This window comes from Apium graveolens, chromosome 1, assembly GCF_009905375.1.
Source record: "Apium graveolens cultivar Ventura chromosome 1, ASM990537v1, whole genome shotgun sequence".
Classification (NCBI taxonomy): domain Eukaryota; kingdom Viridiplantae; phylum Streptophyta; class Magnoliopsida; order Apiales; family Apiaceae; genus Apium; species Apium graveolens.
The window spans coordinates 7,526,551-7,598,639 of record NC_133647.1 but is presented as its reverse complement, the minus strand read 5'-3'; the positions used below and the strand labels follow the sequence as shown (position 1 = coordinate 7,598,639).

Genomic DNA, 72,089 nt, shown 5'->3' with positions numbered 1-72,089 from the left:
TATGATTGAAGTCTTCGAATCAGATTATCGAACTTTTAAGGTACCAAAAATTTAACTTTTATGGATTACGTCAAATGTTTTATCAACATATGTGCACTCGCAAACATCGAACATTTAAAAATTAAAAGTTTTACAATAGATTATTCTTATTTTTGTTTTAGATTATAGACAACGGTTTAGGACAAAAAACTCTTGTTGGAAAATATATAAGACAACGATTTGTGTAAGAAACTGTTACACAACTACTATTTAAATAATATAGCATACGATAACGGTATCCTGTAAGAACCGTTATGTGATAGTTGATCTTACAACAGTTACTATATCTCCAAATATATGGATAATTTATATATATTTTAATTTTTGATTTTTAGGTTTTAAAAAAATTAAATAATAACAGATTTTGTTGATCGTTGGATTAAACCAGATCTGTATCTAGGCCGTTGGTTTGAAGTGAATTTTTTTCATTTTCCCTCTCTTTTAAATTTCATCTCCTCCCTTTATTTTTTAAGTATCCCCCCGAAATATCCCCCCAAAAACTTTACTCCCCAACCCCCTTCTTCCCCATCAGTTACTCCTCGTCATAACTCCCCAACCCCCTTCTTCCCCATCATCAGTTACTCTTCTTCACTGCGATTTTCTTCACACAATCTTCTTCCTCTTCTTCACACAATCTTCTTCCTCTTCTTCACACAATCTTCTTCCTCTTCTTCCATTCGATTATACTGATATGTTTCTAATTCAATTAGAGACCGTAAAGCCCTCATCTATATTTGGGGTTTTTTGATTTTTACATGTTTTTAATAAGTTTCTAAAATGCTATTCAATTTATTTGGGGTTTTTTGATTTATTTTAGAACTCTAAAACCCTCTTCAATTTATGTTGGGGTTTTTTATTTTTAACTCAATATTTTATGAGATTTAAATGTTGCATGCAATGTTTGATGGTATTGTGGAGTGTCTTTGCTTTGCGGAATGTTGCATGCAATGTTTGATGGTATTGTGGAGTGTCTTTGCTTTGTTTTATTATATAAATTTTGCATGCAATTGTGGAGTGTTGAGTGTTGATGATGAAACCCCTGGTTTTAAACTGTAATTATCTCATAATGAAACCCCTGGTTCTTGCTATTCTCTTGTTTTTTGTTCCAAATGGATATTAACAGGGTGCTAATTTCTGTTTGAAATCTTGTAACTGTGCTAATTTCTTGTTTTTTGTTTCATGTTTCTATTGATTTTTGAGATGAAATTACTGGTTTGTTTGTTATAACTTTGTAGTCGATTAGTTAGTCGAATGTGCCCTGTGCTATTATCCTATAATAAATGGATAATTTATCTTTATTCACATGTCATAAGTTGTACGATTATAAGCTAGATTTTATTGTTGGTTGAATGTTTGTTTGTGTATATCTCTGGTTAGTTTAGGCACTCAAAGTGTGTCATTTTAAGTAAAATTTATAATACGCTTTTAAGTTGGAAAGTTAAGATATCTCAGATGGTTATTCTTTTGTTGTTTTTAGGTTCTTTTACCTGTAATGTCTTTGAGTTTTATTGAGTTTACTGTCATGTTAATGTTGTACTTATTCCTTGTTTGTGTACTTCATAGGTTATGGCAACTCCTAAGAAGAAGACCAAGGCAGATAAGGGAAATTTAAAAAAGAAAGCGTCTCACAGGAATGGGTTCAAAAAGACACGATCTTCACCCCATCCAAGGGCAATGGGTGTGCTAAGAGCTTTAAGAAAGACAAAGTCCACGAATAACGAGACCTCCACTCCATTGAGTTCTCCCCCAAAAACTGTGAAGAAGGCCATTTCTGAAAACTTACAAAAGAAAATATCAAAGAAAAGAAAACGAGAAAAAGTTGTTACCAAACCGGACAATACTCAAGGACTAAAACTATTGAAGCGAGGCTATGTTACGATGCACCGAATTGTGAAATGCAAGATCCGAGGGATCAAACTTACTGTGTTTTTTAATGCAAAAGGAGAGCCATATGGTGAAGAAGGTAAAGAGATGCAATCATATATTGGAGTTTTGGCAAGAACCAAAACCCCGATCTGGCATGATTCTTGGAAATGTGTTCCTAAAGAGACAAAGACAAAAATTTGGGACTGTGTGCAGGTAAAATGAATATAAATAACTTCCATCATTTTAACTTTTATTTTTATTATTTGTTCTTCATTAACTAGCACCTTTTAACTTTAAATTTGTTGGTATATGTACGTAGATGGCTTATGTTGTACCTGAGTCTGCAAAAAAGTTGGTATTCAGATCGGCCGGGGCAAAATGGAGGGAATTTAAATGTCGGCTGACCAAGTACTACATTCTTCCTTATCTGGATCAACCTCAATTTTTTGCACATCCTCCTGCAGATTTTACTTTTATAGAAAAATCACACTGGGACATATTTGTTGCTGATCGCATGTCGCCTGAGTTTCTGGTATATTTTTACTTAGCTTTATTCATTTTAATATTTACTTACTTATGATCTTCTAATCTTATTGCTGCTTTTTATGAAGAAAATTTATAAAGAACAACAAGAAAGAAGGAAGCTGAGTAAATATCCACATCGAATGTCTCGAAAAGGTTATGTTAATCTCGAGAATGAATGGGTTAGTGAAATGAAACAACATGCACATTTTTTGCTTCATATTAATTTTATAAGAATGTTTATGTTATTACTAAGGTGATCCTTTACATGTAAATGTAGACTGAATCTCATCCAGATGCAGAGGAAGTAGATCGGTCGGACACTTGGATCCTAGCAAGGATGGACGAAGATGGTAATTTTTTAAATGATGAAGTTACAGAAAAAGCTAAGAAAATTGTAAGTTATTAATATAATTGTCCATTCTATTTGATGCACATATTTGTGTATTTTTTAATAAAGAACTGAAGTTTCAAAAGTTAAATTTTAATAAATTATATACACATGAAGCCTTTCTATAGTTTATCTTTTTCTATTAAAATGTATAATTCGAATTAGTGGTCTCTAGTTTAACTTAGGATTTGTTTGTATGCCTTTACTGCTAGTAGCATGTTGATTGTATCATATTTAATATTAGTAAATAATTATATATTTTAATAATCCCCTGTTCACTAAGAGAGTCAAATACACATATTTACATTGAAAATTGGTTCATAATATTAAATGTCTAGATTTTGTATTCTGTGTTGGTTAATATTTTATTTTAATATTTTTTATCCTTGGATTAGTTTGTCAATGAATGTACTTACTAGGTCCCCTGTACCACCAAGTAAACTAAGTTGTCTCTTGTGCTTGCAATTGAATCTATTAAATTAAATATATTAAAGGATGAATGTGCTTATAACTAGTAAAAACAAATTGGTGTTAGTTGTGTAATATTTTAATTAAATGATGAATGTGCTTAAATGATGTATGTGCTTATGGTAAAAAATGTTACTGAATTTTTTGTAGAAAAATATGAAGGATGAGGTTAAGGAAGGAAAGCTTAAAGTTGAAGGTACTAATGATGTGTTAACAATGGCGCTCGGTAAGCCTGAGCACGGAGGCAGAGTACGTGGTCAGGGAATTCATGTGAAGCAGTCGGTTTATTTTGATCTTCCAAGGGAAAAAAAGTGAGGACAATAGAAGAAAGGGTACGTGAGGCAATTCAAAAGTACATGGCAGAGGAGACTCCAAAAATTATTAAAGAGAGAGATGCATTTTGGGCTGCTGAATTTGAAAAATACAATGCACATTCATCGAAAAATGTTGTACAACATGATGGTAGTCCGAAACCAAATTCCTAGCAGGCAAGCTGTCACTCTAAGGGTGGGGTTGATGTGGATGTGGATGTGGCTGTAGGTGATCATAAAAATGTGACATTGATAGATAATTTGTTTGTGGATTTAGCGGTGGAGCTTGAGGATAATAAAAAGGTGGCGGGTGAGGATGATAATGGAAGGGCTGTTGAGGAAATGAAAGTGGATTCTTCGGGTGGTTCTGTATGCCGATTGGTTGTTGGATCGTTGAGCAACATTGTTGCTTGTGCAACAATTGATGAAGTACGCGTTCCCGAATGACATGAGAAGACTATCCATGGAGTAAGTCTTGGAGAAAAGAACGCAAGGGTGTCTATCACTAAAGTCATTCAAGGAGATGCTAAGATTCCCTTCCCTATCGGGGATGAAATTTTGAATGTTCAAGAAGCCATGGGAACTTTTATTGCATGGCCGAGAAACATGATAATTGCAGGAAACAATAGTAGTACTTCTAATGTTTTGGCCGCCAAGGTCAGAATGCTTTTTTAGTATGGTTAATATATGTACTATGTGTTTGTTTAGTCTGTTTTTTTAATTATTTTTATTTGCAATTGTTTTAGAAAACCAAGAAAGCCCGTGCTAAGAAAATGAAGAAGACGTATAAAGTAATTGAAGATGTTGAACCAGAGCTTGTTGTTCAAATTGGTCCGAATTATCCTTCTGCAATGAAATGTTTGTGGACATGGGCAAAGGAAGCCTTGAGTGGTGGCCGAACAATTTCTTTTGAGCTAAGCAAAGAAGCATTTGGCTTTACAAAGAAGCAAATCATATTCTTATCTGATATACATGTAGTGTGCTCTGGAGGTGAAATGGCCGGCTCTGTCATTTGCCTTTTTATTCAGTAAGCTTTTCATTCAAAGTTTTTTTTCGGAGTATATAGCCTTGGAATAAATATGACAATCTTTACTAATGACTGCTTAATTTAATTTATAGCTTCTTGAATGAATATGTGAAGAAGCATAAGATGGTCAACATGATTAGCTTTGTAGATCCGGGCACAATCGGTGTCATTGGATGTGGCAGTGCAGTACAGAGGTCGCGTGAATTGTGTACAAGATTTAAAGATTCTAGGAAATGACAGCATTTTCTCCTGCCGTACAATGATGTGTAAGTATTTTTACTATCCCAAGCTATTAAGCTGTTAAGCCTTGCCAGTTTTTTATTAATTTTTTCAAGAATTTAGCTTTTATTTTTAAGGAATGGGTTCAATTGTATAGTTAAACTCGATAATATTTGTTGTTGAAATTTATATTAATTGCATTGGTTCAGTATAAACGTAATCAAATGCCTTGACAGTTTTGAAGTTAATATAAAAGTAATCAAATGGCTTACAGTATTTAATTGATTTTGTTACTAGATGTTAGGTTTGTTTCTAAGACGGGGGAAATTGTATAGTTCAACCTCATAATATTTGAAGTTCAAATTTGATGATAATTGTATAGGTTCAGTTTTAAAGTTAATTTATTTACCGGAATTTAAATTTTATCTAGTATGAGCCTTCAATTTTTGATGTTATACCTGATCATGTTTATTACAGTAAATTACACTCTACTAGTATCACATTTTGGATTATTTTTCACAAATAGTGAGTTTAAATATTTTTTAGGTTGATTTTAATTCAATAGAAATGTAATTTTTTTTATGATATTTAAGTTGTTTGAGTGACAAAAAAACATCAAATTTAGGCTTTACTATTTAACAAGCACCTCTGTTTATTTTTCGTAGCAACCACTGGACCCTGACAGTTGTCAATCCAGATGCAGAGGTAGTCTACTATATGGACCCTCTTAAACGCCGAATTGCAAATGGAGAATGGGTGGATGTTGTCGACAAGTAAGAGTTCACGTTATAAAATTTGATTATTAAGTCTTGACTTATAAATCTTGTCCGACCATATTTTGTAGTGGTTATTTTGTGTTTTGATATATCTTGTTTTGGTTGCAGTGCCATTAAAATATACAAGGAGGATTTGAAAAAGGTTCCGAAGAAGAAAGTATTGTGGGAGAACATGGCGGTATTTATTTATTTTTGTGATCATATATTAATTATGTTATTAAAGGAGACTGGATATTTTAAATGATTTTTTGTTTGATATTTTAGGGAGTTCCAGTGCAGACCGGGAACAAGGATTGTGGCCTATTTGTGATGCGATACATGATGGAAATCATTCATGATAAGGAGCTGGACTTTGATAATAAGGTGACAATTGACTATCTGTGGGCCTTTTCATCCACTTTGTATTTACTCTTATAAGGGCAGAACATGTTACTTATACAAAATTTTGGATGATATTTTAGTGGCTGCGTAGATCAAACCTGGTTTACACTGAGGATGACATCAACGAGATCAGGGTTGAGTTTGCAAAGTATTTTATGAAACATTGTGCAAGCTAGGTCCTCGCCTTTCTTTTCTTTTGAATTTATCGTAAACTGGATGTTTTATGTATGTAGTTGGTGACAAGTAGACTCGTTTGAACTTATCGTATGTTGACAAGTAGACTCGTTTGAACTTATCGTATGTTGACAAGTAGACTCGTTTGAACTTATCGTAAAGTGGATGTTTTATGTATGTAGTTGGTGATAAGTAGACTTGCGATAATGTATTTTGTGTTCGGTGGATTGCTGGTAGTTTGGTAGGTAGATCTGGTTGTTTTGGATTGTTGAACGGATGGATTATGGTATGGTATGGATTATGGTATGGTAGTGAATTGGTTTTGTTTTGGCGGGGGCCTAGATTATGGTATGATTTTGTTTTGGATTATGGTATGGATTATGGTATTTTTATTTTGGCAGGGGACTATTTTTTGTGGTTTTTTATGCAGCTGGTTTTAATTAAATATGAAATTGATATGCAAAATGCATATACCTAATAAGATAATGGTTTTTTAAACTGTTGTCTATTACTTAGTAAACTGTTGTGTTACAAATGTTTCTTCAATGGTTCCCGAAAAGTAACCCGTTATCTCTTTTGCATTATAACACCACCCTAAAACTGTTGTCTAAAAGATACTTATAGTACTACCTCATATTACTACCTCTGAAAATAACTGTTGTTGTTCTGTTATATAAATAATAGATGGATAAAATAACTGTTGTTTGGAAAAGATATTTAAAATTGGAAAGAAAATTTAGAACTTTCTCTTGACGTAAATAAACCGTTGTTTATTACTAAGAAAACTGTCATGTTAAAAATGTTCCAACAATAGTTTTTCTAAAACAACCGTGTCATCCAGATTGTAACCAGTGTTAAACACTGTTGTTGAATCTCCCTTATTACAACTGTATTAACAACCGTTGTCCAACCTTCGATCACACGAGTGTTGGATAGACAACGGAAAAACTACCTTTCAGACAACGAAAAAAAACAGTTGTATGATTGCAAAAATGTTGTAGTGATATATATATATATATATATTATATTTTAACATTTTCTCTATGTTGTGTTCACATGATCGTTTACATTGTGTTATTGAGTTTACATTGTGTTATTGAGTTTTCTTATTCACCGTGTACATGAAAGATAGAAATAATTTATCAACTACAACGTGGTTGCTACCTCCTAAATTATCTCCACTACTAGATAATTGCCTAATTACTAGCTAGTGGACTACGACCTAGTCTTGCTGATTAAAACAAACTAAATACATCAAACTTATTTCCAATTATTCTATATAACACTAAACAATAAAATATTATTTTAGATTAAATTTCAACAATTACACTCTTAATCTAAAATTTGTGATCAACCAATTTGGCTTTCAACTTGGCCCGTTTGGCTTTCAAAATCCATGCCGAAGATCGCTTACAACTTTTTCCGGTGTGGAACTTCCTTTTTTTGCCCATTTGGCAAGTCCTAGTTTTCCATTGGCCATGGCTTACTTTCCCCTGAATCCGCCTGCACTAAAATTGCTATTTGGACAACTCCGAAGCTGAACTTCACCTGCAATATATGCGGATAAATTTTCAAAAGATGCATCAGCTCCACCATATCTCCTATTTGCATATCTGGCACTACCTAGGGACTGACATGTGTGTACCACTGCACCACCACTAGAGTCACCTGCCTGTGCACCACTACCAGGGCCACCTAACGCATCTGAATTTCCTTTTGAGGTAGATCTATATCTCCATTGATGAACACTTCATCTCAGATTCGAACATCCTCTTCTAGGATGGTCATCTTTCTAACTGAAGCTCATCCAACAGTCCAACGCGCATGATCCTGCTGCAAATGCAGCCATGTGTCTTGACACGAACACCACCTATCAGAGTAAGAGATAGTCTAATTCTTAATTCAATCACACAACCAGGACGTGTGAGCTCTGATACCAAGTGTTCGAAAACAACTGGAACATAAATATATATTTGAACAGCAGAGATTGAGCACAAAGTTCTTTTCCCATTGCTTTAGATCGAGTACAAATCTCTTTTTGCATTGTATTAAACATATGAAACTACATTGTGTTTTCTATATTGTGTTCACATAAAGGGTTATATTGTGTTGTTTTATTTTCTTATGGAACTCTACATGAAAGATATAAATAAGCTATCAAGTACAAGGTGGTTGCTACTATGCAGGAACAACCTTCAAAATTATCATAATGTCTGATTAAAACAAATTAAATATATCAAATTTATTTTGACCTAATCTAACTAACACTAAATAATAATATATTATTTCAGATTGTATTCAAACATCTTTGAGAGAAAAAGGGAGGTAGAGTTAGGTTTGACTAAGAGAGCTGCTCTGATTTTTTGAGAGAGAGAGAGAGTTGGAAAAAATAGGGAGATATGATATTAAAATGTTTTTCAATTCAAGAAAGAGTAGAACTAGTATACAAAATCTATATATCAATATTCATGTTAATAGCTTAACTTAACACATGTTAAAAACTCTATTAGCATGGGCTAAATTACTTGCATTGGGTGTAGATGTCCACACATCCACCTATTATCCACTTTTTTTAGGGAGTATTATCCACTATTTCTAGTATTAAGTTACCAACTCGTGTGAGTATACTTAAATTGTTATAATTTTTATAAAAATTTATTGAATCTTAAACTTCTAAATTTTTTATTTGATTATCTAAATTTTATAAAATTTTCTATTATGTCTTCTGCCTTAAAAAAATGTCCAAAATTTGTATTTGATTAATTTTTTTTTATGTAAATATCAATTTGTATATGATAATTAATTTGTGAGGTCTTATAGACATGTATGTATTATTGGGGTAGTTATATTATTGTTATCCCATATTCGTAAAGAATTAATATATCAAGTACCTAAATTAAATATATATATTTTTAAAAATATATCATTTTAAAATTATTATTTATTATACAATGCTTACCACTTAATTTTAAAATTTTATTTTATTTACAAGACAACATAAATTTGGGTAAAATTATTTACTTAGGCTTGTACATCTTCTTGATTCCATTAATTTTACAAGTAAAATCCTATTTTTCAAGGTAACAACAATAGTTTTCAAAATTTATAATATGAAACCCACATAAATTTATTCAAAAATCAGTTGAGACAAAATTGGCCCATAATCTTCGATCATATATTGGCCCATAATCTTAAAGCCATGATTCACAAATTGGGCTGTGCAAGCAATATTTAAAATATAGAAAAAAAACCCTAATGTGAGCGCCTCCTTATAAATAAGGTGAATGAAGTTGTATAGGCCTTCTATCAGGCGCCCAACTTTATAAATAAGATAAATGAAGTTGTATAAGTCTCTATGTATTTTCTATAAAATAGTGTTAACTAGTGTTTTATGTGGTCACGTTAAACACATCACAGAAATGAATGGAGGAGGATTAAGTGAAGAAGATCATGAATTGATGTTGGCTAATAAGGTTACGGTAATAATTCATATTTCTTTAATTCTCCATTTTCATTTGTTTGTATATTTGTATTTTTTAGAGGACTAATGTTAAAACTTTAAACATCTCACAAAATATTACATTTATCTTGTATCTCTATATGTAGGTTGTTCACATAAAATGTCAAGATGGCTTCCATTTGTTTTTACTTGGCCTCAAAGCTCAAGAAGTATTTCATTTAAAGATTTTATATGTAGGTAAGAAAATATTTTCTATTAAATATTAACTTTTTGGTTCCTCGTTATTCATCAATTACTTGAAAGTATCAAAGGTATAAAGAAGTACAACATGTAGATATGAATATTTTGGTGACTAGTTAATTATCAAATACTTCAAAATATAAATGGTATAAAGAAGTATCATATGTAAATATGAATGCAAACTACTTGTAAACATACTATTTGTCTTTGATTAGCATTTTTGTTTATTTATATTACTAAATTTATTTTATTTTTATGTTTGTACATGACCTTATTTGAGAAGAATGTGAAGTAATTATATTTTTCTGCTTATTTCATGCTAGTTAGATAAACAATGAAGAAAATGCTCCACATCCCTTCTATTTCTCCACGTCCAAGGTATAAGCTTCTTCTCGGTACTTTTGTATCTTTTATTATCTAGAATTATAGAATGAATATTTTCAATCCATTTAATTGCATTTAATAAACGTACATCTATTTGGGGTGTATTATTTTTATTTTCAATTATATATATCAAGCTAAATGTGTATTTCAAACCATTGTGAAGTATTATATATATTTCCCCTAATATGAGTTCCCGATTTATACAAGGTCCCATATAACTATTTAACTTCATTTTTCCCATCCTCACCAATAAAACTACATGATTTGAATCAGCTCCTATCCGAGGATAGGCCTTTCAAAGAATATTTGTGACCGATAATTGAGATGATTGAGAGAACTATTCAAAATTTTACGAGGACCGAGGAGTATAACAAAAATATGAGAGCCAATAACCAAAAAGAGATTCGGTCCTAAGATTGAGGTGAAGCAATACTTAGAAACTCGAAGAAAAAATTCAAATTTTGCTGCTAATACAATGGTGAGATATTGATTTTTCCTGTCCTCTGAGACAGTTCGTTATGTTTTATACAAACTTTTCTTTATTGCATATTTTCATTTATAAAATTATTTGCCTTTAAAATTTGCAGCTTTCCAAAAAGATGGGCGCTACGCAATGGTGAGGCAATAATTTTTAGTCTGTTCAGTCAATTATGTATGCTTTGAAAGAACTTTTGATTCAAAATAATTATTCTTTTTTATTTATAGAACTTTTGTAACCTTTCAAAAATTTGGCGCTACGAAGAATAAAGATGCATGGAGCTTCGATTCAGAAAATTGACCGAAGTTCCTGATCCGTCGTGGATGAAGATCAGGACTTATGGAAACAATCAATTGGTGAAACAGAGGTACTCGAAGAAACAATCCTAGAGTGGAAAAATACTTTTGAGTGAATGTGTCAGATGGAACCAATACTTAGCTCTCACTGAAAAAGAGACATAATCGACCAAACCTAGATAAAATAATAGTTAGTTTATTAAAAATATGGTCATATTTGTGTATAATAAATGAATATATGTACTTGGAAATGCTTGTAATCATGTTAGTAAGAAATAAGTAACTGATTAATTGCTTGTAAATTTTATTTTTCATTATGTTATATTTTTAATTGTTTTACCAATATAAAATTTGATTATTTTAGTCATTTTAAATACAGTAAGTTTTATTATGATATTGCAACATCTTAATATATAATACAAGAAATAGACATTTTCAAGACACTTATGTTGTTTTTCATACCAAGCATGTGGGGCTTGTCTCAAGTCATACCACTCGTTTAAAAGTTTATAAACTAATTTTTTTTACCCTGATAAAAGAAACTCTCTAGTTGTGCAACATATACATGTTCATGAATTTTGCCATTCCGAAAAGCCGGTTTCACATCTCAGTGATGCACCTCCCAAATTTCTATAGTTTGAAGGGCTAGTAAAAGACAGGCAATTTCAAGGCGTGTCACTAGCCCGAAATAGACACGAAATAGTGGAAGATAATGATGGAACAAAATACACATATGGTGATAATGTCTAACATTAATTTACATTATGGACTAGAGACCCTTCAAGTTATGAATGGTGCTCATAGGAAATAAAAATGGACGCATAACGGAGTAAATTAGAGAATAAAATTATAGGCCCCATTCGTGACAAGAATCAAGCCCTCTCTTTTGCAAAACTCCAGCTTGGACCTTTTTGTTGTTTTGGATTGTATATGTTGATGATTTTTGGAAGATCATGTAATGGGAAATGATATTTTTAAATTGTATGTTGTCTTTTTTTTTATTATAACGTGTTGGTAGCCCTGTAAATGGTTAATAATCATGTGTTCTGACATATCTAAAATTAACTACACAAAATATTGCTTATTACATTGCCAAAAAATCGTAATGTTAAGCCTCAAAAGTATTAAAATATACTCTAATCTAATATGTTTTCCAAAAACCGGCATTGCATTTGTTGCCGGTACGGTAGAACCCTATAGCAACGTATCTGGTGCTTATGGTAATGCATTTTTTGGTATTGCAATAGAAATTTTGTTTAACACTTTTACAAGTTAAGGTAATACATATTTGTAATGCTTCTAAGGAACAATTATTACATAGGTGCAAAACTTTGAGACCCTTCTGTAATATTTTTGTGATCTTTTGTAACATTACTTGAAATATTTAGTTGCAATATTTAAATAATATTGGTAACAGTTTTTGATTATTTTAGTAACCTATATGTTTAATATTTTATCACTTTCTCCAATACATTTTGATTTTTTATGACACATTAATGCAACAAATATGAGGCTGTTATAATACATTTAAACAAAATTTGCAACACATGTGTGCAATATTTTTCCTTAATTCAAATTATAATTCTATGTTTGCATTTTCAATATTACATTATAAAAATATACCAAACCACAACAATATTCAAAATTTGATTCTCACACCAATTCCGATAAAATATATTAGGTTAAAACTAACTCAGCTATTACCGGTTATATCACCTTACTTATAGAATTTAAGTTTAAAGTCGAAACACGTTATTGACTTACACAATTCTACATGAAATTTAATTTCATTCCAAAACAACCAACCTACCAAAATTCTGCAAATAATTAACAAAGAAAGTACTGATCATCAGTCATGAAGATATTCATTATTATCTTCCTCTCCACTGCCATTTTCTTCGTCAATGTCATCTTCCTCACTCTTGTCATCTTCCTCATTATCATCTTCTTTGTCATTGGTGTCCTCTTGATTATCATCCTCACTTTCTTAACCATCAACCCATAATTCGTCAATATAAATGTGTATGAAATCAAGATTGATTTCTCCAAATTTTTCCATTAGCCTCCTTATTCTATCACACTTCTTTCTGTCCATTTAAGTCAAAACTTACTTCTTAATTGTCTTTATCAACTCATCAATATTAGTGGTCATAGTAGTCCTGGAACTAAGAAGTTTCTCCTCAAGTTCAGTTTTTTTTATTTTTCTACATTTATCAGATCTGTCCAAAGGCCAATTCGATTCATGGCTTGATTTTTTGACTTGCTCCCAATTACCAACTCTGTCAAGTATTTTTGTTTAACAAATAAAGATGATTAGACATAAAAACACAGATTAATACTGATATTGTCCCTTTAATAGAAGAGCTACACATATTTCTAAAATGATGAAAAAAGACAATTACTTTGTATTAGTGTTTTGGATAACGTTTGCATATTTTCTCATAAATATCACGCATTGGAGCAAGTTTTGTAGCTCGGATCTTCTTCGCTACTTTTTGCAGAGATAACCCAAGTAATGAATTATGTTAAATATATGTTGGAAAGGAATATAAGAGTTGGGATTTGATAAACTCATACAAATTAAAGAAATTTTTAAAATTGGAACACACTATTTTCTCTCCAATTTGCGCAAAGCTTTTTGGGCCCAACAATATGCGTTTGTATAATCTTTTGATGATTTTCTGCATTTGTCTTACCTCATTTTGGACCACTCAGTATCTAAAATTATAATTACATTTATATATACTGTAAATTATGTATATCAAATCAGTTAAAATAAATTTGAAAACCAAATCATAAAAATGAATAAGTATTGTCTAACTTTTCTATATATACCTATTTGACTAGAATGAGATCAGGCATGTTTTTTATTTTATCATTACCATCATTATTAGTACATATTAAATAATGTTCCTTCCTTATCCTCGCATTGTACAGCCTCGACAAAGTACCAATAGTCTGTATTGTATATGTTCTTCCTTCCTAAAAAATGTCATATTTTGTCTACAATAATTTTATGATTGAATATTAGTGAAATTTACATAATAAAAAAAATGTCCAAAGTATTGTACAAAAAGATGTCAAGATCTTTTTTCGTGTTTACCTTAAAAAAACTAGGGCTACCAAAAAATTCGAAAAATCCGCATTCATATCCGAAATGAAGCGGATATTATTCATATCCGAAACAAAGGCTGATACAGATACTGATATAAGCATATTTGTATCCGATAATATCTGAATCCGAATAAATATATATTATATTTAAATATTTAAATAATTTAAAATCTCTTATATTAAATTTATATTGTGTGTATGCATATATATAAAATATTATATTTACACAAATTTTTTATACATATAAAAAATTATTTGAGTTCAACAATTTAAAGATAACAATTATATTGAATTGATAAATAAAATTATTTTTTGAAAAATTAAAATATAATTAAATCACTTTAAATCTTATTTTAATTTTTAATTTTTTTAAAAAAATTTTACAATATTTTCTTCAATTTTTAAAATAAAATAAAAAATCTGATTGAAAATCGGATTCGGATCTGGATATTATCCGTATCCGGATAGTATTCGTCGGATATCCGGATACGGATTCGAATATTATTCTTTAAAAATTTCCGGATTCAGATACGGATATCGATACAGATTTTCAGATTCAGATCCGGTTACGGATATAGGCAGATTCGTATCCGAATTATCCGTTTGACAATCCTAAGAAAAACTCCATAACTCCTCCACTTGTTGTGAACATAAAATTTATGCCAACTGGTTTTGATCAAGTGGGACAGTCTGTCTACCCAAAGTCCTCAAAATAGTTTTGAATTAAGATTAGATCTTTTTATTGTCAATAATGGCCTAAAACTCACAGTTCAACTAAATAATTTTTTCCTCTTCAGCCCCCTTGTGTACACGTTATTCATCAACATTAGTCCTCTAAACTTTTTTATTTTGTGTACACCTAAGTTTAGTAAAAAAACATAAACTGTACTGACCCAACACAATAATTTAATTAACATCAAACTTCAACAAAAATACGTGATAAAATTTCAAGTTCCTTATCCTTAGTTTCTAAAAGAACTAAATGAACAACATCATTGACCAGTTTATTTTTCCTTGTTCTTGGTCCCTTTCATATTTTTTCACATTAGTACGGAAGCCTCCATTGTACTTATACCTTGATTGATATTCTTTTTTTACAGGCCTCCTCTTAAAAGAGGGGCAACTGCAAAATTTTTAGACAGGGTTGAAAAGTTTTGGGCCTGGGAGGGGGGTGATAAATTCTCAGTGAAGGGGTGGAGGCACCTTTTTGAAAGTAGAGGGGTGGGTTACATATTTTCTACTACTAGTGAAGACTAGGTAGTAGGTTCCATCTAATCATCCAACTAAATATTAGTTAGTTCAATTTTTTTTTTTGCTAAACTACGATTAAAAGATTATATAGTTCTATTTTTGTACATGTGTGGGCAAAGAAAGTATGACCATTGAACGTGTTCTTATCCAGATAAAATGATTAGTCATTGTTTTACACTTTTTTATCTTTATCTTTTCTTTTCTCCAGCTGTCTTAGCCACGATCTCTGCATTTCCTTGCATACCCTCTAGTTCATGGCCTTGAGACCATCTCCTATTTTTTCTAATCCTAGTTGCCTTATCTTTCTTTTATTTTTCAAAACTTGCTCCAACCCTTTTCTTTTCATAATCCACAATTAGGGAATTATAAATTTGTTTAAAATCAGTGTCATGTATTAACAAATAATGAGTGCGTACAGGGAAAATCAATGATTACCTTCAAAAACCTTGCCTTGATCACACAGTTACATGTGGTTTATCTGTGCCATATGTGTGATGGACTTATCAACTACATCATCAATATATAAATTGATCTTGTCTTATTTGACATCGTTTCAAAATTCAATCAAAACATTATCATTATCAATTATTTTAGCGCCTTCTTCATAGAAATTCTACCAATTTCTCCATATCTCAAATTGTCCTTCATCTACTTTATCACCGTAACAAATGTTACATAGGTATGCTATGCCGTTTGTGCCATTCACCGGGGTGAATCATCACTATCAATCGATTCTCTTTGGATTTGCACTAATGCGTGATGAATTGAAGACTACATTTGAGTGGGTTTTAGGTACTTGGTTAGAGGTCGTCGAAGGAAAAGCACCTTTGGCTATTATCACCGATCAAGATCAAGCGATGACGGGGGCAATTTAATCTCAACTACCAAACACAAAATATTTGTTGTGTTCGTGGCACATTAGTAACAAATTTCCGTAAAAGCTCTCAACCTACTATGCAAAGGAAAAATTTAAAGATGACTTCAACAATTACATATATCACTCGTTGACCGAAGAAACTTTTGAGGATAGGTGGAAAGCATTGATCCTGAAATACAAGTTGGAGGATAATATATGGTTGCATAGCTTGTATAATTTGAAGCATAAGTGGATCGATGCTTATACACGTAACATATTTTCCATGGGTCGAAAAACAACATCAAGAAGCGAAGGAATGAATGCCTTTTTTGATGCTTATGTAGGGTCTTGCACGGGGTTGAAAAGTTCGTAAAGCATAAAGCTCATTTAGTTGCAAAAGGTTTTGTTCAGAAAAAAGGAATTAATTATAATAAAGTGTTCACTCCAATGGCAGGTCGTGAAAACATCAGGTTATTACTAGTACTCTCACGAAAAGAGGATTGGGAAGTACACCATTTAGATGTTAAATCAGCATTTTTAAGCAAAACCTCCTCAAAGAGGTGTATGTTATGTAGCTGGAAGGATTTAAAAAAAAAGACAAGAACATAATTATGCAAATTGTCAATGGCTCTATACGTATTACGTCAAGCCCTTAAAGCTTGCAATGTAAGACTGGAAAAATGCCTGAAGGACCTGGGTTTCGATCTATGCTTACATGAATAAGTTGTACATACAAAGTACAAAAAGTAGAACATTTTAATATTTAGAGTTTTGGTAGACGACCTTTTAGTAGCATGTTCTATTTATGATGTAATCAAATAATATCAGTAAAATATGAATAAAAAGTTTGAGACGAGTGACTTGGGTTTACTATCTTATTTTCCCAGTATTGATGGTAAACAAAAGAAGATGTTCACTGCACTGAAACGGTCTGCGTATACCAAGAAAATTATGGAAAAAGTAGAAATGCAGGATTGTAACTCATCGGAATTTTCAATGGAAAAAAAGTTGTAGTTAGATAAAGATGAAACTTGGCAGGTCCTAAATGCTACTAACTATCGATGCATACTATTGTTGGATGTATAAGGTATTTACATCATACACGACCCGATATTTTATATGCGGTAGGAGTTCTAAGTAAGTTCATGGAAATAGGTAAGTGATACAAATGATCATGTAAGTGGTAAACTGATCATGGGTTGGTATACACTAGTGATAAAATATAGGAAAGCTATAACAGGGTTTACGGAGAGTGATCTGACTGGAGATGTGATTGACATGAGAAGTACAGGCAGTATGTGCTTCTATTTAAATGATAATTTAGTGTTATGGGCTTCTAAAAGGTAGAGAGTAATCACACTCTCATCGTGTGAAGTAGATAGGACTTATTAAGATTTGGTGTCGGATTATGAGACTATGTGTCTACTTGTTATATGTAAAGTATTGAGATAGTCAGTAATATAAAGAGTATAAGGGTATATCTTATTATGTGCTACGTCTTATGTATGCGTATAAAAGATAAATGTTTAATGCGATTAAGGTAGAAGTTAGACATTCTGAGAAACATTGGGAATTGATCAGGTATCTAATTAGGGTTCTATTTTTTATTGTAGATTTAGAAAGCAGAGGCATTCAGGCTAGTAAAGGGACAGAAGTTTTAGGTGGCAGTAGCTGAGGTTCCATTAAACAGGAAATTATTTTGAGGCAAGTAACTCCGCCTTCTATAATGAATTGATTATAAAAAGATTATTGTTGATGCTATGATAGAGTAAAGGTTCTTCGTAAATCTTGTTATTGATTTTTATGAAAACCCTGTTATTATTCCTTGTGATAAACCTGTTATCAATCCTTGTGACGTACCCTAAAATTGACCCTTTGCATACCCTATCCTTGTATTTTGTTAACTTATGATCCTTTGAACATAAGAGAGACTTTATGAACTTTTCATATGCAACATCTTGTTAACCTAGACTCCTTGATAATCCCTTATGCCTTGTTATGCATCGTTCTTTGGAACTATCCTTATTGTGACCTTATTCACCCTTTTTAACATGTGATCAATATCTTTAACTAATGATCCCTGCTTACTTTCGATTTCTTCACATTCTTTAAACTTTTAAATTGGACTCAGGAATGACTTTCAACTTGAAAGAGTCTAAATGATTTCACTTATCAATAATGTTAAAACTGAATATAATCAAACTTTCTTATATTCCAACACAAAAGTTTTCCAAATGAATTCATTGAAGATTGGATAGAGACATAAAAGACTAGTGGGACTAGTCTAGTCATATAAGAGGTTAGTGGGGCTAGTCCAATATAAAGCTAAAATAATGCCATAGGTGCCTTTATGAACGGATGGATGTTAGTACGGGTTGATGACCCGTATTACATTTAAAAGATGGATATTCCAATCGAGGGTTCTTTAGTAATTTATAAAAGAGGAAATGTTTATCTTTAGTAAAGTATTTTGCTTCCTTTACTTGAAATGAAACATAATGAATTTCATCTTCTTTAAAGTTTTGAAACTTGATCGAGAACCCTGTCACTTTACTTTGTTATTGATTCTTGAATCTTGAATGATTGCTTCCTTTAAAGTGAGAAACTCCCTGAAAACCCCTTTATTGATTGTGATAAATGTCGGCTTTCTCTCAACTTTGAATCTTGAAAGCCCAGGAACCTTTTTCAACACCTTTAGTTAGCTATTAAAATAATACTGCCACCTAGCTTAGTTTTGTTCTAAGATAGAATGCCTCAAATAATGTTTATTACGTTGATATTTAGAAATACTTATATAGTTACTTGCTGAGCTTATTTTGCTCATTTATTTGCTTTGATCTAACAATGGCAATTAAGCAAGAAGATGGCCAGACTTAGGCGCACCGCTCGCATGAGCATTCCTGGAGGTCCCTACCGTGTTGTAGGATTTCAAATGCCAGATCAGGTAGATGTTGTGTGAGCAAGGGACAATAAGATGGTGGGAAATGTATTAGCTGAATTAGATACTTTTGGGTTATATAATTAGGTTTTAATTATATTTTAGGTTGTAATAACAATATTTTGGTTGGTAATTGTAATCTTGTCTCATACTTTATCTGGTTAGATCCTGTTAGTGTCGGGGTTTATTATTTTTCAGCTGTTATTATAATAGTATTAGTGGTATTGTGGCTCCTCATTCCTAACCCCGAGTTTGAGGCCGTCACAATTATCCTCGAATAATTACTAATAAAATATATAAATTGCCCACATGATAATTAGTTTCTAGATAATTAATAATTTTAGAAATAGTTCCTAAGCATCTAAAATATTAACAGTTTTATACACATAACTTAGAAAATACTTTAACTTCCAATATCAGTGATTTTAGTAATGAACATTGATCACTCATTATTAAAATTCTAAATAATATCTTTATTACTAAAAATGTCACAATTAATTATAAATGAGACAAATAACTATGATGCATATTATTTTAATATAATTTTAATTTTGATACTGATATGACATGAAATTGTCTACAATCATAATTTAAATCAATTAAACTAATATTCAAACTTAATGTTATAAAACTTAATTACCACAAATGTATATGGCATTGTAATTATGATAATCAAGATAGTAGCACTAAGTACGAGGTATTAGATTATAAATTCACAATTCCTTTAAATATTGAAGATTTAATACTTGTGAACTTAATTAAAGAATTCCTTGTAAGTGGAATTTCCAACTAATATGTAATAAGTAGTATCCCAAGTGCACAAACCAGTCTTAAAAATCTAATTTCATGAAGTGATTTAGTACACATTTCTGCAAGTAACTATTTGACCAAAAGACATGCTCTCAAAAGAAATGATACCGTGCATTAACTTAGAGTGTTCCACAAAGTTGTTGGAGCACAACAATCATCAGCTGCATGAGATTATTCTTTTGCTACAACTGTAGATGTTGAATGTGCTTCTTATCATAACAATAAATCAATCTTCTTACACGAGGTTGACAGCTTCCCGAGATGCTTCTCCTGTCACTTAAGTTGACAGCTTTCAGAGATGTTTCTCCTGTCTTTCTTACAACCTGCGTAATCTATATATTTAGCCAAACATGTTAAGCACATTATCTTTAGGGTACAATACTCTAAGAATTGGTAGTCCCTTACAATATCTATTTATCTTGTTAATAGCTATAAGGTTGGATTCTCTAGGATCCACACAGAAGCTTACATATTGGCATCTTGTGAACATCACATGTTGTCCATTTGCATTTCAGGAAAATAGTGAGCTGGTTATACCTCCATAGATTATCATTATACCTGAGTTGCATTAATCAAGCTTTAGTGGTTTCTGCTGATAAGTAGTCTTGGCATGTTTAGAATTTTCAAAATTTTACGTCCTCCAAAGATCCTTAACTTACATGTATTGCCATCATTGTTTGGTTTACTTCTGCTTCTAAAAGAATTAGTCTTTTGGCTTGCTTGTAGTAACTCTAAATAGAATTTCAACTTTTCCAACACGCTCCTTTATACCTACTTTGTAATTTTCTAAGCAAACAACCTTGCACAAGTTTTTGTTAGTGGACCAACACATAACATTATCATTATGTCACTGCTCATATAAAATAATATATTTGTGCCTTATGATAATGAGAGTTTTTTATATGATGACTTTACTAGTTCGTATTAAATTATAAATTTAGTTAGAGTGTCATACCATGTCCTTGACGATTTTTTGAGTAAGATACTAGTTTATACCAACCTGTAGTGAGCTTGTGAAGAAGAGATATATAGAGTCCAATTGATCTGCAACTGCAAAGTCCATGAACTGTTCTAAATTGACTTCCACTTTTGACTCACCAACTAGGAGTATACTTGTTCACACTGTCCTTATTGATTTTAAAGTTTTGAATGTGTATTAGGTGCTGGATATGTCATATTATTTTTAAGTCCCATCACTGGTGCTCTCTTTTATATACTGCTTCCAGATAATAACCTAGCATCCAGTTTGGCCCTGTCCCTCGTAACAATACCATTATCATCCAATTTGACTTTTGGTTATCCTTGTACCAATTACAAAACTTCCATTTGGTTTGGATATCAGCTTTCCTAATATCTGTTTTCTTACTGATTGAGCTTATTTTCCTTTGCAATCACCTAATCCGGATCTATCAGAGCTCCTGTAACTTTCTTAGTTTCTTTTTTAGATAGAAAACTAGAGAAATTAAGAACTAGACTCTGGGAATGATCTTTACATCAAACTTTTTGTCTCAACAAATATGTTCTTGTTGTATCCTCTTAATTTTCAATATGGTGTCGTGTCTGACTAGTCGATCCTTCTTTTGCTCCCCTGAGTTGTTGCTGGGATTTCCTAAAAATCATTATCCTTTCTAAGTGGCATCATTGAATTACTTAGTTGTATAAATACACTATCACTCCACTGAATCATCATTTCCATTATTTTTACCTTTAACAATTTGGAGCATGGAGTTGTTAAACTATGCATTTTGACTTTCAATCATCTTCTGTTGATCAACCACAAATGCCCTGTAGGATTTAGACTCTATTGAGTAGCCATGGAAAATATCCTTACAAGTCTTAGCTGCAAATGCCAAGATCTTCAAACAACTAAAACATTTCACTGTTAACTTCTGTAAAATATTCTCTCTAAACACTTTCAGGTTATTCTGTATTTGCTTATGTTGGCCATTAACTCATTAGTGATCTTCATGTATACCTCCTGATCAAGGCTCGATCTTACTTGTAGCAAACTATATTGACTGCTTCAGCCCTTTAGTATTTAAAAAGTCTTGATTTGATTGACATTGTCCTTGTTGCTTTAATCAAGTTCCGGTTCTTCCTTTGTACCACTCCATTCTGACATGGAGTTCCCAGTGCTGAATATCGTCTCAAAATATTCTTGTTGTTATAAATATTAATCATAACTGCTTCTTAAATTCATTCCCATTACCTGACCACAAGATTATTATAATTACAATTGCTTCTTGCTTGGTCATCTTGATTTGATCAATCACCATTTGTGATGTCTTGTCTGGAGAATGCATGACCAACAACTTTTTTTAATAAGAGTAGTCATCCTCTATCACTAAAGTAATTTTTTTCTTTGATGTAGACATGACATTGAGTGGTTTGTAGAAATTCATTCGTATAATTTAAAGCAGCTAAGTAATGTTAATGATATCTTTTCTTATGTTTGATGTTGTCTTTGGCTTCTCTTTTTGACATGACTCACATATTTCATCCTTCTGAATTCCAGATGAGGCAGTCCTCTCAGTAAAACTTTTTTTACAAAAGAGTTCCTTGGGTTGATGTTTAAGGGTGAGGGCTTCTATTACCATAGCTAAACTTTTATCAGATGAAGGTTTACAGTAGTAACCATTGACTTTACCTTTTATGGAGTTTCCAGTTCAGCTACAAGCATATCGTTTCCTTACTCTAACAAGAGCAAGCTTCTCAACCTTCCTGCTTGAGATGAAACACTACTCCTTCATTGAATTGACATTCTGTCCTTTGATGCAGAACCGTCTGATAAAAAGTTTTGTACCTTGATTCTCCAGCAAGAAAGATGCTTCCAATTGTTATTAGTTACACCAATGATTAATTGTTATCACTGATACCAATTGTTTAATCCATGATGACATTCCTTCTTCTACATAGCTTTTCCCCATAATTAAAACCATTATTTTCATCTCCAAAGATGACTGACGGGATAACTTTTGTCAATCATATTTATTTATGAGGCTCTTTCTTGATCATATGCCTTGAATGTCAATTACCAAGAATACATATGAATCAATTAACCTGTTATGTCCTGCACGCACAAATGGATTAACAGTTCTTGATACCCAACTTATTAGTTTGGGTCTGGATGGATTAGATATTTTTCTATTAATAATGATAACAACAGCTTCAACCTTAACATGCTAATTCTTATCTTTGACTGACCATTTTCACCATTATAATTTCCTTAAAATTTTCTCTAGGATTGGAGAGAAATGGCTTCAACCTTACATAAGAAGGACTAGCAGTCTTTATCCTATTATAATTCTTAAGCATGATTTTGTACAATTAATACTAAGAGATGCATTCATGGAATTTAAAAAAGCAAGCATTAAGAATACATGACATTCATTCAGAAATATTACACAAAAGACTACTTAAGCAAGACAAGCATGATATGGAACAAAAAGAATTAAGAGATAAATCACTAATTCTATCTAGTCCAATCATGTTGTTTTATGATATCTAATGTCTCTATCCAACTTATAAACCTTAACAAACAATTCTACATAAAATAAACAAATCAAAATTGTAATAGGATACATTAAATAAGCAGAAACAAAGGTCTTATATGCTGGAAAACATATATCTCACTAATGTAATAAATCATTTTCAACAAATATTCAAACAATTATTTAAGATCATCTAAAGTATCATGCACAAGTGTTATTCCCAAACAATCTAACAGATAATTATAGAGGGGGGGGGTTGAATATAATTATGGCTTCTTTTTTATTTTAAGAACAGTTCTACTATGAATATATAACTGTGTTTGATTTAGCAATGGTGCGGAATGAAAGTAGAAAAGAAATTAAAACAAAAAGTAATTAAATAAAAGTACTTAAAAACTTTCTGGTGGATTGAACTTTTATACCAGAGATATATATTAATGAGAGAACTCTGTGTTACAATATTGTACACAACTGCTTACAAGTTGAACTCAGAAGAACAGAGGAATTCTTTATAGATGTAGCCTTTTCTATTTCTCTGGTAATTGCTTACTAACTCTTTTTTTTACTTGCTGCACTTGGTTTATATATCCCCAAGTTACATGATAAAGAGACAAACAAATAAGACAAAATGTTTCTAGTCTAATCTCATGCTTCTTCATTTCTCAATCCAGAATCTTTGAATATCTTCACTTTAGCATGGAAATGGAAATGCTTCTTTGTTCTCTAAAACCTGTAATTAGGCTGCCACATTCCATTTGCATATACTCAATACATGTGACTGTCAAGTCACTATCAACTGCTCTTTTAAATTTGATCATCCATTAAAAACTGTATTGGATCATCCGTTGAGACTATGGTGGATCATCCGTTGAAACTTTGGTTGATCATCCATTGAAGCTTTAGTGAAACATCTGTTGAGACTGTCTTCATAGAAATTAACTCCATTTCATTTATACGAAGATTACAAGGCATCTGATATTTACAATTAAGCAACCTATCTTGCATATCGATATAGTAGTCAACATAACTTAAACATTCTATAATATCTAGTTCACTAAGGAATTATAATATGAAGGAATGTTCTACTTAACTTATTTTTACATAAGCTACTCTTTCAACGGATATTAAAGTGATCATCCATTGAAAGCTACAAACTCACTAAATGATATATACTAAGTGTTTTATTTAACTTATCATCAAGTTCACAACATATTCTTAAAAATCTCCCCCAATTTATGTCTACTGGAATTATAGCCATAAATTAAGAGAAACTTGATGATAACAAAACACCCTATGAAGACAGACTGAAATATAGTAGATAAAATTGACAAGTGCTATAATTTATTTGACATACATATAGAGGAAGGTTTGTAGAGAATCTCACAGGCCATTTTCAAGGTGCTCTTCTAGACTGAGCAAATTTAGGTTATTTCCTTGACTATCTGAACTTCTTTCCCAACTTCACATTATTTTCTTCAATTTGGAATTGGAGTTTCCTGTAGAACTCAGATTCATCTTCATTTGTCTGATCCAGCTTTTCTTGCATCTCCATGGGAGTTTCATTGCTTGCAATCTTTAGGTGATCTTCCAATCTGAAGAATCTTATGATGTATTTTTCATCTTTGAACTCCATTATCCAGTATGGCCTCAAATGCACCCTATCTCCAGTAAAATGAATTGTTAATACTTTTGGGAGTGCATTTGGTCCTCTCCAGCTATTCCTTATCTCCTCAATCTTGTTAAGTACCATTTTCTTGGCAACTATGTTGAATCCAAGGTTTTTCTTGATTGAGGAGAAGATAGTCACCAAAGTAGAATAACCTTCATTTAGAATTCCGTAAAGGGGCCAAGTCATCACTCTTCCACCCTTGTACCTGAAGACTAATCTTTCTGGAAGATGTCTGTAAGCATCAATGGATCTAACTTCATCTATCTCTTTTAGATAAAGATTTATTTCTGGGAATTCTTTAATGTCACAAATAAAGAGTTGATCTCCCTTGTTGACAGTTGGTTTGGGTTCGGCTAGTGGTTTGGATTGAAGTTTGACATGCTTGACCTTCTTTATTATGCTTTTCTTTGTCCTTCTTGGCTTGGTTTGAATTGGAATGAATAGATCAGAAAGTGGTAGGCTTTCCCAATCTATAGGTTCATCCTTGGGAATTATAGTTTCACCATGGAAATTCTTGTCAGGATAAACCTTGAATCCAGCGTGTTCCCCTATAGGCATGGCTGTTTGACTTGAAGTAGTAGATTGGGTTGGCATGTACTCCTCCTTTTCTTCATCAAAATCCAACATTCTCTTAGGTTTGAGTTTGTATCTAAATTTCCTAGTCTGCTTTGGTTTTTATTGCTTTTCTTCAATCAGATTCCCAGTTGTCACAGTTGGAAAAACAACTTAAGTGGGTGAAGGCTTCTTAGCTAGGTTCTTGGCATTTAAAGCAGCTTACTTTTATTGTTGTTTGAACCTCACCTTTTCTTCTTTCTTAGCATCTATAAATTGTGCATGTCCAGCCACCACACAGATCATTTTCCCATTCATGTAGATTTTACCTATTCTCTTATTTGAAACTGAGTCTCTAGGATATTTGAAGAAAGCTATAGACCTTCCAAGAAGTTTTTTCTCATCTGGCTTAGGGGTTTCATACATTAGATCCAATGGATTTATGTCTGAATTCTTTGGATAATTTCTCTTGGGTTTAAAAATTGCATTGGCCTTTAAAGATTTAATAGATGAGGATTGACCTCTTTCCATGTTCCCTAAGCTTATGTCATTTACAAGACTTTGCCTTGCTTCTCAATTGGACCAAACTTCTTGATATTTTCATCAAGCTTCTTCCATTTTTCATTTAGCTCCAATTCGGCTGCTGCTATATTGATCAAATCAATACTATTAAGGGCTGGTGGCTTGGAGAGAGTAATTGCTGGAACAATTACCTTGCTGACTTGTATGTTGTGCACTTTCTCCCCCTAACTAGCTGACTCTCCCTTGTTAACTGAAATGATAGAGTCTTTATCCCCCTTTTTGTTAGCATCAAGTTGAGTAGAGGTTGAGGTTTATGCAACCACCATTTTTTGAAGAAGCAGTGTTTTTTGAGCTTAAAGGAGGTGAATTTGAGTAATAGAGGTTTCAAGAGTCCTTATCCTGGTATCCAAAGAATCCACCTTGGTACTGAGATCAGAGTTTTTCCTGAGTTGCCTGTTGATATCTAACATTGTTGAGGCAGGATGCATAGACTCTATTCTCTCAGTAATGTCCTTTTTGACCTGTCCAATCTCTGCCTTGATCTCAGATATATCTTGTTTTTGAATGAGAGATTGGATTTTGTGTAGTTGAAGGGATTCAAGGTGGGCTTGGAAAAGATTCTTGGTGTTGGCATCTGTAGTGGCTTAGATAGAAGTCCGAGTCTGATGAATTAGATTTAAGAGAGTAGATTTGAAATGGTGCATATCACATTTTTTGCTAAACATCCAAGATGGAGTGTTTGTACTTGAGCTGGGGCCTGCTTCTCCCCCTATGTGCATGAGATCTCCTTCGTCATCATCTTCATCCCCGAACACATCCTCCGAACCACCATTTTGATAATCAAAATCATCACCAGCTGTGGAGGGCATGGCAGTGATTGCATCCTTGGACCTTTATTTAGAAGCAGTTGTGTGCACCAAGTTGAGAATTATCTCAACAGCCTCATTGTCCTGTTCAGCCAAAACTTGATAAGCTGGAACATGGTGAGTAAATGCCTCAGCTTCATAAGAAACAGAGTCTAAGACAGCTTGATAATCTTGCTGAAATAACTGTTTCTTTTCAGCCTCATTGACATCCCTTAACTCACTAACAATGGGCTCTTCCCATTCTCAAGTACCTGCTTTTCCCTCATGATTTCTCTTTTCTTGCATCAAAGGCTCCCCTTGGCTTCTCACCCTCACCTTCACCTACTAAGGTGGAACTCCACTCACTCACTTTTTCCAAACTTGAAGAAATAGCTTACAGATTTTTTCTCTTTTCCTCTCCTTTTGCCTGAGAGCAACTCAGCCTCTCACTCTGTTCACTCCCTTCCCTCAATCCTATAAGTGATTGTACAACTACTAAATCATCTGCACTTGTGACAATAAGTGAGATTTTAAATGGTGCAGTGGTAGTTAATGGATGAGAAACATTCGACGAAGCAGTAGTTGAAAGTGTCAACGGATGATTGCTGTTAGCACATCCGTTGAGATACAATCACTAGTCATTGGATGAACAATATCTCTCGAGATAGTAGAAATGACAGTGTTGGAGTAGAAACTACTGTAGAATCTATGGTGATTGATTTGAGATTTTACACAAATTTCTCAGTAGAATAAAAAAGAAATGGCAAGTGAGCCAAGAAATCATCTAAAAGATGATGCTCACTTACTGTAGATTTTGGCTTCTCCATGAGAGTCAAAGATGGAGAATCAGGAATTGATGTGTGAATCATGTCCACATACAAAGCATTTGTGGGTGAGTTTTGTGTGTGAGGTGCTTCTATTATTAAAGATTTAGGTTGTGACTCCATATTTACAGGAGCCACATCAACCTAACTTTGAGAAGGTGTGTAACTGAGTCTTTGACTGTAGTTTGCACAGTGTGTGCACCCTATGTATCTCGAAGTATTTTAGATTTCTTCTTTCTAGCATAAGTTTGGGGTGAGCTTGTGTCCCTAACCCTCTTGGCATGTACTCTTGGTTGAGATCTTATTTCAATAGTAACATCCTTTTGGGAGGATGAAATTAGTAATGAGCTTGAGTCCTTATTAAGCACTACAGTTTGTTGGGAAACTACCATGTGGCTAATTTGGGTTACATATATCTCTCCCTCCTTATTCTTAGGGCTTTTTTATGTTCATTATGTCCCTTACCAGACTTACTTCCCTTCACACTCCCCTCTTGGTTTTAGTGAATGTGATAACTAGCTTCTTTTGAGAGAAACTAGAGGGGGCTTTCTTTGACTTGGATTTTGAAATTCTTGGTTTTGTAGCTTGGGTAGGCACCTATTTGGTCACTGTCACAGATGTCATAGCCACAGTTGATTACAAAGAAACTGGTGGTTGAGAAGTAGTAGGGATAAAAATATTTACCTCACTTACCTGAGACTCTTCCATAATTGGCATGTACACAAGGGGAACATCCTTGTGGTGATTTGTCTTGTTCATTTCAGCAATAATTCTTCTCTCTTGGACCCAACACTCTAACTTGTTTGTTGGGTTCAAAATTGAGAGATCCTCAGACACAAAATTAGTTATTAACATAAAGAATCTAGCATAATATATGTTTTTAGACCTCTTCTTAATATCTCATAATTTACTCCATAATTCATACATAACTAATGTGCTGAAATTGAAATACTTATCACTAAGAAGCACATAAAGCATGTTAATAATTGAATAAGTTAACAAAACCAAAATTACTGACTTTTCCAGAAAACAGCTTGATAAAATAATCACACAAAAAGCTCCATTATTTTCTAGGACCCATTCTCCTAACTTAGTGGCATTAAGAGCATAACCGATAGAAATTAGCATGTTACACACATCAGTGTCAGTGTGCGGAGCAAGTGTGTTATTTTCAGGCAGTTTAAAGCACTTTTCAATTGTATCACAGTTGATACAGTGTTCATTACATTTAAGAGTGAAGGTAATTGTTTTGTCCTTTGAGTTCAACACTGCTGTAGTCCAAATTTCCTCGACAACTTCACAGCAAATGGTTGGAGACTCGAGCATGGCATAACTCAGTTTGCAGTTAATGATGAAGTCCATCATTTTTTATAGTCTTCAGATGCCGGAATTTGCTTGTTCATCAAAGCCACGATAGTGTTATTTTCATAACCATACGCAATTGAGGACATGATTTTGACTACTGGTGCCATTGCTGTGGTTGAAATTAGTTGCAGAAAGAGAGTAATTGCTTTTAGAGAAGAAGAGAGTTAGAGAAATTACTTGAGAAAGATTAAAGTAAAAATAGGAATGAAATTAGCTTTTATACTTACTCAGAAATAAACTGTCAAAAATTAAAAAGTAAAATAAAGTAACCAATCAAATTAGCCCAAAATAGCCGTTTAAAAATAAGGAAAATTGTCAAAATTCTAAAATTATCCATGGAAATATACATAGAGGGTGTAAATAAATTCGATGGATAATGCTTAGAAATAACGGCTAGGATTGAGAGCAATTCAACGGATAAAGATGAAAGTACCCAGAATAATGTTTGATACTCCAACGGATAATGAAATTCAACGTATATTCCTTTTCAATGGATAATGGACATCCGTCGAGATGTAAATTTTGACTTAGCCAAAATTTAATTTTTAACAGAAAGCATCAAATATTATTCGGGCTACGTTTCAATTTGCTTAGACATCAACATAAATTAAGAGTAATTAAGCATACTTAACTCACTTACCAACCTAGTAAAGGTGGATTCATCAAGTGGCTTGGTAAAGATGTCTGCAAGTTGCTTCTCACTTGGAACAAAATAAAGTTCCACAGTACCATTCATGACATGTTCTCTAATGAAGTGATACTTGATGTCAATCTGCTTGGTCCTTGAATGTTGCATTGGATTTTCATTAATTGTAATAGAACTTGTGTTGTCACAGAAAATAGGAATCTTATTCACCTGTAGATTATAGTCCAAGAGTTGATTTTTCATCCATAAAATATGTTCACAGTAGCTACCAGCAGTAATATATTCAGCCTCAATTGTAGAAGTAGAGACTGGATTTTTCTTTTTACTGAAATAGGATACTAGCTTATTTCCTAGAAATTGACAGGTTCATGTTGTACTTTTTCTATCAATTATACAACCTGCTTAATCTGCATCTGAATAACAAGTTAAATCAAAACCAGAATCTCTAGAATACCAAATGCCAAGTTTTTGTGTTCCTTGAAGATATCTGAAAATTCTCTTAATAGCTATTAAATGAGGTTCTCTAGGATCAGCCTGAAATCTAGCACAAAGACAAGAAGCAAACTATATATATGGCCTACTAGCTGTTAAATATAAAAGTGAACCAACCATACCTCTATAACTTGAAATATCCACAGACTTTTCAGTAGTGTTTAATTCAAGTTTAGTTGCAGTGGCCATGGGAGTTTTTGCAGATGTGTAGTCCATTAAGTCAAACTTCTTTAAAAGATCATAAATATATTTGGTTTGACTAATGAATATCACTACAAAAAATCAGGCCATTTATGACGGTTTCTATGATCCTAAATCGTCGTAATTGAGGCATTTACGATGAAAATATTCCGTCATTTTCGCTCGAGTAGTAAGTTCATTTTTCGTTAGAAAATAAAATTTCATCGGAAGTTCGATTTTCATCACAAAATACAATTTCGTCGGAAGTTAGTAGCCAGAAGCCAACATTTTCAATAAAAAAGAAACCAACTTACGACGGATAATATTGTCGTATGTTACCAACATGCGACGGAAAATAGCGTCGTAAGTTAGTAACTTCCGATTGGATAAACACAGTATTATAGAAGGCGAGACCTACAAGCTTGCAAAATTAAAATTTCAATAAATTGATTTAAAATATGTTGAATACTATATTACAACGGAATATGTGATGAACAACCATCGTAAGTTTGTTTTTCCAGAATAATCAAATACCAATTTTTCAATTCCCATCCATTTTCGGCATCCAATTTAAATTCTAAACCTGTCAAAGTCAAATGCAATCGCAAATTCGATACAACTCTAAACCTGCCAATCACAAACTCAACACAATCAAAACTTAAAACTAATACTACTAACTTACATGAATTATATCATAAATCTGTACTAATTCAGAATCAAAAGTATAAAGCAAACTAAAATTCAGTTTACAAACACCCACAAAACCAAATTAAGTTTACAAGCACAACTTGGTTATCTTAGAAACATTCAAATACATAAAGCGAAAATTAATCCCTGATAACTGGACCACCACGAGGGACACGGTCATAAAAAGAACCGCGATCACGATCTTCATCAGACTCGGTACTCTCGTCATTGCTCTCACCATCATCGGAATCATCTTCGGTAGCTAGGGCCTTCCCCTACAATACACACTTAAATAAGTGAGAAATTTGTAATCAATACCATACATTTAGGCAGAATAATAAATCAAAAGGATAAAAAGATTCAACACCTTCAACAACAAGAAACAATACATCACTGGAAAATTAAGAAAAAATGGCCAAAAATATATTTTTCAACTTATTTTATAGCTAGCTGAAAGTATGTGTATAGTGTAAGTTTGTGTACATGTTATTTATGTACTCAAACTGTAGAAAGATATAAATGCGGTTAGAGATATGATTAGCGTTAATCTAATGAAACTAGGATTAAGATACCATTAAAAAGGTACACAACACAAAATAGGTTAGTGTGTATGGATTTAACATTTTTACATTACATTAATAAAAACTACGATTCCTAGTTAATTAATGGCCCCGAAACAATTTCTGCATTGCCACCGTTGAGTAAACGACTTCTCAAAAAACACAATGTTCAAAAATTAAAAGTAACTATTAAATGAGTAACTTTAACACAAAAAACCACTGCATCAGGGAAATATATAATTATTTTTACAAAATACTCTTGGGGTTTGATTAAAAAAAACGAATGTGAAAAATGGAGTCAAGGGCAAGAGTAAGACTATATAATTTAATAGTAACTGGCAAAACAAATAAAAAATTAAAAAAATACCCTATATCCCATTAGTCCCTATCCCATTAGTCCTTCAGCCTTTCTAACTACAAACCTTTTTTTCCGTTAAAAAATTAAACCAATGTTCAGCCATAAAAATGAGTAGTTCAACCACCTATTTATAACTCCTAGTCCTAATTATATAATTATCATGGTCTGTCCTTAACTTTTGTAACATTCTAAGATGAAACTAAAATCAGATATAAGAAAGTTTTGAAATTCTAACATTTCATATACCTTATTCAAGAGAAAAGGCTAACGAAAAGTTTACCTTGGCAGTTCTTGGTCCGTCCATCTTATAGATATTATTTAGGACTTCCACCACAATCCTAACAATAGCTTGACGCGTCTCTCTAGTAATAGGATGGTTCGGAGGTAGTGAGGAGTCTTCTTCCACCACCTACTGTGCTAAGAGACGAATCTGCTCGGTTGTCAACATATACTCTTCCGGATTGGCTCGAGCCTGGGTGAAGGTCTCATCCAAGACACACATGAACATGTCATCCTATAAGCGAGTCAAGGCAGATCTTCCAGAGCTTCGTTCTCCTTTTTGAGGACGTGGGGACATGCACCAGGCTCTATAACAATATAAAATCGATATGTTATCACTGGGAACAAACTATATGTAACAACTCACGTATTTTAAACATTTCAAGTATATAAAAGAAATATACCGTAAATATCAGAGGCTCGAACCGGTGGATGTCCAAGAATCACGTTCTTACGAACACCACCCACCGCCTCTATCCAACTCTAAATTTGGGTCTCCTTAGGATCAACTCCTTTTTTCCGCATATGCTAATGTCACGCTCGTGTGAAATGATATTATCACATATACATATTAATTAACTATGAGCATATTACTTGATACTTAAAAAACGTAGTATTGATTAATACTTAAAAATGAAAAATAAAGGCAAGAAATTGAATTCACCTGTCTCCAAACAGATTTAATATATAGAAGGGCTACAAGGGAAAGAGAGAAATTAAGCTGGAAATATGTTTCTAGGTTTGAGTATCAGAATTAGGTTATTTAATAGAATTAGACCAGGCTGCCAAGACACCTCGACCACCTTTTAATGTTTAGTTATAAACTAAATTACCCACTTGGGCTTAAACATACACTACAAGAAAAACGGCTAAATTTGACCGAAAATTTTCGGTTATATTTAGCTAAATTTGACCACCGGAGGTCATATTTAGTTAAATTTGACCGAATTGTGTCGGTCTTTTTTAGACTGGTCAAATTTAGCAAAATCGTACAAATTTAACATAAATTTGACTGATCAAATTTGACTTCCTAAAATTGACCAATTAAATTTGACCAATTTTTTGAAAATTTTGAAATTTGATTTTTTTTAAATTGGCGCCTAAAAATTTATATTTTTTAAATTTTGCCGCTAAAAATTTTAAAATTTGAAAAATTGTGAATTTGCCGCCTCACATAAAGCAAATTTGGCCGAATTCCGTCAAATTTATAAATTTGACCGAACACAGTCAAAAATATAAAATTGACCGAAGGAAGTCAAATTTAATTGTAACCCATATTTTCAAATGCGGTAACTTCCCGGTACATTCTGCTAAGTTTCTGCCAAAAATCTACTACAACACATAATTTTTATTATTATGATTTTGTGTCACTAATCAATATACAATTTATGTTATACAGATAATTAACACAACAAAATAATTACATATCATATTTCATAATTATTTATATTATTTTCATTACAAACTTAACTAAAACTTTCAAATTGAATTCTAAAATACTACTTTTTGTTTATTTAGTTTGACAGAAATGGTCACCGGACATTGCTTGGTTGATGAATATGCTCCCGTCACTGGAATAACTTCGATTGTTGAAAACTCTTTTTCACCTAATTTTCATAAGTTAGAATTTGTTATTGTTAATGTTATATGAAACAAAATTTGTAAGAGATTAGTTTAGCATGTATGAATATCTAAGTGTTTGTATATATATTTGTGTATATATCTGTTTATGATTTGTGGGAGAAGGTAGAGAGAGGTAGATGTGTGGGAGAGGGTATGAAGAGAGGTGGAGAGGAAAATATGAAAGAGATAATGGAGGAATTATAATATATATGTATGTATATAATGTGTTTATATGTAAAAGGGAGTTGCTGTGAAGAATCTGGACCATTGGATTGTAATTTTGGTTAGTTAAATTTGGACTGTTGGATGTGTTTCACATGGATAGCTAACATGGCATCAAATTTGACCGCGTTCGGTCAAATTTATAAATATGACTCCGTTCAGTCAAATTAATAGATATGAAGATTTCAGTTATATTTATAAATATGACTGATGTCGGTCAATTTAGTAAATTTAACAAACTAGGATTTGCGGTCAAATATGTACTTAAATTTGACTAACAACGATGATATTTTTAAATGTGACTGAAAGCAGTCAATTTTATTGATGTGATAAATATGATAAATTTTAATATATATATATGGAATTGATAAATAAATTTAAAAAAAATATTTAAACTCCAAGTGTATTGCAAATGACATAACTACCCATAATGGAAACAAATTCCAAGAATTTTACTTTTAATAATCATGGAAAAATGTGTAATAAAATGTCTAAAATTTAAAAGTGGAGTTTATATAGTAAAAAGTGGAGGTTATTTAACAATTTCCTAAACATATATAAATAATGAATTTGCAATTCATATAATCATTTTAATTTTTACATACACTCTAAAAGTCTAAACTAAGAATAAGTAATTCGTGTTAGTCCCAAAACTTGAACACAAAAATGTATTCTCCTGACTTGCCTAATACAAACATATTCCGAGCATTAGATCAAACACTTAATCTGCACATAAAAAAATTTAGAAAGTAGATGTAAAAAATACCAATTCTCATATTTTATACAAAGCGGATAACGCATACACAAAAACATATCTGGAAATGAAAAATGGGTTCGAGAATTCATACCTAGTGTGATGAAATAGCGTTGAAGAGGCATAATCAGGGAACTAACTTTTCGATCTTATCTATAAAATACAACTCTATTGAATAAAAAACAAAAATAAATGGCCATATACACAGGAAACACATGCTAAACAAAATAAGTGATGATGATTTGATGAATTTGTCCATCAAAATATTGTTCTGTCGAGTTAAATAAACAAAAGAGAAAAGATATATATCACAGAGGAAATTGTTGCAATGAAACAAAATAAAATTTGAAAAATATATTCTCTACTTGAGGGATAAGGCATAATTGCAGTGAAAGTGTTAAAATTGATATTTGAAATTTAAAATCGAGTGATGCAATGTGAATAATAGATTTGATTTTTCTAGTAACCACTGGTTGCTACAATCACTGATAATGGGGAAGTTAACAAAATGTTCCTACAATCATATAATGATGTTATGCTCACCCATTTGAAATGGGTGAGCTCCTAATATGGATAGTCCAGATTAAAACACCATAACTGCAATGTAATTATTTAAATAGATCAACCCAGAACAGAAGTGGATATATCCAAAATCCATGTCAAATATGGATAGTCCATGTTTAATATGTAAAAATAGTGCCAAACGGGTATGGATAGATCTATGAGAAATATGTGTAATAGTACATATTTAGAATATATTGATATAAGAGGCCTATATATTTTTCCAAGAGCTAGGAAGAGTATCTCGTACTCTAACCGGATTTTGATGCTTGAAGCCAACAGAGTGATGATGGACGACCACATTACTGAGCCAAGTACATGAAAACTAATGAAAAAGATCATTAGGAGAATGTAACTTTTGTGCTACATATAATAATGACCCTTACGGTGATGACTATTACTATCAAGTTTGTGTTGATATGCAGAATGTATTCGCCAATTGCCATCATATCTGGAACTTTAGGTTACTAAATTTCCAAAATAATATAGAGCGGATAAACATAATAGTTTTTTAATAGTAGTAAGATAAAATTTAAAAATAGATTTCTTAAAACTAAGAATAAGTAATTCGTTTTAGTCCCAAAACTTGAACATAAAGATGTATTCTCTTGACTTTCCTAATACATACATCTTCCGAGCATTAGATCAAACAGTTAATCTGCATATAAAAAAATTAGAAAGAGGATGTAAAAAGCACCAATTTCCCATATTTTATACAAAGCAGATCACGCATACATAAAAACATATCAGAAAATGAAAAATGGGTTCGAGAATTCATACCTAGTGTGATGAAATAGCGCTGAAGAGGCAAAATCAAGGAACTAAATTATCGATCATATCCATAAAACACAACTCTATCAAATAAAAAATGAAAATAAATTTCCATATACACAGGAAATATATTAGCTAAAGAAAATCAGTGACGATGACTTCTTGGATTTGCCCATCAAAAATTGTTCTATCGAGTTAAAAAACAAAAGAGAAACAGTATATATCATAGAGCAAAGTGTTGCAGTGAAACAAAATAAATTTGAAAAATATATTCAGTACTTGGGGGATCAGGCATGATTGTAGTGAAAATGTTAAAATTGATATTTGAAATTCAAAATCGAGTGATGTAATGTGAATAATAGAATTGACTTCTCTAGTAACCACTAATTACTACAATCACTGATATTGGGGAAGTTAACAAAATGTTCCTATAATCACGTAATGTTGTTATGTTCACCCATTTGAAATGTGGTCGCTCCTAATATGGATAGTCCAGATTAAAACACCATAACTGCAATATAAATATTTAAATGGATCAACCAAGAACAGAAGTGGATATATCCAAAATCCATGTCAAATATAGATAGTCCATGTTTAATATGTAAAATATTTGTAAAACGGGTATGGATAGATACATGAGAAATAAGGGTAATAGTACACATTTAGAATTTATTGATATAAGAGGCCTAAGTTCTTTCTGAGAGCTAGGCAAAGTATCATGTACTCTAACCGGATTTTGATGCTTGAAGCAACCAGAGTGATGATGGATGGCCACATTACGGAGCCAAGTACATGAAAACTAATAAAAATGATCATTAGGAGAATGCAGCTTTTGTGCTATATATATTAATTATGGCGCCCTCCAAACCCAGGTCAGAAGTTTGGGGACCACACACACACAACTTACAACAGGTTAAAGGATGTACACAAGCCACACACATACACTTATATTACAAACGCCCAAATCCCAACCATTCAAACTTACAATTGAATATTAAACATCATTATAAACTTTACAAACTTAAACTATCTCAAAAGCTGTCAGCTAGCTTAACTCGATCAACTTTGACCCCTAACTCTCACACTGGATTGGGGATCCTCGCTATCAACAGGTTTCTTCTTTATTGGAAAAGAACATAAACAAAATTGCATAAATAAGCTAACTAGCTCAGCAAGTCATATTGACAATACTGAGAATAAACAATGATCGAGTGAAATGTTTTGAGGTGTCAAGAGAACAGTGGATAATGATTCATAATTGGATATTAAATTTTCATTTAAAAAAACAAGGTTAGGCTGCTGATCAGTCACGCACTAACCCTGAGTAAGGCACACAGCTCTGCTCTAATTACTGGATCCAAGGCACACATCGGCCTAACTTGACCACCAATCTGGCCTGACCAAGAATCTGGTCCATAATTTTTATAAAACAATCCAATTCTATCATAATAACAGAATAAACAATGTAAAGCAATAATCAGAATCATAAGCAATATTGAATGTCCGATAATGAGATGGTTGCAATCTTCATAAAAGGAATATGGCTATCAAGTGGTGAAAGAACTGGATAACAAAAGAATCAAAGTTTCAAGGTTACAAGGATTTGATCTTTCAATGCATAAGGTACAATGGTTTGCGTATATAAGTAATCTTGGTTCAGTGTTTTGTATTGAGTTTGTATGTATTTATGGAGTAGTATCGTATTTCAGTGGTTTATATTCGGGTAATGAACATCAATGGTTTAGAAAGAATAAGGTTTACGGCGAAATGATCAATAACTGGAATCAAGGTTTAGAGTTCAGTTCTTCAAAGCACTTGCTAAATAAAATAGGACTATCAGTTATCTACAATATATCTCGAAAAAGTTCGAAACACTTGCCTGGTACTAGCTTGCTATACTTCACTAATTTCTAATCATAATCTCCTACTCCTCGACTACCTGTTTCCCTTTCCTACGCCTTGCCTCTTCAGCTCACATATCATAAGTATCTATCAATACTTAACTCATATGATTCTATTCGGTATACACTTCTATCTACCCTTCGTTTTACCCAAATACGACTAACGAATTGAAAGTTCTGCTAGAAACAAGTAAACACTGAACACATAGATCAATAGTCCAACAAACAAGTCACGTATAACACATAGCACGTCGAACAACTAATGAAATTCAATTTATAAAGAGGTCTCGGGTCATAAACACTATTTTAGGTATTCAATATGATTTTTAAAACATTTTTCGGAGTCAAAACAGGTCGTTGGATCAATTTCGGCTGATAAACAGAGTCTGATTACTCAAATCTGACTCTAAAATAATTTTATATTAATTAATATTTTAAAACTCGAAACTATTTTTCAGGATTTTTAAATCATTTTAAAATAATAAAATCCAATTAAATAATCAATTAATAAATAATTAAACTAATTAATCAATTAATATTTAAATTACTTGATCAATTAATCAGTTAATTATTAATTAAAATTAATTAATTAAGTAATTTATATATATTTTTGAATTAAAAAAAATTGAAATTAAAATAAATGATTTTTGGAATTTTAGAAAATAAAAATCAATTTTGGAAATGAATTTATAAAAGAAATCTGATTTTTAAAAGTTTCTGAAATAGAAATGAAGTTTTTTGCAAAGTTTGAAAACCATGGGGGACTAAACGGTAAAAACAGGAATTAGGAATTGGTTTTACAAAAATTTGGATCAAAACCGGGTCAAACCGGGTTGGATTTCGGGTCGCCAAGAACAGAAACGGGTTCTTCATGAACCAAGAATCCGGCGACCGGAAAACAACTCCGGCGAGCCCCGATGTGAGCAAAAACAACATGGTTTCGCATGATTCAGACGGGGTTTTCATTCCAAATCAATCCCAGAGTTCAAATCAAGCAACAATCGAGCCAAACAATATCTGGCAATAGAAATCCGACCAAAACTCCCAAGAACACCGACGAACTTTCAAATCAAAACCATGGTCACTACGAGCAACGTCGATTAGCAAGCTATATATGAATCGATTGCAAATTTCAAGTGGAACAAAACCCACCCCTCTAGAACGTCTACAAATCCCTATATAAGAAACCCCCAAATTAAATCAAGAACTTTCAAACGAGTATAAACCCTAATTATAAAATTCGAGAATCAAACCCTAATTTAAACATGTTGTTGAACTCCAAATTGATCATATGATATACCAAAATCATCAGGAAAAGAAGAGTTATAACATGAAATCATCAAATCATATAAACAGTTGCTCGAACTCAAAACCCAAATTTTAATTCCAAGAAATTCAAATATAAATTAGTTTATAGGAAAATAACCTTTAATTCTACAGTTATTCTGATGGATGGTTCTGAAAGTACAAATTAATAGCTTCGTTTTAAGTATATGCACGCCAAAATCTGATATCGATAACACCTCCGAATTTGAGTTGGAATACGAAGAACGAAATATAAATATAGTATTTTCTCTATTTTATAAAGATTTTACTGGTTTGCAAATGATTTTCGGTACGGAAATAATTACGGTAGGGGCTATTTATATTTACGGAAAAATAGTATCCCGTTGGATCATTCCGGATATAAAATATTACGTTTATTTAGAAAAACATATCCAAACTGTACTGTTTTTGGGATAATTATCCAAATCTGTACAATTTGTACTGCGGTCTTGGTCTCAGCGCCCGGTTACACATATTACGAGGTGATAATTATAATAGTTTAATAAAAAGATCCCGTTTATCAAAAATACGAGTTTTATTGATTTACCGAAATGAATTTTGTATCGAAAATATTACGTCGGGACCCGCATAGGACAAACCGTATGCCGGATCGAAAAAGTCAAAACATGGAAAATGCTCGGAATATTGCAATTAGGTTAGGAAGGAGTTCTCGGAAGAGTTTCGGGTTATAAAAACGTAAAAACGGGTGAAGTCGGCTAGTTACCGATTATATAAAATAGTTTATAAATAATAGGAAAAAGAATGTATTAGATTCATAAATTTCCTATAAAATCACAAATCAACATAAAAATAAATAGGAAGATATGATAATTATTTATATTTTATTTTGGACATATAAAAATTAAAATACTCAAATTATATCAATTTTAAACATCCAAACACGCATACCACTTAACACATAATTTACAGAATAAATACTGAACATGCATAATATTTATTTATTAGCAAAAATAATTACACGATATATCCCAGATATTACATCCTCCCCCCCTTAAAAGGATTTTGTCCTCAGAATTTCCTAAGAAAATAAATGAGGGTACTTTTCTCTCATATCACTTTTTAACTCCCAAGTTAATTCTTCAACTTTTGGGTTTCTCCACAATACTCTTACTAACTTTACTACTTTGTTTCATAATACTTTCTATCTTTCTTCTAGAATCTCTATCAGACTCTCTACATATGACAAATATGCTTGAAGTTCTATCGGCTCGTATTCGATTACATGTCTGGAGTCTGGATTATACTTCTTAAGCATTGATACGTGAAAAAAATTGTGAATGTGCTCCATGTGCGGGGGTAACGCCAACTCGTAAGCTACTTTTCCAACACGCTTTAGAATCTCAAAAGGTCCGACATATCTAGGGCTCAGTTTTCCTATCTTCCCAAATCTTGTCAATCCCTTCCACGGTGATACTTTTAGCAATACCAGATTTCCGTCTTCGAATTCCATATCTTTCCTTGATTGGTCTGCGTACTTCCTTTGACGGTCTTGTGCTACTATTAATCTCTTCTGAATAACTTCAACTCCTTTGTCTATTGCACCAATTCAGGCCCAAGTATTTTGCGTTCTCCTACTTCATCCCAATATACGGGAGATCGACATTTGCGTCCATAAAGAGCTTTATAGGGTGGCATCCCAATACTGGCATGATAACTGTTGTTGTAAGCAAATTCTACCAATGGTAAATGCTCGTCCAAATTTCCTTAAAAATCAATAATATGTAGTGAAAATGTTAAAATTGATATTTGAAATTCAAAATCGAGTGATGCAATGTGAATAATAGATTTGATTTTACTAGTAACCATTGGTTGCTACAATCACTGATAATGGGGAAGTTAACAAAATGTTCCTACAATCACGTAATGCTGTTATGCTCACTCATTTGAAATAGGATCGCTCCTAATATGGATAGTCCAGATTAAAAAACCATAACTGTAATATAATTGTTTAAATGGATCAACCTAGAACAGAAGTGGATATATCCAAAATCCATGTCAAATATACATAGTCCATGTTTAATATGTAAAAATAGTGTAAAATGGGTATGGATAGATCCATCAGAAATATGGGTAAAAGTACACATTTAGAATATACTGATATAAGAGGCCTAAGTTCTTTCCGAGAGCTAGGCAGAATATCCCGTACTCTAAACAAATTTTGATGCTTGAAGCCAACATAGTGATGATGGATGGCCACATTACTGAGCCAACTACATGAAAACTAATGAAATTGATCATTAGGAGAATGCAGCTTTTGTGCTACACAAAATAATGCCCCGTACGTTGATGACTATTACCATCAAGTTTGTGTTGATGTGCAGAATATATTCGCCAATTGCCATTATATCTGGAACATGAGGTTACTAAATTTGCAGAATAATGTAGAGCAGAGATACATAATAGTTTTTTAATAGTAGTAAGATAAAATTTCAAAATAGATTTCTTAAAACTAAGAATAAGTAATTCATGTTAGCCCAAAACTTGAACACAAAGATGTATTCTCTTGACTTGCCTAATACATACATCTTCAGAGCATTAGATCAAACACTTAATCTGCTCATAAAAAAATTAAGAAAGTAGATGTAAAAAACACCATTTCTCATATTTTATGCAAAGCAGATCACGCATACACAAAAACATCTCTGAAAATGAAAGATGGGTTCGAGAATTTATACCTATTGTGATGAAGTAGTGATGAAGAGGCAAAATCAAGGAACTAACTTTTCGATCTTATCCATAAAACACAAATTTATCAAATTAAAAATGAAAATAAATGGCCATATACACAGGAAACATAAGCTAAACAAAATCAGTGACGGTGACTTGTTGGATTTGTCCATCAAAAACTGTTCTATCGAGTTAAAAAATAAAAGAGAAACGGTATATATCATAGAGCAATGTGTTGTAGTGAAACAAAATAAAATTTGAAAAATATATTCAGTAGTTGGGTATAAGGCTTGATTGTAGTAAAAATGTTAAAATTGATATTTGAAATTCAAAATCGAGTGATGCAATGTGAATAATAGATTTAATTTTGCTAGTAACCACTAGTTGCTATAATCACTAATAATGGGGAAGTTAACAAAATGTTCCTACAATCACGTAATGCTGTTATGCTAACCCATTTAATATGAGGTCGCTCCGAATATGGATAGTAGAGATTAAAACACCATAACTGCAATATAATTATTTATATTGATCAACCTAGAACAGAAGTGGATATATCCAAAATCCATGCCAAATATACACAGTCCATGTTTAATATATAAACATAGTGTAAAATGGGTATGGATAGATCCATGAGAAATATGGGTAATAGTACATATTTAGAATATATTGAAATAAGAGGCCTAAGTTCTTTCCGAGAGCTAGGCAGAGTATCCCGTACTCTAAATAGGTTTTGATGGTTGAAGCCAACATAGTGTTGATGAATGGCCACATTACTGAACCAAGTACATGAAAAATAATGAAATTGATCATTAGGAGAATGCAGCTTTTGTGCTACACATAATAATGCCCCGTACGTTGATGACTATTACAATCAAGTTTGTGTTGATGTGCAGAATGTATTCGCCAATCGCCATCATATCTGGAACATGAGCTAACTAAATTTGCTGAATAATGTAGAGCAAAGAAACATAATAGTTTTTTTTTTGCTAAATAACATAATAGTTTTTAATAGTAGTAAGATAAAATTTTAAAATAGATATCTTAAAACTAAGAATAAGTAATTCGTGTTAGTCCCAAAACTTTAACACAAAAATGTATTCTCTTGACTTGCCTAATACATACATATTCCGAGCATTAGATCAAACACTTAATCTGCACATAAGAAAATTTAGAAAGTAGATGTAAAAAACACCAATTCTCATATTTTATACAAAGCGGATAACGCATACAGAAAAACATATCTGGAAATGAAAAATGGGTTCGAGAATTCATACCTAGTGTGATGAAATAGCGCTGAAGAGGCATAATCAGGGAACTAACTTTTCGATCTTATCTGTAAAACACGACTTTATTGAATAAAAACCAAAAATAAATGGCCATATACACAGGAAACACATGCTAAACAAAATAAGTGATGATGATTTGATGAATTTGTCCATCAAAATATTGTTCTGTCGAGTTAAATAAACAAAAGAGAAAAGATATATATCATAGAGGAAATTGTTGCAATGAAACAAAATAAAATTTGAAAAATATATTCTCTACTTGAGGGTTAAGGCATAATTGCAGTGAAAGTGTTAAAATTGATATTTGAAATTTAAAATCGAGTGATGCAATGTGAATAATAGATTTGATTTTTCTAGTAACCACTGGTTGCTACAATCACTGATAATGGGGAAGTTAACAAAATGTTCCTACAATCATATAATGATGTTATGCTCACCCATTTGAAATGGGTGAGCTCCTAATATGGATAGTCCAGATTAAAACACGATAACTGCAATATAATTGTTTAAATAGATCAACCCAGAACAGAAGTGGATATATCCAAAATCCATGTTAAATATGGATAGTCCATGTTTAATATGTAAAAATAGTGCCAAACGGGTATGGATAGATCTATGAGAAATATGTGTAATAGTACATATTTAGAATATATTGATATAAGAGGCCTATATTTTTTTCCAAGAGATAGGAAGAGTATCTCGTACTCTAACCGGATTTTGATGCTTGAAGCCAACAGAGTGATGATGGACAGCCACATTACTGAGCCAAGTACATGAAAACTAATAAAAATGATCATTAGGAGAATGCAACTTTTGTGCTACATATAATAATGACCCGTACGGTGATGACTATTACTATCAAGTTTGTGTTGATATGCCGAATGTATTCGCCAATCGCCATCATATCTGGAACTTTAGGTTACTAAATTTTCAAAATTAAATAGAGCGGAGAAACATAATAGTTTTGTAATAGTAGTAAGATAAAATTTAAAAATAGATTTCTTAAAACTAAGAATAAGTAATTCGTGTTAGTCCTAAAACTTGAACACAAAGATGTATTCTCTTGACTTTCCTAATACATACATCTTCCGAGCATTAGATCAAACACTTAATCTGCACATAAAAAAATTAAGAAAGTAGATGTAAAAAACACCAGTTCTCATATTTTATGCAAAGCAGATCACGCATACACAAAAACATCTCTGAAAATGAAAAATGGGTTCGAGAATTTATACCTATTGTGATGAAGTAGTGATGAAGAGGCAAAATCAAGGAAATAACTTTTCGATCTTATCCATAAAACACAAATTTATCAAATTAAAAATGAAAATAAATGGCCATATACACAGGAAACATAAGCTATACAGAATCAGTAACGGTGACTTGTTGGATTTGTCCATCAAAAACTGTTCTTTCGAGTTAAAAAATAAAAGAGAAACGGTATATATCATAGAGCAATGTGTTGTAGTGAAACAAAATAAAATTTGAAAAATATATTCAGTAGTTGGGTATAAGGCTTGATTGTAGTAAAAATGTTAAAATTGATATTTGAAATTCAAAATCGAGTGATGCAATGTGAATAATAGATTTAATTTTGCTAGTAACCACTAGTTGCTATAATCACTAATAATGGGGAAGTTAACAAAATGTTCCTACAATCACGTAATGCTGTTATGCTAACCCATTTAATATGAGGTCGCTCCGAATATGGATAGTCGAGATTAAAACACCATAACTGCAATATAATTATTTATATTGATCAACCTAGAACAGAAGTGGATATATCCAAAATCCATGCCAAATATACACAGTCCATGTTTAATATATAAACATAGTGTAAAATGGGTATGGATAGATCCATGAGAAATATGGGTAATAGTACATATTTAGAATATATTGATATAAGAGGCCTAAGTTCTTTCCGAGAGCTAGGCAGAGTATCCCGTACTCTAAATAGGTTTTGATGGTTGAAGCCAACATAGTGTTGATGAATGGCCACATTACTGAACCAAGTACATGAAAAATAATGAAATTGATCATTAGGAGAATGCAGCTTTTGTGCTACACATAATAATGCCCCGTACGTTGATGACTATTACAATCAAGTTTGTGTTGATGTGCAGAACGTATTCACCAATCGCCATCATATCTGGAACATGAGCTAACTAAATTTGCTGAATAATGTAGAGCAAAGAAACATAATAGTTTTTTTTTGCTAAATAACATAATAGTTTTTAATAGTAGTAAGATAAAATTTTAAAATAGATATCTTAAAACTAAGAATAAGTAATTCGTGTTAGTCCCAAAACTTGAACACAAAAATGTATTCTCTTGACTTGCCTAATACATACATATTTCGAGCATTAGATCAAACACTTAATCTGCACATAAGAAAATTTAGAAAGTAGATGTAAAAAACACCAATTCTCGTATTTTATACAAAGCGGATAACGCATACAGAAAAACATATCTGGAAATGAAAAATGGGTTCGAGAATTCATACCTAGTATGATGAAATAGCGCTGAAGAGGCATAATCAGGGAACTAACTTTTCGATCTTATCTGTAAAACACAACTTTATTGAATAAAAACCAAAAATAAATGGCCATATACACAGGAAACACATGCTAAACAAAATAAGTGATGATGATTTGATGAATTTGTCCATCAAAATACTGTTCTATCTAGTTAAATAAACAAAAGAGAAAAGATATATTTCATAGAGGAAATTGTTGCAATGAAACAAAATAAAATTTGAAAAATATATTCTCTACTTGAGGGATAAGGCATAATTGCAGTGAAAGTGTTAAAATTGATATTTGAAATTTAAAATCGAGTGATGCAATATGAATAATAGATTTGATTTTTCTAGTAACCACTGGTTGCTACAATCACTGATAATGGGGAAGTTAACAAAATATTCCTACAATCATATAATGATGTTATGCTCACCCATTTGAAATGGGTGAGCTCCTAATATGGATAGTCCAGATTAAAACACCATAACTGCAATGTAATTGTTTAAATAGATCAACCCAGAACAGAAGTGGATATATCCAAAATCCATGTCAAATATGGATAGTCCATGTTTAATATGTAAAAATAGTGCCAAACGGGTGGAATAGATCTATGAGAAATATGTGTAATAGTACACATTTAGAATATATTGATATAAGAGGCCTATATTTTTTTCCAAGAGCTAGGAAGAGTATCTCGTACTCTAACCGGATTTTGATGCTTGAAGCCAACAGAGTGATGATGGACGGCCACATTACTGAGCCAAGTACATGAAAACTAATGAAAATGATCATTAGGAGAATGCAACTTTTGTGCTACATATAATAATGACCCGTACGGTGATGACTATTACTATCAAGTTTGTGTTGATATGTCGAATGTATTCGCCAATCGCCATCATATCTGGAATTTAGGTTACTAAATTTTCAAAATTAAATAGAGCGGAGAAACATAATAGTTTTTTAATAGTAGTGAGATAAAATTTAAAAATAGATTTCTTAACACTAAGAATAAGTAATTCGTTTTAGTCCCAAAACTTTAGCACAAAGATGTATTCTCTTGAGTTTCCTAATACATACATCTTCCGAGCATTAGATCAAACAGTTAATCTGCATACAAAAAAATTTAGAAAGAAGATGTAAAAAGCACCAATTTCCCATATTTTATACAAAGCAGATCACGCATACATAAAAACATATCTGAAAATGAAAAATGGGTTCGAGAATTCATACCTAGTGTGATGAAATAGCGTTGAAGAGGCAAAATCAAGGAACTAAATTTTCGATCATATCCATAAAACACAACTCTATCAAATAAAAAATGAAAATAAATTTCCATATACACAGGAAATATATTAGCTAAAGAAAATCAATGACGATGACTTCTTGGATTTGCCCATCAAAAATTGTTCTATCGAGTTAAAAAAAAAAGAGAAACAGTATATATCATAGAGCAAAGTGTTGCAGTGAAACAAAATAAATTTGAAAAATATATTCAGTACTTGGGGGATAAGGCATGATTGTAGTGAAAATGTTAAAATTGATATTTGAAATTCTAAATCGAGTGATGTAATATGAATAATAGAATTGACTTTTCTAGTAACCACTAATTGATAAAATCACTGATATTGGGGAAGTTAACAAAATGTTCCTATAATCACGTAATGCTGTTATGTTCACCCATTTAAAATGTGGTCGCTCCTAATATGGATAGTCCAGATTAAAATACCATAACTGCAATATAAATGTTTAAATGGATCAACCAAGAACAGAAGTGGATATATCCAAAATCCATGTCAAATATAGATAGTCCATGTTTAATATGTAAAATATTTGTAAAATAGGTATGGATAGATACATGAGAAATAAGGGTAATAGTACACATTTAGAATTTATTGATATAAAAGGCCTAAGTTCTTTCTGAGAGCTAGGCAAAGTATCATGTACTCTAATCGGATTTTGATGCTTCAAGCAACCAGAGTGATGATGGATGGCCACATTACGGAGCCAAGTACATGAAAACTAATAAAAATGATCATTAGGAGAATACAACTTTTGTGCTACATAAAATAATTATGGCTCCCTCCAAACCCAGGTCAGAAGTTTGGGGACCACACCCACACAATTTACAATAGGTTAAAGTATGTGCACAAGCCACACACACACACTTATATTACTAACGCCCAAATCCCAACCATTCAAACTTACAATTGAATATTAAACATCATTAAAAGCTTTACAAACTTAAACTCTCTCAAAAGCTGTCAGCTAGCTTAACTCGATCAACTTGGACCCCTAACTCTCGCACTGGATTGGGGATCCTCGCTACCAACAAGTTTCTTCTTTATTAGAAAAGAACATAAACAAAATCGCACAAATGAGCTAACTAGCTCAGCAAGTCATATTGACAATACTGAGAATAAACACTGGTCAAGTGAAATGTTTTGATGTGTCAAGAGAACATTGGATAATGATTCATAATTGGTATATATCATTAAGCAAAGTGTTGCATTGAAATAAAATAAAATTTTAAAAATATATTCAGTACTTGGCAGATAGGGCATGATTGTAGTAAAAATGTTAAAATTGATATATGAAATTCAAAATCGAGTGATGCAATGGTGAATAATAGATTTGATTTTGCTAGTAACCACTGGTTGCTATAATCACTGATAATGGGGAAGTTAACAAAATGTTCCTACAATCACGTAATGCAGTTATGCTCACTCATTTGAAATAGGATCGCTCCTAATATGGATAGTCCAGATTAAAACACCATAACTGCAATATAATTGTTTAAATGGATCAACCTAGAACAGAATTGGATATATCCAAAATCCATGTCAAATATACACAGTTCATGTTTAATATGTAAAAATAGTGTAAAATGAGTATGGATATATCCATGAGAAATATGGGTAATACTACACATTTAAAATATATTGATATAAGAGGCTTAAATTCTTTCCGAGAGCTAGGAAGAGTATCCCTTACTCTAACCGGATTTTGATGCTTGAAGCCAACAGAGTGATGATGAATGGCCACATTACTGAGCCAAGTACATGAAAACTAATGAAATTGATCATTAGGAGAATGCAGCTTTGTGCTACACATAATAATGACCCGTTCATTGATAACTATTACCATCAAATTTGCGTTGATGTGCTGAATGTATTCGCCAATCGCCATCACATCTGGAACATGAGGTTACTAAATTTGTAGAATAATGTAGAGCAGAGAAACATAACTGTTTTTTAATAGTAGTAAGATAAAACTTCAAAATAGATTTCTTAAAACTAAGAATAAGTAATTAATGTTAGTCCCAAAACTTGAACACAAAGATGTATTCTCTTGACTTGCCTAATACATACATCTTCTGAGCATTAGATCAAACACTTAATCTGCACATAAAAAAATTTAGAAAGTAGATGTAAAAAACACCTGTTTTTATATTTTATAAAAAGCAGATCACGCATACATAAAAACATATCTGAAAATGAAAAATGGGTTCAATAATTCATACCAGGTGTGATAAAATAGTGTTGAAGAGGCAAAATCAAGGAACTAACTTTTTGATCTTATCCATAAAACATAACTTTATCAAATTAAAAATGAAAATAAATGGCCACATGCACAGGAAACATAAGCTAAACAAAATCAGTGACAGTGACTTGTTGGATTTGTCCATCAAAAATCATTTTATCGAGTTAAAAAACAAAAGAGAAATGGTATATACCATAGAGCAAATGTGTTGCAGTGAAACAAAATAAAATTTGAAAAATATATTCAGTACTTAGGGGATAAGGCATGATTGTAGTAAAAATGTTAAAATTGATATTTGAAATTCAAAATCAAGTGATGCAATGTGAATAATAGATTTGATTTTGCTAGTAACCACTAGTTGCTACAATCACTGATAATGGGGAAGTTAACACAATGTTCCTACAATCACGTAATGTTGTTATGCTCACTCATTTGAAATAGGATCGCTCCTAATATGGATAGTCCAAATTAAAACACCATAACTGCAATATAATTGTTTAAATGGATCAACCTAGAACAGAAGTGGATATATCCAAAATCCATGTCAAATATACACAGTCCATGTTTAATATGTAAAAATAGTGTAAAATGAGTATGGATAGATCTATGAGAAATATGGGTAATAGTACACATTTAGAATATACTGATATAAGAGGCCTAAGTTCTTTCCGAGAGCTAGGCAGAGTATCCCGTACTCTAAACAAATTTTGATGCTTGAAGCCAACATAGTGATGATGGATGGCCACATTACTGAGCCAAGTACATGAAAACTAATGAAATTGATCATTAGGAGAATGCAGCTTTTGTGCTACACATAATAATGCCCAGTACGTTGATGACTGTTACCATCAAGTTTGTGTTGATGTGCATAATATATTCGCCAATTGTCATTATATCTGGAACATGAGGTTACTAAATTTGCATAATAATGTAGAGCAGAGATACATAATTATTTTTTAATAGTAGTAAGATAAAATTTCAAAATAGATTTCTTAAAACTAAGAATAAGTAATTCGTGTTAGTCCCAAAAGTTGAACACAAAGATCTATTCTCTTGACTTGCCTAATACATACATCTTCCGAGCATTAGATCAAACACTTAATCTACACATAAAAAAATTAAGAAAGTAGATGTAAAAAATACCAGTTCTCATATTTTATGCAAACCAGATCACGCATACAAAAAAACATCTCTGAAAATGAAAAATGGGTTCGAGAATTCATACCTAGTGCAATGAAATAGTGATGAAGAGGCAAAATCAAGGAACTAACTTTTCGATCTTATCCATAAAAAACAACTTTATCGAATTAAAAATGAAAATAAATGGCCATATACACAGGAAACATAAGCTAAACAAAATCAGTGACGGTGACTTGTTGGATTTGTCCATCAAAAACTGTTCTATCGAGTTAAAAAAAATAAAAGAAAAATGACGTATATCATAGAGCAAAGTGTTGCAGTGAAACAAAATAAAATTTGTAAAATATATTCAGTACTTGGGAGATAGGACATGATTGTAGTGAAAATGTTAAAATTGATATTTGAAATTCAAAATCAAGTGATGCAATGTGAATAATAGGTTTGACTTTTCTAGTAACCATTGGTTGCTACAATCACTGATAATGGGGAAGTTAACAAAATTCTGTGTTCGGGGGGGGAGTTATTGTCTATCGTTGGCCTGTCTCAGTCCCAGTGTGGCTGATCATCCTCTCGGACCAGCTACTGATCATCGCCTTGTTAAGCTATTGCCTCACCAACTAGCTTATCAGACGCGAGCCCCTCCTCGGGCGGATTTTCCTACAATCATGTAATGTTGTTATGCTCACCCTTTTGAAATGTGGTCCCTCCTAATATGGATAGTCAAGATTAAAACACCATAACTGGAATATAATTGTTTAAATGGATCAACCTAGAACAAAAGTGGATATATCCAAAATCCATGTCAAATATAGATAGTCCATGTTTAATATGTAAAACTAGTGTAAAACGGGTATGTATAGATCCATGAGAAATATTGATATAAGAGGCCTAAGTTCTTTCAGAGAGCTAGGCAGAGTATCCCGTATTCTAACCGGATTTTGATGCTTGAAGCCAACAGAGTGATGATGGACGGCCACATTACTGAGCCAAGTACATGAAAACTAATGAAAATGATCATTAGGAGAATGCAACTTTTGTGCTACATATAATAATGACCCGTACGGTGATGACTATTACTATCAAGTTTGTGATGATATGCAGAATGTATATGCCAATCGCCATCATATCTGGAACTTTAGGTTACTAAATTTCCAAAATAATATAGAGCGGAGAAACATAATAGTTTTTTAATAGTAGTAAGAAAAAATTTAAAAATAGATTTCTTAAAACTAAGAATAAGTAATTCGTTTTGGTCCCAAAACTTGAACACAAAGATGTATTCTCTTGACTTCCCTAATACATACATCTTCCGAGCATTAGATCAAACAGTTAATCTGCACATAAAAAAATTTAGAAAGAAGATGTAAAAAGCACCAATTTCCCATATTTTATATAAAGCAGATCACGCATACACAAAAACATATCTGAAAATGAAAAATTGGTTCGAGAATTCATACCTAGTGTGATGAAATAGCGCTGAAGAGGCAAAATCAAGGAACTAAATTTTCGATCATATCCATAAAACACAACTCTATCAAATAAAAAATGAAAATAAATTTCCATATACACAGGAAGTATAAGCTAAAGAAAATCAGTGACGATGACTTATTGGATTTGCCCTTCAAAAATTGTTATATCGAGTTAAAAAACAAAAGAAAAACAATATATATCATAGAGCAAAGTGTTGCAGCGAAACAAAATAAATTTGAAAAATATATTCAGTACATCGGGGATAAGGCATGATTGTAGTGAAAATGTTAAAATTGATATTTGAAATTCAAAATCGAGTGATGTAATGTGAATAATAGAATCGACTTCTCTAGTAACCACTAATTGCTACAATCACAGATAATGGGGAAGTTAAAAAATGTTCCTATAATCACGTAATGCTGTTATGTTCACCCATTTGAAATGTGGTCGCTCCTAATATGGATAGTCCACATTAAAACACCATAACTGCAATATAAATGTTTAAATGGATCAACCAAGAACAGAAGTGGATATATCCAAAATCCATGTCAAATATAGATAGTCCATGTTTAATATATAAAATATTTGTAAAACGGGTATGGATAGATACATGAGAAATAAGGGTAATAGTACATATTTAGAATTTATTGATTAAGAGGCCTAAGTTATTTCCGAGAGCTAGGCAAAGTATCCTGTATTCTAACCGGAATTTGATGCTTGAAGCCAACAGAGTGATGATGGATGGCTTTATTACGGAGCCAAGTACATGAAAACTAATAAAAATGATCATTAGGAGAATGCAGCTTTTGTGCTACATATAATAATTATGGCACCCTCCAAACCCAGGTCAGAAGTTTGGGGACCACACACACACAACTTACAACAGGTTAAAATATGTACACAAGCCACACACACACACTTATATTACAAATGCCCAAATCCCCACCATTCAAACTTACAACTGAATATTAAACATCATTACAAACTTTACAAACTTAAACTATCTCAAAAGCTGTCAGCTAGCTTAACTCGATCAACCTGGACCCCTAGCTCTCGCACTGGATTGGGGATCCTCGCTACCAACAGGTTTCTTCTTAATTGGAAAAGAACATAAATGAAATTGCACAAATGAGCTAACTAGCTCAGTAAGTCACATTGACAATACTGAGAATAAAAAATAAAAGTGAAATATTTTGAGGTGTAAAGAAAAAAATGGATAATGATTCATAATTGGATATTAAATTTTCATTTAAAAAAAAGGTTAGGCTGCCGATCATTCATGCGCTAACCCCGAGTAAGGCACATAGCTCTGCTCTATTTACTGGATCCAAGGCACACAGCCCTAACTTGACCATGAATCTGGTCTGACCACGAATCTGGTCCACAATTTTTATAAAACAATCCAATTATATCATAATAACAGAATAAATAATGTAAAGCAATAATCAGAATCATAAGCAATATTGAATGTCCAATAATGAGATGGTTGCAATCTTCACAAAAGGAATATGGCTATCAAGTGGTGAAAGAACTGGATATCAAAAGAATCAAAGTTCCAAGGTTACAAGAATTTGATCTTTCAATGCATAAGGTACAATGGTTTGCGTATATAAGCAATCTTGGTTCAGTGTTTGGTATTGAGTTTGTATATATTTGTGGAATAGTATCGTATCTCAGTGGTTTGTATTCGGGTAATCAACATCAATGGTTTAGAAAGAATAAGGCTTACGGCTCAAAGATCAATAACTGGAATCAAGGTTTAGAGTTCAGTTCTTCAAAGCAATTGTTATATAAAATAGGACTATCAATTATCTACAATATATCTCGAGAAAGTTCAGAACACTTGCCTGGTACTAGCTTGCTATACTTCACTAATTTCCAATCACAATCTTCTACTCCTCGACTACCTGTATCCCTTTCCTACGCCTTGCCTCTTCTATCTACCCTTCGTTTTACCCAAATCTGACTAACGGATTGAAAGTTATGCTAGAAACAAGTAAACACCGAACATATAGATCAATAGTCCAATAAACAAGTCATGTATAACACATAGCACATCAAACAACTAATGAAATTCCATTTGTAAAGAGGTCTCGGGTCATAAACACTCTTTTAGGTATTTAATATGATTTTTAAAATATTTTTCGGAGTCAAAACGGGTTATTGGATCAATTTCGGCTGATAAACAGAGTCTGATTACTCAAATCTGACTCTAAAATAATTTTATATTAATTAATATTTTAAAGCTCGAAACTATTTTTCAGGATTTTTAAATTATTTTAAAATAAATAAATCCAATAAAATAACCAATTAATAAATAATTAAACTAATTAATTAATTAATATTTAAATTACTTGATCAATTAATCAGTTAATTATTAATTAAAATTAATTAATGAAGTAATTTAGATTTATTTTTGAATTAAAAAAAATTGAAATTAAAATAAATGATTTTTGGAATTTTAGAAAATAAAAATCAATTTTGGAAATGAATTTATAAAAGAAATCCGATTTTTAAAAGTTTCTGAAATAGAAATCAAGTTTTTTTGCAAAGTTTTAAAACCATGGGGGACTAAACGGTAAAAACAAGAATTAGGAATTGGGTTTACAAAAATTTGGATCAAAACCGGGTCAAACCGGGTTGGATTTCGGGTCGCCAAGAACAAAAACGGGTTCTTCATGAACCCAGAATCCGGCGACCGGAAAACAACTCCGGTGAGCCCCGATCTGAGCAAAAAAAACATGGTTTCGCATGATTCAGATGAGGTTTTCATTCCAAATCACTCCCAGAGTTCAAATCAAGCAACAATCGAACCAAACAATAGCTGGAAATAGAAATCCGACCAAAACTCCCAAGAACACCGACGAACTTTCAAATCAAAACCATGGTCACTACGAGCAACGTCGATTAGCAAGCTATATATGAATCGATTGCAAATTTTAAGTGGAACAAAACCCACCCCTCTAGAACGTCTACAAATCCCTATATAAGAAACCCCCAAATTAAATCAAGAACATTCAAACGAGTATAAACCCTAATTATAAAATTCGAGAATCAAACCCTAATTTAAACATGTTATTGAACTCCAAATTGATCATATGATATACCAAAATCATCAGGAAAAGAAGAGCTATAACATGAAATCATCAAATCATATAAACAGTTACTCGAACTCAAAACCCAAATTTTTATTCCAAGAAATTCGAATATAAATCAGTTTATAGGAAATTAACCTTTGATTCTACAGTGATTCTGATGGATGAATCTGAAAGTACAAATCATTAGCTTCGTTTTGAGTATATGCACGCCAAAATCCGATATCGATAACACCTCCAAATTTGAGTTGGAATACGAAGAACGAAATATAAATATAGTATTTTCTCTGTTTTATAAAGATTTTACTGGTTTGCAAATGATTTTCGGTACGGAAATAATTACGGTAAGGGCTATTTATATTTACGGAAAAATAGTATCCCGTTGGATCATTCCGGATATAAAATGGTACATTTATTTATAAAAACAGATCCAAACTGTACCGGTTTTGGGATAATTATCCAAATCTGTATAATTTGTACTGCGATCTTGGTCTCAGCACCTGGTTACACGTATTACGAGGTGATAATTATAATAGTTTAATAAAAATATCCCATTTATCGAAAATAAGAGTTTTATTGATTTACCGAAATGAATTTTGTATCGAAAATATTGCGCCGGGACCCGCACAGAACAAATCGTACGCCGGATCGAAAAAGTCAAAATATGGAAAATGCTTAGAATATTGCAATTAGGTTAGGAAGGAGTTCTCGGAAGAGTTTCGGGTTATAAAAACGTTAAAACGGGTGAAGTCAGCTGGTTCCCGATTATATAAAATAGTTTATAAATACTAGGAAAATGAATGTATTAAATCCATAAATATCCTATAAAATCACAAATCAACATAAAAATAAATAGGAAGATACGACAATTATTTATATTTTATTTTGGACATATAAAAATGAAAATACTCAAATTATATCAATTTTAAACATCCAAACACGTATACCACTTAACACATAATTCACAGAATAAATACTGAACATGCATAATATTTATTTATTTTCAAAAATAATTACACGATATATCCCAGATATTACATCCTTCCCCCCTTAAAAGGATTCTGTCCTCAGAATCTCCTAAGAAAACAAATGAGGGTACTTTTCTCTCATATCACTTTCTAACTCTCAAGTTAATTCTTCAACCTTTGGGTTTCTCTACAATACTCTTACTAATTGTACTACTTTATTTCATAATACTTTCTCCCTTTCTTCTAGAATCTCTATCGGACTCTCTATATATGACAAATCTGCTTTAAGTTCTATCGGCTCGTATTCGATTACATGCCTGGAGTCTGGATTATACTTCTTAAGCATCGATACGTAAAAAACATTATGAATGTGCTCCATATGCGAGGTTAACGCCAACTCGTAAGCTACTTTTCCAACACGCTTTAGAATCTCAAAAGGTTCGACATATCTAGGGCTCAGTTTTCCTTTCTTCCCAAATCTTGTCAATCCCTTCCACGGCGATACTTTTAGCAATATCGGATTTCCGTCTTCGAATTCCATATCTTTCCTTGATTGGTCTGCGTACTTCCTTTGACAGTCTTGTGCTACTATTAATCTCTTCTGAATAACTTCAACAACTTCCTTTGTCTATTGCACCAATTCAGGCCCAAGTATTTTCCGTTCTCCTACTTCATCCCAATATACGGGAGATCGACATTTGCGTCCATAAAGAGCTTCATAGGGTGGCATCTCAATACTGGCATGATAACTGTTGTTGTAAGCAAATTCTACCAACGGTAAATGCTCGTCCCAATTTCCTTTAAAATCAATAATATGCAGTGAAAATGTTAAAATTGATATTTGAAATTCAAAATCGAGTGATGCAATGTGAATAATAAATTTTAATTTTTTAGTAACCCACGGTTGTTACAATCACAAATAATGGGGAAGTTAACAAAATGTTCCTACAATCACGTAATGCAGTTATGCTCACCCATTTGAAATGGGGTCGCTCCTAATATGGATAGTCCAGATTAAAACACCATAACTGTAATATAATTGTTTGAATGGATCCGCCCAGAATAGAAGTGGATATATCTAAAATCCATGTCAAATATGGATATTCCATGTTTATTATGTAAAAGTACTATAAAATAGGTATGGATAGATCCATGAGAAATATGGGTAATAGTACACATTTAGAATATGTTGACATAAGAGGATTAAATTCTTTCCGAGAGCTAGCAAGAGTATCCCGTACTCTAACCGGATTTTGATGCTTGAAGCCAACAGAGTGATGATGGATGGCCACATTACTGAGCCAAGTACATGAAAACTAATGAAATTGATTATTAGGAGAATGCAGCTTTGTGCTACTCATAATAATGACCCGTATGTTGATGACTGTTACCATCAAGTTTGTGTTGATGTGCAGAATGTATTCGCCAAACACCATCATATCTGGAACATGAGGTTACTAAATTTGCAGAATAATGTAGAGCAGAGAAACATAATAGTTTTTTAATAGTAGTAAGATAAAATTTCAAAATAAATTTCTTAAAACTAAGAATAAGTAATTTGTGTTAGTCCCAAAACTTGGACACGGAGATGTATTCTCTTGACTTGTTTAATATATACATCTTCAGAGCATTAGATTAAAAATAGTGCCAAACGGGTATGGATTGATCTATGAGAAATATGTGTAATAGTACACATTTAGAATATATTGATATAAAAGGCCTATATTTTTTCCAAGAGCTAGGAAGAGTATCCCGTACTCTAACCGGATTTTGATGGTTGAAGCCAATAGAGTGATGATGGATGGCCACATTACTGAGCTAAGTACATAAAGACTAATGAACCATACGTTGATGACTATTACCATCAAGTTTTTGTTGATGTGCAGAATGTATTCATAAATCGCCATCATATCTGGAACATGAGGTTACTAAATTTGCTGAATAATGTGGAGCAGAGAAACATAATAGTTTTTTAATAGTAGTAAGGTAAAATTTCAAAAAAGATTTCCTAAAACTAAGAATAAGTAATTCATGTTAGTCCCAAAACTTGAACACAAAGATGTATTCTCTTGACTTGCCTAATACATACATCTTCTGAGCATTAGATCAAACACTTAATCTGCACATAAAAAATTTAGAAAGAAGATGTAAAAAACACCAATTCTCATATTTTGTAGAAAGCAGATCACGCATACACAAAAATATATCTAAAAATGAAAAATAGGTTTGAGAATTCATACCTAGTGTGATGAAATAGCGCTGAAGAGGCAAAATCAAGGAACTAACTTTTCAATCTTATTCATAAAACACAACTCTATCGAATAAAAAATGAAAATAAATGGCCATATACACAGGAAATATAAGTTAAACAAAACCAGTGACGATGACTTATTGGATTTTTCCATCAAAAACTGTTCTATCGAGTTAAAAAAAATAAAAGAAAAATGACGTATATCATAGAGCAAAGTGTTGCAGTGAAACAAAATAAAATTTGTAAAATATATTCAGTACTTGAGAGATAGGACATGATTGTAGTGAAAATGTTAAAATTGATATTTGAAATTCAAAATCAAGTGATGCAATGTGAATAATAGGTTTGACTTTTCTAGTAACCATTAGTTGCTACAATCACTGATAATGGGGAAGTTAACAAAATGTTCCTACAATCATGTAATGTTGTTATGCTCACCCTTTTGAAATGTGGTCACTCCTAATATGGATAGTCAAGATTAAAACACCATAACTGGAATATAATTGTTTAAATGGATCAACCTAGAACAAAAGTGGATATATCCAAAATCCATGTCAAATATAGATAGTCCATGTTTAATATGTAAAACTAGTGTAAAACGGGTATGTATAGATCCATGAGAAATATTCATATAAGAGGCCTAAGTTCTTTCAGAGAGCTAGGCAGAGTATCCCGTATTATAACCGGATTTTGATGCTTGAAGCCAACAGAGTGATGATGGACGGCCACATTACTGAGCCAAGTACATGAAAACTAATGAAAATGATCATTAGGAGAATGCAACTTTTGTGCTACATATAATAATGACCCGTACGATGATGACTATTACTATCAAGTTTGTGATGATATGCAGAATGTATTCGTCAATCGCCATCATATCTGGAACTTTAGGTTACTAAATTTCCAAAATAATATAGAGCGGAGAAACATAATAGTTTTTTAATAGTAGTAAGATAAAATTTAAAAATAGATTTCTTAAAACTAAGAATAAGTAATTCGTTTTAGTCCCAAAACTTGAACACAAAGATGTATTCTCTTGACTTCCCTAATACATACATCTTCTGAGCATTAGATCAAACAGTTAATCTGCACATAAAAAAATTTAGAAAGAAGATGTAAAAAGCACCAATTTCCCATATTTTATACAAAGCAGATCACGCATACACAAAAACATATCTGAAAATGAAAAATTGGTTCGAGAATTCATACCTAGTGTGATGAAATAGCGCTGAAGAGGCAAAATCAAGGAACTAAATTTTCGATCATATCCATAAAACACAACTCTATCAAATAAAAAATGAAAATAAATTTCCATATACACAGGAAGTATAAGCTAAAGAAAATCAGTGACGATGACTTATTGGATTTACCCATCAAAAATTGTTATATCGAGTTAAAAAACAAAAGAGAAACAGTATATATCATAGAGCAAAGTGTTGCAGTGAAACAAAATAAATTTAAAAAATATATTCAGTACCTCGGGGATAAGGCATGATTTTAGTGAAAATGTTAAAATTGATATTTGAAATTCAAAATCGAGTGATGTAATGTGAATAATAGAATCACAGATAATGGGGAAGTTAAAAAAATGTTCCTATAATCACGTAATGCTGTTATGTTCACCCATTTGAAATGTGGTCGCTCCTAATATGGATAGTCCAGATTAAAACACCATAACTGTAATATAAATGTTTAAATGGATCAACCAAGAACAGAAGTGGATATATCCAAAATCCATGTCAAATATAGATAGTCCATGTTTAATATATAAAATATTTCTAAAACGGGTATGGATAGATACATGAGAAATAAGGGTAATAGTACACATTTAAAATTTATTGATATAAGAGGCCTAAGTTCTTTCCGAGACCTAGGCAAAGTATCATGTACTCTAACCGGATTTTGATGCTTGAAGCCAACAGAGTGATGATGGATGGCCACATTACGGAGACAAGTACATGAAAACTAATAAAAATGATCATTAGGAGAATGCAGCTTTTGTGCTACATATAATAATTATGGCGCCCTCCAAACCCAGGTCAGAAGTTTGGGGACCACACACACACAACTTACAACAGGTTAAAATATGTACACAAGCCACACACACACACTTAAATTACAAACGCCCAAATCCCCACCATTCAAACTTACAACTGAATATTAAACATCATTACAAACTTTACAAACTTAAACTATCTCCAAAGCTGTTAGCTAGCTTAACTCGATCAACCTGGACCCCTAGCTCTCGTACTGGATTGGGGATCCTCGCTACCAACAGGTTTCTTCTTAATTGGAAAAGAACATAAATAAAATTGCACAAATGAGCTAACTAGCTCAGTAAGTCACATTGACAATACTGAGAATAAAAAATAATCAAGTGAAATATTTTGAGGTGTAAAGAAAAAAATGGATAATAATTCATAATTGGATATTAAATTTTCATTTAAAAAAAAGGTTAGGCTGCGGATCATTCATGCACTAACCCCGAGCAAGGCACATAGCTCTACTCTAATTACTGGATCCAAGGCACACAGCCCTAACTTGACCATGAATCTGGTCTGACCACGAATCTGGTCCACAATTTTTATAAAACAATCCAATTCTATCATAATAACAGAATAAATAATGTAAAGCAATAATCAGAATCATAAGCAATATTGAATGTCCAATAATGAGATGGTTGCAATCTTCACAAAAGGAATATGGCTATCGAGTGGTGAAAGAACTGGATAACAAAAGAATCAAAGTTTCAAGGTTACAAGGATTTGATCTTTCAATGCATAAGGTACAATGGTTTGCGTATATAAGCAATCTTGGTTCAGTGTTTGGTATTGAGTTTGTATGTATTTGTGGAGTAGTATCGTATCTCAGTGGTTTGTATTCGGGTAATCAACATCAATGGTTTAGAAAGAATAAGGCTTACGGCTCAAAGATCAATAACTAGAATCAAGGTTTAGAGTTCAGTTCTTCAAAGCACTTGTTATATAAAATAGGACTATCAATTATCTACAATATATCTCGAGAAAGTTCAGAACACTTGCCTGGTACTAGCTTGCTATACTTCACTAATTTCCAATCACAATCTCCTACTCCTCGACTACCTGTATCCCTTTCCTACGCCTTGCCTCTTCTATCTACCCTTCGTTTTACCCAAATCCGACTAACGGATTGAAAGTTATGCTAGAAACAAGTAAACACCAATATAGATCAATAGTCCAACAAACAAGTCATGTATAACACATAGCACATCAAACAACTAATGAAATTCCATTTATAAAGAGGTCTCGGGTCATAAACACTCTTTTAGGTATTTAATATGATTTTTAAAACATTTTTCGGAGTCAAAACGGGTTATTGGATCAATTTCGGCTGATAAACAGAGTCTGATTACTCAAATCTGACTCTAAAATAATTTTATATTAACCTTTGGGTTTCTCCACAATACTCTTACTAACTGTACTACTTTATTTCATAATACTTTCTCCTTTTCTTCTAGAATCTCTATCGGACTCTCTACATATGACAAATCTGCTTTAAGTTCTATCAGCTCGTATTCGATTACATGCCTGGAGTCTGGATTATACTTCTTAAGCATCGATACGTGAAAAAGATTGTGAATGTGCTCCATGTGCGGGGGTAACGCCAACTCGTAAGCTACTTTTCCAACATGCTTTAGAATCTCAAAAGGTTCGACATATCTAGGGCTCAGTTTTCCTTACTTCCCAAATCTTGTCAATCCCTTCCACGGCGATACTTTTAGCAATATCGGATTTCCGTCTTCGAATTCCATATCTTTCCTTGATTGGTCTGCGTACTTCCTTTGACGGTCTTGTGCTGCTATTAATCTCTTCTGAATAACTTCAACAACTTCCTTTGTCTGTTGCATCAATTCAGGCCCAAGTATTTTGCGTTCTCCTACTTCATCCTAATATACGGGAGATCGACATTTGCGTCCATAAAGAGCTTCAAAGGTGGCATCACATGTTAGCCAAAGTTTGGTTATTTACATTCATTCTCTGTCATACAATAAGTTTTAATGTCTCAGCATAATTGTTGCACTCATGTCAGTTTTTAAGAGGATTGGTGACATATTTGTTTCATGGTATGCAAACTTTTCAAAACCTTTATCAGTTTTAAACTAATGCCCAGCCAGTGAGAGACACTCGAGAGAAGTAGATACAACTTTGGATGGAGCAGAATACATTGTGCACCTTAATGGAAATTAGGAACTAGTTTTTTTTTTTTTTATACCAAGAACACGAAGAACAACCTTATGAAACCCAGAAAAATTAAACAAAATCAAGCCAAAAATGAAACACCTTTATAGATCTAGACAAAAACCGTAAATAAATCATGACACCCAAACTCAAAACAGCAAAGACTAACAAATCTTAGTTCAAAACCGAAAAATACAAAAAGATCGGAGCATGCAAAAGTTTGGGTAAAAGCACAAAAAATCGAAAATAAAAAGGTAAGAAGAAAGGGCTTACAGATTGGTCGAAGACGAAAGCAAGGAAAGACCGAACATCGATGAAAAATCGAGCAGCAAAAAGCCCAAAGCTCCGAAGGAATCCAAGGAAATTCAGAGAGAAAAGAGAAAGAAGAAGTGCCTTTTGGTTTTGGGAGAGAATAAAAAAGAAAATGAAAGGGGGAGGCAGCATTTTATAGATACATGGAATAACTCCCCTGCCACGTGGCGTCCACACACTGGTTCACCCAACAGTTACAAAAAAACTTTTTGTGTATCTATATATTTATATATACACATTAAACCGCATTAAACCCCATAATCATTATGGGGCGATATTCTAGGAAAACTACTGAAAGAATTCAAATTCTTGGGGGGAAAAACAAAAAACGTTACAAATTCCACAATCTGCGCATAATCTGCATCCTCATACCCGGATCGTGGAGACCTACCCAGAAAAAACGAATCCGGATCTAGGAGACTTCAAAAGTTCAGGAAATTTTTTCCAAGGCAACATTAATCCTTCTGCCTTAATCCGGATTGGTCTCTACTACACCAGATCCGGATTGGGGGGCAACCAGGAGCAGAAATTTTTCTAGAGCATCGACTCTCCCACCTTAATCCGGATTGGTATCTACTACACCAGATCCGGATTGGGGGGCAACCAGGAGCAGAAATTTTTCTAGAGCATCAACTCTCCTACCTTAATCGGGATTGGTATCTACTACACCAGATCCGGATTGGGGGCAACCAGGAGCGGAAATTTTTCTAAAGCATCGACTCTCCCACCTTAATCCGTATTGGTATCTACTACACCAGATTCGGATTGGGGGGCAACCAGGAGCAGAAATTTCTTCTAAAGCAGCCAAATTTTACTACCTTAATCCGGATCTATCCACTCAACACCAGACCCGAATTGGAGGCCAACAGATTGACATAATTTTTCTCCTAAGGCAACAGCTATGTGATTCTACTCTACTCCCTCATACAGAAAATCTGCATAAGGGAGTGGGGGGCAAATGATAGGGTATAAGAGACCCGGCTAGGATTCAACCTGGATCTAAAGGATATCAGGCTCGATCGATGGACCAAGACCCCCCTCTCCCAGAACAAGCAAGTGGAGAGACCAGGCCCGGGGCCATCCCATGACCTGGATCCGGATCCAACCCGGGACCTGGATCATCTGCCTACCTGGATCCGAATCAGGGCCAAGATCACCATGAGGGGGGTCCCTCCAAGCACATGCACATTCCACAACCCGTCAAGGAAGGGTACGTGGGCACGTGACGATGACAACTATCAACAACCAACATATCAGACAAACACGACGCATGTCAGAAGGCCGTTAGGACACCCTTAAGGTGGTCCTCCCTTGGACACGTGTAAGCAATCCATCCAAGCCAGGCGTCCTCCACCCCTAACGAACCAACGGCCCTGATCTACAGGTAACGACCCCTAAACCCTACCCTTGGGCTATATATACCCCCAAAGATGAAGGGTTTAGGGGTTAGAAAAATATTCACACTTTTGCACAATCACTCTCTCACACTCATATACACACAACAACCTTTCTATTACATACATAAATCTTCGTCTTCTCCAAAACCCTATTCTCATTCTTACACCGGAGGCGCTGTGGGAGCCAAACCCCCCTTCCGGTATTGTTTTGCAGATACCCAACCAACAGCTACACCTTATTCATACCCAGAAGGTCCAGGAACGGCATCGGACGGAGCCGCCCACTCATCGGAGTTATCAATGTTTATCAATCAATCATATGTATATGTAATAAGTGTTTGTTCTTGATACACTCGTACGATGATGCTCTGAACTGAATATTAAACCCACTTGGCCCTGAACTGATGCTTTTATACCGTATCACATGTGTGCCTTTTTTTGGATGATACTTTTTGAAATTAAAATATTCGAAAATCGAAATTATTTAAAAATTTATCGAAGTTGTATGCTGTAATTTTTAAATAGGTTAATAATATTTAATATCTTAATTTAATTTTTAATAAAAATACTATTTAAAAAAAATTATAGCGATAAATCAAATTTTTATAATTAAATAAGAAGAATATTTTAGGATAAATTGATAAGACTTGCGATTTTTTTTACAATACTAAAATTAGCTAATGAGTAAATAAAAAATAATTACATTTTGAAAAAATATAATTCAGAAAAAAATTACCCCAAAAGTATATGAATTGCGCAAAATGATTTTTATTTATGAATTTATTAGTACTGTTAAATTTCAAAATATAAATACATATATATATAATCTTAAAGTTTTTAATATACCAATGATAAACAAATTTATCATGACCCATTTTCTATATATTTTTCTAGATTAATGAACTATTCAATAATGTTCAATTTTGACCTATTCCAATGATAAATTGGTTATTTTTTGAATTTCAAATTACATATGTACGAAAATCATCATATTTCTTAATTTGTGGCTTTAGTTAAATCAGATAGATACAAGTTGTAATATCCCATAATTTTTATGATAATATTAATAATAGAATAATTGAAAAAAATGATTAAATTTGATTAGAATTAGAATTTTAAAAATTGAATTAGACTAATGGGTCTAAAATTTGGATCAGATTTTAATAAGGACAACTTATTTGTTAAGAAACAGGGTTTTTAAAGTTATAAATACATCATATTCGTCTTTCTCGTTTTTATTATAATAATTCGTAGAGCTTTTATACACAAAAATCAGCAGTCTTGGAAAATTCGTAAAAAAATCATCGTAAATCACCATTGAACAAAATTGGAATTGTGGAGATATTCGAGATTTAAGATGTTTCTTGTTTGTTGGATTACTAAGAATTGACTATATGATCTAATGTGAATTATTTGTTTTTGTTATTGAGGTAAGTGACTATCTGTTGCTTCGCATATTTTGAAACATGAATTATCTGTTTAATTACGTAAGTGAATCTTTATTGCTCCGTATATATTATGTAATTTGCCTTATTACGTGTGATTAATAGTTATTCGGTATTTTTTAGTTATTATAAGTATGATATGAAATGTGATTAATAAGATAACGAATTTTCAGAAATCCTCAGTCTTAGTCGTGTATAAGTTTTAGAACTCGGTCACTGGGTAGTGTGATACATAGAACATAGAACTGGTTTGCGCACATTCTGGAACACATCGATACCTTGTCAAGCTTCGGTTTCACTTGACGAGGGACATAAACTAGCCCCCGTCGAATAAGAATAAAAACTCGGACACTTGAGAAGTGTGACATAAAGCATAAGATACCGATTACTGGCAAAGTGTGGTATAAGGTGTGATTTAGGACTGTGGGATTTAAGAAAAGATTTTAATTTTAGACTTATTGATTGATTAAGAATTTTGATTATGTGAATTATCGTATGTGAGTGCATCTCCATGATATATCGTGTGCATCTTTGGCATATTTGTTATTGTAACAGCCTGCACTTCCGGACTATTAATTCTAAAATTGAAACTAAAATATAATACAATTTATTAATCCAAAACATTATTATAATGGTGACTATTACAAAAGCGCAAGCAACAGAAGTCCAGAAGTCAATCTACTCCAAATCTAAATCCTCGAACTTCAATGCTATCCAACCCGAATCCTTAGACAAAACCTGAAATATTAAAAGAATGAGATGCGAAGCCGAGCAAGCAACTACCTGTTTGACGGCTCAAAATAATATTTTATATCTTTTTCAAAACACACTTTACACATATTACATATAACATCTATCACATAGGATCACACAAATATTCTACAACAATTAGTACAAGATTCATACGATATATTCTATAACAATTATCAAAACGAAGCACATAACATATTCTACAATTCACATAATCAATATTCTTAATCAATCAATAAATCTTAAAAACAAATTTTTATCTTTAGTCTCACGGTCCTAAATCACACCTTATGCCACATTTTACCAGTGATCGACATCTTATACTTTATGCCACACTTTCCAAGTGACCGGGTTCTAATTCTTATTCGATAGGGGCTAGTTTACGTCCCTCGTCAAGTGAAATCGAATCTTGACAAGGTATCGATGTGTTCCAGAACGTGCACAAACTAGTTCTAAGTTCTATGTATCATACTACCTAATGATTGGGTTCTAATTCTTATACATGACTAAGACTAGGGATTTCTGAAAATTTATCATCATGTTAATCACATATATCACACTTAAACTAAACAAACAAATATCAAAGAACAGCTTATCCCACAACGCACAGTACGCTATACAATAATACAGAGCACCAGATAATTACACAATAAATAATTAAGAACACGTAATCAAACAAACGTTACACAATAATACGGAGCAACATATAATAACTTACAGAACACGTATGCAAACAAATAATACAGAGTAATGGAAAGTTACTTATCTCAATCACGCAAATAGATAATTCACATCAGAACACATATTCAATCATTAGCAACCCATCAAACACGACACACCTAAAATCTCGATCTTCTCCACGATTCCAATTCTGATCAGATCCTTGTTTTCCACTTATTGACCCTCTAACAGACATTTTCTTGGAAAACACGAATCAGGAAAGTTGTAGAGAACGAAAAGACCTTTCCGAAAAGTCCAAAAATTAACAAAGTCCTGGGCATTTTCTACATAATTTTTGCACTGTTATTTTTGTAGTATCCAGAAGAAGAATAAGCAGAATGTCTACCACAAGCACGAGTACATACAATCCTTCTCCAAGATCAACAATCTCTGAAAATTGAGATCCTAATGTTTATTTGTCATTAAACAGTGGTGTGTGCTATTATAATTATCTATTAGATTAAGTTATATTATATAGTTAGTTTCAATTATTCAGGAGTATATTGATTTGTCGATTATTGATGGGAAAATGAATTTTTTCGTCACCCAACTTAATGTGTGTTTAGAAACTTACCACTCAACTACAATTTTTTTTGTTCTACTCACTAATGTTAGGTTCGGATTTTTTTAAGTCACTAACGTTAGGTTCAGATTTGATTATTTGTATTTTGTCAATTTTTTATAGCATTATTAAAATATAGTGATAACTAGTACAAAAAGTGTCATATCTGTTTTATAAGAAAGCTTATATGTGTCTGAGTTTGCTAGATGCATATGGAGGAGTCGTATAATGTCTGAATTATATACGTATCTTATAGGAATGACGCATATTATTTTAAAAATCTGGTCAGAACAGATGTATATACATTCTAAACAGACGCATAAAATCAGTTCATATACGTCTGTTACTTTTTAGGTGGGGTACTAAGAATCAAAACAAAAATTATTACGGAGAGGCATCGTAATCCGTACTAAAATTATTAGGAAATAAAAAATAAAAAAATCAATATAATCAAATTAGCAAACTGATCATAAAGTACTTATAAAAAAAATTAAAAAATTACATATCAATATTTTACCAAACGACACTTTCAAAAATCCAATAAAATCACCAATCACAAATCCTTCATGCAACTCTTACCGACCAAAAATCAAAACTATAAATCCTTCCATTCTAATAGAGTTATGAAACAAGTATATAGATAAACATAAAAATATAATAACGTTGTAGTAATTGTGAATTTAATATTAAATCAAACGACTCTCACAATATATTTATCTTATAAACATAGTTTTATAACTTATTTTTAAGATTTTTTTGTATATAAAAATTTAAACGTTAAATTATTATTTAGAAGAAAAAAATTAAAAATAATTCATGAAACTACATCTTTTAGGAGCTTTAAAATGCTTGTCAAACTCTCATCACCAAGGTAAACGTCTTGGGCACATATGGAGTACTATATATAAAGATATAGACATATATCAAATCATTAATATATTACAGATTACCACTATATTTTAATAATGCTACCAAAAATTGACACAATGCTAATAATTAAATCTGAACCTAACGTTAGTGTCTAAAAACAAATACGAACCTAACATTAGTGAGTAAAAGAGAAAAAAATAGTTGAATGGTAAATTCCTAAAAACACGATAAGTTGGGTGATAAAAAAATCTATTTACCCATTATTGATGTATACACCAAATATACATATGATGAATGTTGTTGAATTTTTTACATGCTTGATTCAGATCGGCAGACACAAAACGTAACTTCTCCACCCTATATAAAGATTTTTGCAACTAATAATTCCTCACAAACAAGTGGTACAACCCAGTTGAAAGAGATGTGTCCTAAGTCCAATCATGTATGATGATTTAGGAATAATTTTTATGTAATCTGTTTTAATTTCATTGATATTAAAAAAAGACTTGTTTTGGTCTTATTACGGGCTTTATCTATTTAAGTGTTTAAATAAGATATACCATAGTTTAGAGTAAAGTTTTTTATGGATTATGATGAGATCATAATAATGAGACCTAAAAGATGATAACTCTGAACTTAAATATTTCCTGGTCGTAGGATTACTAACTGGTAATTAGTAATCCACAAAGATCGGTACATACTATGCTTGCTTCATTATGAAGGATGTCTGTTCTCATAGACATTTGTGTGGTGACACTATAGCTAGTATGTAGGTGCTTATTATAGAAGAAGTTCACTGAACATGACTCACACAGCTGAACAACTGATGGAGTTCACTCACGTGTCAGCAGATGTTCATATAGTGATAGTTGTACAAGTATCCTAAGACTTGAGGTCATCATAGTCATCTTGTGTACACTGAACTATACTTTGGTTTAGTTCTTAGTCTCCAGGAACAATAATAAGGGCTCTACTGAGTGTAGGAATTTGTACACGAAAATAGTGTATGATCAATAAAGGATCTACCCCTTCCAGTGAAAGAAAGAGAATGTTCAATGCTGATCCACTTATGCTAGTTCAGGAATCTCTGGCCAGAGTGAATGAAATTAGAAAGGAGTTTCTAATTCACATTAGAACTAAGCATAGTAAATGGGAAAACATATGATTAAATAAGAAAGGCTTGACACGAGTTCCATGCCTTGTATTTAAATCATGACATTACAGGGTAGAAGGAATTAATTGTACGGTAACTATTCACTGAATAGGTTCTTGGTATTCTAAGCAGTGAATTCGTATTATCCGGATAGTCGCGATATGCTGAGAAGTATCCCTCACGATGTAGAATAAATATGATTAATTTATTAATTACTCATATTTAATAAATTAGAGAATTTATATAAATAATGATAAAATAGTTTTATTATTATTTATTTCTACTACCGGCTTAATATTGAACCTACAGGGTCACACCATACAAGAGAATGATTTAATGGTGGAGGAATTAATTAATAATGGCTGGTAATTATTTATTTGTGAAATAAATAATTAATTAGCAAAATTTAATAATTGATTAAATGAGATTTAATTAATTATAAATTAATTAAGAAAAGTCCTTAATATTATTAATTAAGAATTTAATTTTGGAAATTAAATCAAGTGAGAGAATCATTTTTCTAAAGTATTTAGAAAAGGGGTTAATGATTAAAAGGTGTTTTAATTATTAGTTAATTGGTTAATAAGAATAATCAATTAAAGGGTTAATAATAATAATATTTTATGGGAAAATTTTCAGCTGAAAATTTTGCCTATAAATATACTATTATAAACCCTATTTGCCTAAACCCAAATAATAAACCTAATTCTAAAGTAGAAAAGAAAGGGATGCAACTAATTCTCTCAACCTCTTCCTCCCTCCATTATTTTGATCTCTTGGTGGATACCGGTGGAGTGCTTCACAATTGAGGAGCAGCTGCTAGGGATCTCCATTCATCGTTCTTGGATCGCTATTAAAGGTTAGTAATCGATCCCTCGATTTATTCACGATTTGTATGCGTTTATATGGATTTTATATCAAGAAAATGTTTTACCATGCTTCTGTGATGTATAAAATCCTACAATGGTATCAGAGTATAGGTTGTATGCATATAGATCTGTGATAAAAATTTCAGAATTTTATGATCTTGTATGAATTTATTATGATTTTTGCAAGTTCTATCATGGATTAATTATGATTGATTAGAAATTGTTTCTCAAAATTGTTTTGACTTTAGATCTGGGTTCTACAAGTGTTGTAGATCGTCTGGGTATTTTTTTCATAATTTTCTGATGTGTGGATTTATTATTATGATTTTTTGAAGTTGTTTTAATTAAAATTCGTAATTAAATATATATATATATGTAATCTGTTATGTATATATATATATATGTTATATCCTGCTGTAATCAAGTAAAGGTGGGTGGCACGGCGTTCTAAAAAGTGGCGGCGACGGCTGTTAAAAAAAGGCAGAAGCTGACAGGCGCAGGAGAGAAAGGGTCGCGCATTCCGGGAATGCGTTACACCCTGTGGCGCATTCACGGAATGCGTTACACCTTTTAATGGCTTAAAAGGGTTGTAATGCATTACCGGAATGCGTTACAGGGCTTGTAACGCGTTCCTGTAATGCGTTACAGCCCATCTATTTTTTTTTAATTTGATTTCTGGGAGTTTCGTAACTCCGTTTTGGGTGTGCAATATATCGTTGGATTCGTTTTTCCGAGATAGATCTAATGGAGTGGTCAATTTTTTTATATAAAAGTTTTGAACTGTTTATATTTCTGAAAGTGTTTTAAAGCATGTTTTAATTGTTTTAATTGCTTTTAAATGCTTTAATAAATTCATACATCATTATATCAATGTGTGACATGATATTGCTTGCATGCTTACTTGTTTATTTATTTTTATATATGAGATATATGCCTATATTTACCATGCGATGATAGATTTAGGTGAACTTAAATCAATATAAGGCGTGCTCTAAAAAATCTAGAATAGGAATCGTTTCTTGCCTTAGCAATAATATTATGAATACAATCATGAGATTCTTGTGTTTATGAAATATGTAATTAAATATGAATTTTCAATATTGAGAGAAAGGATGATTTTGTCAAAAGCAGATTTCTATCTGTAAGAAAGGGGTATTAAGTGACGCCTCTTGACAATGCTCCCCCGATCTGGGAATCATCTGATT

At 32.3% G+C, this 72,089-nt stretch overlaps 2 long non-coding RNA genes across 2 annotated transcripts; both read right to left on the bottom strand.

Moving 5' to 3' along the window:
• Positions 1 to 31,488: 31,488 nt before the first annotated feature.
• On the bottom strand, positions 31,489 to 33,092 carry LOC141719082 (uncharacterized). Its single transcript, XR_012574018.1, has 3 exons — positions 32,876 to 33,092; positions 32,473 to 32,779; positions 31,489 to 31,549 (listed from the first exon to the last, which is right to left on the bottom strand). It is a non-coding gene; the product is annotated as an uncharacterized LOC141719082 (long non-coding RNA).
• A 9,929-nt stretch (positions 33,093 to 43,021) lies between these two features.
• Positions 43,022 to 46,198, bottom strand: LOC141723725 (uncharacterized). The gene is made up of 3 exons (XR_012576346.1): positions 46,110 to 46,198; positions 43,595 to 43,653; positions 43,022 to 43,239 (listed from the first exon to the last, which is right to left on the bottom strand). It is a non-coding gene; the product is annotated as an uncharacterized LOC141723725 (long non-coding RNA).
• Between the last annotated feature and the right edge of the window lie 25,891 nt (positions 46,199 to 72,089).